Source organism: Trichosurus vulpecula, chromosome 6 (genome assembly GCF_011100635.1).
Source record: "Trichosurus vulpecula isolate mTriVul1 chromosome 6, mTriVul1.pri, whole genome shotgun sequence".
Classification (NCBI taxonomy): Eukaryota; Metazoa; Chordata; class Mammalia; order Diprotodontia; family Phalangeridae; genus Trichosurus; species Trichosurus vulpecula.
Window position 1 is genome coordinate 96,078,608 of NC_050578.1, and position 72,089 is coordinate 96,150,696.

Here is a 72,089-nt window from a genome sequence, read left to right on the forward strand (position 1 = left end):
GTGTTAACAATCTTACCTTAATTAAACATACATATAACATTCACTTAGTTCTGGGGGAAAAGTCAGTATCCTGAACCTCAGAGCAAATACAAACAGAAATTAAAAACACAGACAACATAAAAAGATCAACATTGCTGTCTAACCAAATCGCAATACATAGTTACCAGGGAAGTACCAACATCTGGGTTTTCAAAGCCAAGAGGGCACCTTCAGCTACCAGAGTCTTCTCGCCAACACTTTTTCTATGAGTTTGCTCCCAAAGGCAAAAAATGTTGACCTCAGAGCTCTTATACCCTGTTCAGGGCCCTGAGGGCTCAGATTCTACTTAGCAAAAAGGTGTGGGGCCCCAGTAAAGGGTGTGGACCTGCCTCTAATCAGGCCTCCCTTTATTGGCCTCACCTGAGACCTATTCAATGGACAGGAAATATCTTTCACTTACAGACTGGCTTTACAATTAATTATCTCCTTTTTGCTTCCTTAATATGCCTTAAAACATTACTGGACATTGTAGGATTTAGTTTCTGAAACAATACCTTAATTCTATGAAGAGATTTTACAAGCAATTTGCCTCCCATTATTTTTGTTGTGATTTGTATTTTTTATTGTGATTCCTGAAACGACATCCAGTGTGGAGGTGGGTTTTAGTAAGACATTTTATGTGGTCAAAATTGAATAACAAATAGGAGGGCAAGAGAGAGACATCAAAGATCTAGGACCCTTGGGAGTTTTAGCCCTGAATATGGAAGATCCATCCAAACCTGGAGGATCTACCAGCATACTGGAAATCTTACCTTTTTAATATCTTGTAGGCGTAAGTAAAGCACTTGGGCTATTTGTCATCCTTCATTCTCACTACAAGAGCATCCTATCTGCTTTTGCAATCATATATTTCCTTATTCATATCTTTTATACTGGCTTTTGCATACAAATCATCACCATTGGCAACATGTGCAGTATACTGAACAGCACCTGGATTCCCTTTTATTGCCCCTTGGGTCATATATAATTAAGACAAAAATCTAGACAATAAGCGTTCTTCCTTTATTTGTTTTCTTCTTTGTGGATTGCTAGGCTATTTTCTTCTTAGTGATTATGCATCCCAGTGAGGGGGGCCTTGCAGTATTCTGCATCTTGATGCAGTCATCCTAAGGTCATCTGTAAACAGAAACATTCATAGGGATTCCATTTTCTGTTTGCATCACTTTCAGAACACCATGACTGTGGTAAATGCCTTTGGCAAGCAAATGTCTCCCTGTTTTATGCCTTATTGATAATCAGAGGATTGTTGAATAACATTTATTGTGCTTATCAAAGAATTTTAAATGATCTCAACATGTGCCTGGGAGATACCTTCTTGGAGAAGAGCTTCCAATGCTGTTTTACTCTACTGTCACTTTTTTAAATCAGGAAACAAAGCATAAAGCAAAATCTTACACTCTGTATTTTTCAATCAAATCTATTTTTATGATGATATAAAATATCTCATATTTTCATCAAATTTACCCACGATCCATGTATAGATCATTCCCATAAAGACCTTTAAGGATTGAAAAAGTAGCCATACAAATATAAAGTTACTGATTTATGTTCAAACCTCTTTCCACAGATTACAGTTTAGGGGTAAGTCATGATATCAATCTTTCACTATCTTTCCTTCTTTAAAATATTATGAAAACTTGTAACAAGTTTTTGAAGATCGTATCAGGATTAGCATGGCTTTCTTTTGTGTATATTTCATCTGGTTCATCTGTTATTCCTAACTTTATCTTCTTCAGTGCCCTTTCTTTTTCCTCAAATGCCACACTGGAGCCTGAGGCACTAAAGTCCAGGAAGAATTGTTTCACTGTCATTAATATTGAAAGCTTTTTGATATAGAAATGCTAAGAAATCTCTTATTTGTTTGCTATCCTATTTATTCATCTATTAATTCTATTGAGATGAAGTTTCATAGTTGAGTCTCTTATCAAGCTTTCTACATACTTTCTTCTTTACTAGTTTTTCCTTGTTTTGTGATGTAATACTGCTTACAGTTTTTCACTTTCCTCCTCAGTAACACTTATAAAAATTAGTTTGTTGTCCTTGGCAGTTAGAAAATCATATGTTTGTTGGTTGGGGGTGGTATCTCATATCTTTTTGGCCTCCTCATTGTGATGAGTGCTTTCTGTCAGTGAAACTTCATAAGAATGATGTGAATTAGACAAAGTGTCATTTCCTTGATCACTTTTCCACTTTTATTATTAATATTTATTTTTAATAGCTCAGTTTGGAGCTATTATACCTGTCTACAATAACTTTTTAGTTGTTTTTTTTTCCCTTTGAGTTTGGTACTGATTTTAAACTTTGCTTTAAGTAGTTCAGGGGAAGGGAACCTGCAGCCTCAAGGTCCTCAGGTGTGGCTTTTGGACTGAGTCCAAGTTTTGCAGAATAAATCCTTTTATTAAGGGGATTTGTTCTGTGAGGTTTGGATTCCACCAAAGGGCCACACTTGAGGACTTAGAGAGCCACACGTGGCCTCAAGGCTGCAGGTTCCCCAACCCTGAACTAGTTGATAGTTTGGCTACAGAATTTGCTGATATGGGAATGACTTTTACACTATTAACCAGGTCTTTCCTGTATTTTAAAATGGAGTCAATTTATTACAAGGTAAGATTCAATCAGGAGGTGGTTGTGAGGTAGTTGTTTCTGGAAGTAACTGTGTTGTAAAAAAAAGACAACAACAAAACTCATTTTAAAATAAAAGAAAAAGATACAGTAAGTTTCTTTTCTTTTTCATAGTATGGTTTGATGCTCTGTGTTTATTATCTGCAAACTCTTTTCTTAAAGAAATTTTATGATGTGTGGGCATTAGGTTTATGAGTTGTCTATATTCCTTTCAACTCTTAGATGGCTTAGTTTCAGATCATATTTTTTATGACAATCCCTCCCACTCATTTTCTCCTATTTATATTGAAGTAAATCAGTATCAGTGCCCATGCCATCTTGTCCTGGAAGATCTTTTCAGTTCCTTCATAGCATATCTTTACTTCATCATTCTTGGGAACAGATGTTCATGCATAACTTGCAATTAAAGTGGGCTTTTTGCTTATGCTCATCATAAAGGCTTCAAGGCAAGATGCCTAGCTATTCTATGAAATTATATTTCTTATTGTCTTCAGGGGCACCACTCCTCCAAATTCTTTTATTTGTTTCTCCAAAGAGAACCTCTGAGCCTTATGTCTTCTGGTTTCATTATTGATAAGATAATGAACAATGACATGGTTCAGTTCCTCCAAGACAATTTTAACCCATTAATATTGAACAGAAAACTCACATTTAGAGTACCAACAATTCAATGAATACTGTTAGATAGCCTAATAAAAACTGTGTGATTTTCAGAGCCCTCTCTACATTTTACTATCATTGTGACAGAAGTCAGGTACAGTAGTGGATAGAGCTCTGGAACTGGTGTCAGGAAGACCTGAATTCAAATCCAACCTCAGATACTTATTAACTGTGTGCCTATGGGGAACTCACTTAACTGCCACATGCCTAAGTTTCCTCATATTTAAAATGGAGATTAATAACATTATCTTCCAGGGTATAATAACAATTCAGCTAGCAGCAGCTGTAGGGGTGTACGACCCAACAAAACTAGCAACAAGAGCTGCCAGCACAGGTTCTTTGATCTGCTTTACTAAGGAAAACAACGTAGAGATCTTCCTTTAATCCAAAATACAAATATCATTCACTTAGTTCAGAGAAAAAGCCAGCACCTTGAACTTTAGAGCAAATACAAACAAATAACAAACATACATTAGAAACAGATCAAATCACAATTCACAGGAAAACATCAACATCTGAGTTGACAAGCCAGGACTTGCTGAGAGTCACAGGCCACTCTTCCAGTGACTGAGAGCCCCAAGGGAGAAAGTCAAACTCTGGGTTTATATATCTTGTTCAGGGTCAAAGGTGAGTCACACATGTGACTCACCTACATGACCTAAAAGCTTCAAAAACATGTGTCTTAAACCCAAGTGGTCTAGGATTTCCCTTGAGGCAAGGAGGTCATCAAAGACTACTGATTTAATTAAAGAAACAAAGGCTGGACTCATCAAGGGCACTTGATTAAATAAGTGCTAAAAGAGAAAATAGTAAAAAGGTCCCACCTTAATTAACATTACACAGGGCTGTTGTAAAGATAAAATGAGATAATATTTGTAAACCTGAAAGTACTATATAAATGCTAGCTATTATTAATATTAAGAAAAAGGGAACCTAAACAAGGCTGAGGGATATTTTGTATTTGACTTTGTTTCTTGATGAATTCTTTGGTCTCAGCAACCATTGGCCAACCCACTCAGAATAAGCCTCTCCTTACTTAGCTACACCGGTGCTTGAAAAGCAGATGTAATTCCTCATATGGGCTATAGTTGAAGACTTTCCAACTTTATCGAACCTTCTAAAAGAGACCAATTTCCTGTGGCATTGCTTTCCCCAGTGTTACCTCAACACTGTGATGAGGCATGAGAGCACAACTTTAGTGACACATTCTAAATATATTGAGCAAAAAAATATTAAATCCCTTAACCTGTTTTTTTTTTCAGAAAATGTCAATAATAAAGACACAATTTGTTTCATTTTTATTCATATGACCTTTTAAAATTATCGATTAGTATTTGAATAGTCTGTTTGAGTCTGATTTAGAAATCATACCTTGAGTCTGTATGAATCATTTTCATTGGGACATTGAATGATGTGGTACTCAGGTTGGTGTTTAGGGATAACTTTTTTGTTCTATACCTTTGCAAGTTTCTAACTATGATAGATTATTTAATGTATTCTCATTTCCAGTAGAGGCAAGAAGAGGTAGGCACACTTTGCATTTTTCTTAACATTTTTCTAACCTAATTTTAACTTTTTTATATAATAAACATTTGTGATTTATATGCCATCTCAGTCTTTCTCATGCTGTACAATTTATTTTAGGTTCTTACAATGTAACACCTGTTCCTTGCATATGAATGGAAGAGAGAGGGTTTTTTTTTTCTTTTGAGATTAAAGGTAGTGTTACTACAGTGGCAAGGTGTTCATTACCTTCATGACTGAAAACCTGAGAAAATACATATTGCTACATAGATGTTTCCATTCAGAATATTTACCTAGGAAAGACTTAGCTAGATTCTTGAAGGATTGCCACTGCAAAGGAAAGCCCTTTCACTTTCAGTGCCACCTTTTTGTTGTCACTGTTTTTATTCAGTCATTCTAACTGTGCCCAATTCTTCATGACCCCATTTGGGGCTTTCTTGGCAAAGATGTTGAAGTGGTTTGCTGTTTTCTTCTAGAGCTGATTTTACAGATGAAGGAACTGGAGCAAATAGGGCTATGTGACTTGTCTAGTATCACGTAGCTTGTAAGTGTCTGAGGTCACATTTGAATTCAAGTCTTCCTGACTTCAGGCTTGGCATTCTCTCCACTGAGTCCCTTAGCTGCCCCTAGAGAAAAGAGAGACTACTTTTTTTGTTTGTTTTTAACAGAACTTCTATTTAGCTAAAAGATGCTTTAGGAAAGATCAGCCTTGAAATAACTTTTTTTTATATATAACCTAAAAACAAAAGCAAAAGAATTTCAATGACTCCTCTTGTTTGTAGATCCAACTATAAACCTCACTGAAAATATCTTAGAAATCACACAAAAAATTATCTTCCTCTAAAGTAAAATTTGAAGAGCTTCTCAATAGTCCTTTTCCATTTTTATCTTTCTTGAAAAGTCCTCTGTAAGATGCCATGATTGACGATCTGGGATATTCCCTCTGAAGCTTTGACTGCTGATACCTGCTCAGTACAATGGACAGAAACACTCAAGCTCTTTCTACCTCCCAAAACATGAAGATGCTCTCGTTCATAACCAACCTTAATTAAGCTGATAATTGGTAACCAACATACTGTGTTCCAGGCACTGTTTTAAGCACTAGAGATAAAGAAAAAAATGAAATAGGCACAAACTTTCAAGGAACTTCTCTGTAGATAGAAAGTCCCTTCCTTCTTGGCTGGCAACTTCTAGACTTTGAATGTACCTCACCTTCCAGCATGGAATATAGTCTACCATTTGCTCTATGGATAATGGTGCCCAGGATGGATTATAGGATCATAGACCTAGAGCTACAAGGAATCTCTGAAGTCAACTAGTTCAACACCTCCTCCCATTTCACAGATATGGAAACCGAGGATAAAGATAACATGGTTTGTCCAAATTTACAGATATAGTAAGTTTTGAAGGTAGAATTTGAACCTAATACTCTCTCACACCAGATTCCACCACTGTGCCACACTGTCTTCCCCAAGTTTTCAATAGATAGTGAAGAAAATTGCTGTTTTCTTGTTGTGGTAACCCATTCTGTCTTGGATGGGGAATTCAAATAGGTATGAAACCAGGCACCCACTTCTGCCTCCAGAATCAGAGATGGGCTTGAGTCTACTATACCATAACCTAGTCACTGCATGTTGGGAGACACAGAGAGAAAGAGTGGGGTACGTCTTCATTTCCATCTGTCATTTCCCTCATGATCATTTGCAACCTTGAAAAATATCATCATCCAGATTCTCAGATGGATTATGCCACAATTTCCCAGGAAAATAAGACGGAATGCAATAATAATTGCTGGGCAGTAGGCTTCCACTAATGTGGACTACAAATGTAGTTTAAGACTCTTTTAATTACCTTATCATCTGAACCAGTCAAGAGATAGAGCATCAGTTCCTTGCAGCTGTTGACTATGGGATTCATTTGTCATGAACCAGTGTGGTAACATGTTAACAACAAGAATGCCAAGAGTTACTTGTCTAGCTTCTTTTTATCATATTCTCTGAGTAGAAATGAGAAGCATCTATCACACATTTTCACTTATTTTCACAATGTAAGGGATATGTAAGGAAATTTTTAAAAATCCAAAACAAAATAAAAGAAAGTACTAAGGCTGATTCACTCCTGGAAAATATATTTTGTTACCTTCATGTCCCTTCCCCCCACCATCCTAAGATGAAGCCTTTAGATAAAATAATTTTCAAGGATTTTAAATGGATCCAGGAAAAAAAAATGACAATATCGAAACATAAATGAGAACGGGTAGATGCAAAAATGTGGACTCCTATTCAGGGCACTAAGTATTCAGTGGGAGTATTCAGTATATGGTGGGAGTTGCCTCCTGAGTCAGCCAAACTGTACTCTTAGAATGACCCCCTGTGGCTGGACAGATCAACAGCAGAACGAACATTCCACTGTCATTCTCTCCTTTCTGTCACTGGTCCAAAAGGAGCTTTTATTGTCACCACTACAAAGAATTTCTCCTAAACATTCAGCAGACTTTCTTCTTGGGGTTATTTATGAAGAAGAAATTTAAAGCTATAGATAAATTCATAATAAGTGATTCATTTCAAAAATAGATTCTGAAATATTTGGCTCAGAAAAGGAACTTATACAACAGGGTAAAATTTCTATATTTTCAAGCTTATGAGGTCATAATATCCAGTTATAATTCACCAGGCAACAGCACAGAGTTTTAGCCCATTTTACTGAGAAGAACAATGCATTTAGTATAAGAACTGTGGGTGAACCACTTGATTGTCATAGGCTAACTGGGTGCCCTTAGGCGGGTCATTTACCTAGTACCTAGGCCTCTGGTTCCTTATTAGAAAGTTGACATGAAGCAAAATGAGGAATTGTAGGTCTGAGATGTTTCCCATTTTCCCTTTTTATGATTTTATCATGTTTGTCTTCTTTCCTTTCCCTTACAGCAAGGTTATTTTTCATCACTTTCTTAATCATTGATGTTTGGGGCCTTATCCAAAGCAAAATGTTTTGTACCATGAAACAGGAGAAATATTATTGTGGTGGTTGCCATACTCTATCTACTTTCCATCTGTTTAAATCTTAATTCAGTATTCATTACTCGGTTCTAATGTCATCTCCACTATAAAGTTTTTCCCTGACTTCAGGACCTGGTAAAAATCTGGCAAGCATTAGCAAAAAGTTAGTTAGTGAATATCAAGAAGAGGAAGTAGTGATTACAAGGAACCAGAATGGATTCAATCAAGAACAAGCCATGTTCAAACTAACCTTGTTTCCTTTTCTGATAGATTAAATAGACTAGTAGATCTAGAATCTGGAATGTCGAAAATAGTTTACCCAGATTTTAAGCAAGGACATTTTCATAATCTCTCATTCTTCTTGTGGAACAAATGGCAATATGTGGGCTTGGAGATAGTAGAATCAGGTGGTTGGGAAACCGATTGAATGGAAATGGAAGGACACAAAGATTAGTCACCAATCGTTTTGCTTCAACTTGGAGTTGTTCAGTCATTTTTCAGTCATGTCCAATTCTTTATGATCTCATTTGGGGTTTTTTTTGGCAAAGATACTGCAGCATTTTACCATTTCCTTCTCCAGCTTATTTTATAGATGAGGAGCTGAGGCAAACAGGGTTAAGTGACTTGCCCAAGGTCACTCAAGTAGTAAGTGGCTGAGGTCAGATTTTAACTGAGGAAAAGGAGTTGTCCTGACTCCCGCAGCACTCTATGCACTGCACTACCTAGTTGCCCTTCAACTTGGTAGGAGTTCACTAATTGTTCTCCCTTCCCTCCCCCCACTCTTCACCTCCCACTTCAACCCCCAACCCCCACTCCACCCTGCTAGAAATCTGCGCTCAACTCTGTAATGTTTAACATTTTAACAAAGATTTGGAGAAAGGTATTGATTGTATGCTTATTAAACATGCATAATGACCCAAGCCTGGGAGAGATAGCTAACGTGTTGGAGAACAAAGTCAGCATCCAGCAACGATTCAACAAAATAAAATGTCAGGATGCGTTTAATAAGGTGGAATTTAAAAAGGAAAGAAACTTTGCTAGCACATTTGAAAAATATCTGGGAGTTTTAGTGGCCTGAAAGCATAAGGATCGATAGGGTGATATGGCAGCCAGAAAGAGCAATGAAATCTGAAGTGATAGTTTTATTGTAATCCTTCTTGGTCAGGACAAATCTGGCATATTGTGCCCCATTTTAGTGAGGACATTAACAAGCAGGGAAGCTTCCAGAGGAGGAGGACCAGAAGGGTAAAGGGTCATATGATGATTACTTAATGGACCTGGCAAATCCATAACTAGGGCAGGGTAACTAGAGCTTTGCCCAAGGGCACCGACTATACTCGTACTTCTCTAACTGGTAAAGCAAATATGCTTAGGATCTAGTAGGCAAAACACTTGGTTAAATTAGGAAGCACTTAATCCCTCTGGCAACTCTCCCTGGTCAGTTGCCCTGGAGCCTGGTCTCACCTTCATTCATCCTCCAGTAGTTGCCTCTCCAACAACTATTTTGCAGAATCCTGAGTTTTCTATTTCCCCTTACCTACCCTAATAAATTGAATTTTTCTCAATTGAAAGGCATATTTTGTGCTATTAGACCCTGGCACATTTTGAGGTGTTTGCCCAATGCCATATTTGCTAGTTACAACTGGGAAGTGCCACTGTTTACCCTGGAGAAGTGAAGACTCAGGGGAGATGTGATAACTGTCTTTAAGTCCTTTAAGGGCTGTCATTTGGAAGAGGGATTTAGACATGTTGGGTTTTCCCCAGAGAGAATAACTGGAAGCAATCAGTGGGAATTATAGAGTCACAAGGAGATCTGATGTAGGGAAAACAAAACACCTTAATGACAAAGGCAATCCCAAAATGGAAGGGTGACTTCAGGTGGCAATGGGTTGCCCCTCAATGGAGATCTTGAGCACAGGCTGAACAACCATGTGCCCACTATATCGTGAAAAGGGTTTCTTCTATAGTCAGACAGTTGGTAAACATTTATTAAGTCCTTATTACGTGCTTGGCGGTATGCCAAGTGCAAGGGATACAAATATGTAAAAGAAAGAGAGTTCCTCCCCTCAATGAGCTTACAATCTAATGGAGGAAGACCACCCATAAAAGGAAGCCAAAGAATGGGGGAGGAGGGAGGAGTGCAGGTAGAAGTCCAAAGAGGTACAGCTGGGTGGAAAATGAAGAGATAGCTGGCCATGGTGCTGCCCTTAACAACTTCACTCAGTACTTCAAAATTTTAGATGGACTATACAGCTGTTGAGATGTATTCCAAATCCGAGAGGCTGTTATTTTTGTGCCCATGATAACTGAGTGATCTCTTTTGCCTCCAAAGTGCTGGCCTTGGAGTCAGGAAGACCCGATTTTAAATCCAGCCTCACACATTTCCTAGCTGTGTCATCCTGGGCAAACCACTCTGTTTGCTTCAGTTTTCTCATCTGTAAAACGGAGGTAATAACAGAGCCTGCCTACCAGGGTTTTGTAGGGATGAAATGAGATGATATTTGCAAAGAGTTTTGAAAACCTTAAAATATTATATAAATGCCAACCATTATTTAACAATTAATCATAAGTAGCCTTTGGGCATCTCCGCTGCTTGTCCAGAACTGTTTTTAAGAGAATTTATTATTTTTAAAAGTTTTAGGAGTTATATCTCCTTAAATAAATTATGTTTGTAAAAACAGGGATTATTTTAGGCTTTTAAAAAAATTCCTTTTCACAATCTTTTAATGGTCAGGGGTGAAGTTGGAACCTATAGGAAATATAATTGCATTTATCATATGTCTTTGTTAGCGACAGAGTAGGCCCCAGTAGGATGTTGAAGCAGTGGTGGGAGAGTGAAGAAAATGGAAGAGGGAGTTGGGAAAGAGCTTTCAGCTAGACTACTCCTGAACAGTCAGGGAAAGGAAGTAAGGGCAAGGAAGAACAGAGAGCAGTGACTAGGTTTCAGTTGAAAAGGTCAGTGGTGATAGCCCCGTCTGAAACAGAAGCCCAGGTCAATAGCAGAGGTCACATACAGATTCCTGAAATGGGTCACAAGTAGTAGTGGCATTTAAACTCGAAGCCAGGTAAATCCAGGTACAGAGGAGCAATTGGCATAGTGATATCAAAGGGTCAGTACCAGTGAACATTGGGCTGTATAAAGAAATGCGACATTAGAAAACGAAATGGCCTTCATTTTATAACTGAGTCCAAAGAGATCCAGTAACTAGAATAAGGTTGTTCAACCAGAAAGGAGCAAAGTCAAGTGTTCTGCCACCCTGTGAGATGGGACTGAAAAGGGGTGAGAATGGCTTCTAATATACATAATGAAACTTCATTTAAATCAACTCCATCTCTCAGATTACTCAATTGGGGAAGCTATATTTGTGTTCCAGAATTCAGAACATTTTGAGAACTGCTTTTTGGAAATTACCTTTGGAGTCCATATAGGAGCCCTGTCTCACTAGTGTAGGACAACAGAAAGCAGTCTTACCCAGCTTGGTCACATATGTCATTCACTTGATTTTATTTTAAATTTTAATACACATTAATAGCACAATTTTATTTTATTTACCTGTTTTCAGAAATCAAATAAACTCTCAAGGGATTTGCCACCATTGAGGAAAGACATTGAAGAGAAAATATTATAATGTCTGCAGAGCATTTTTAAAGAGGGGCTCAAAGATTATCTTAAGCCTTGGTGGAGAGATAATGAGCATGAGGCAAACCGGACTTTGCTCTATGGCACCAATATCTAGAATTTGAAAGGCAGGGTGTACTTCCTCCCTATGAAGCACCACATTCTTACCATGATGACCATTGTCCCCACATCTTTAGTGCAAGCCACTCCCTATATGGTTCCAATGTTCTGATGTGCCTCTCAAGTGTTCCGGTTTCCTTTCCCCAGTCCCATTTATAATAAAAGTCAGACTGCCCCTGCTCTTAATACAACCTCACCTGTGGTTGTCCTACTATTTGTCACCATTTTTTTTACTAAAGGTGAAAATCTCCTCATTTATGGCTCTGAACAGTAGTATTGTTGGAATACAACCTGAAATGACTATGTTGAATCGGACAATCAATAAGCATTTATGAAGTGCTTACATTGTGTAAGGAACTGGATAATGTGCTGGAAGAAAAACACGTACGTGGCAGTACATATAATATTTAACAACTGAAAACCATTTGAAGAGGCAACGTGTGAATGGGTTTGGAGTCAGAAGACCTGGGTTCAGCTCTGCTACAAAATTCTCCATGTCTTTGATGTAGTCATTCCTTTGCTTTGGGCCTCAGTATTGTCATGTATAATATGGGAGGGTTACACAGGATGATACCTAAGGGCCCTCCCAATGTTAACACTCTATGAATTTTTAATTCTTATTTTATAGTCACACCGCATCCCTATGCTAAGGGAACTCATGACTTTTGAGATGTAAGATTCCTTCAACTGATGCTTTTTCACTGCAGCAGCCCCGAACTTGAAACACTTTTGAATGAAGACACAAATGAGGAATAATGTAAGTGGCGTGGAAACCACTGGCAGCTGTCAGAATTTCAGTTGGTGTTGCCCTCTCCTCTCAAGAACTCACAGAAATAATAATAACTCACATTTATATAGTGCTTTATGGTTTGCCAAGCCTTTTCCTCTTAATAGCCCATGGAGGAGGTTGATGAAGGATACAGCCCACAACTAAGCTGGAAAAGACTCCTAGCAAGCTAGATGACTCATACGTATGAGGTTCCAAAGCACCCTGAAAGGTCTTCCTTGTAAACTAAATTAAAAAACAAAACAAAACAAAATAACCTGAAGTCTAAGGCAGACTTACAATCAATTAACAGGAATTTTCCAAATAAAGAGCCCAGCATTAGAAGGGCTGATCTCTTGTAGTATTAAGTTCAAAGCCCAATGCTTCCCAGAGACAAATAAAGCTGTTAGACAGAGAATGTGCACGTTGCTAATCCCTGAGAGACAGTGGAACCAGACCAAAGATAGCAGAGCGAAGGCAGGCAAAAGAATTAAAAACTTGATCATGCAAGCTGCTGACAACCATGGGACCCCAATTAGGATTGGAATGTTACTCTGGAATGATGAGAGTTGAAACCATCCTGCTGCTGCTGACCCACTCTTCTGCTAATTATGTAGTGGCTTTATCACCACAGTGATGAAATCCACATACCTGGTGGTAGAAAGAATATGAAATGTGTTTCCTAACCCTGGTGGGGGGAGAGAGGAAGAGGAAAGCTATTTAAAGCCACAGGGTTGGACTTACTGCTGTTTTATCCTGTGTTATAAATGGCATCTGAGATTGCCTAGAGACTCTTAATGGGAATTGTGATTCTGAGATCTGAATTTTTTAAATAACCTTCCTGGGTTTGAATTTTTCTCATTTAGAGGAACCCATCAGAATTCTGTAGGTTTCAGATATTTTCATGTCTCAAGGATTAAAAAGACTTATTACAAATGCCTAGTTTAGAGAAGCTTAAAGGCACAGTAGACAAAGAACTGTCTTCTGGACTCAAATCCTGCCTCCAATATATACCCTGGAGGAGTCTTTAACTTCTTGATTTCCCAGGGAAGTCTTTAAGGCTTTAGGTTGCAAAGCAGCTGCCAATGACTTATATTAGTGCAGGGAATTTCTTCTTGTTGACCTGCTCTTGCCAGTTTGCCAGCTCATTATCTCTTCCCATTATGTAATTCCTTTGATGATTCATTTTAGCTCTCTAGACCTCAGTTTCGTCATTTGCAAAATGAGGGATTTGAACTCTATAATTTATTAGATCTCTTTCATCTCTTAAACTCTGATCCTATGATCCCAGATGATGCCCTTTCCTCATGTTGTTCTTTGGAGTCACTTGTGTATTATATGCTGCAGTTTGTTCACATATTCACTTCTTCATTTCCTTCCATGTATTATTTATTTTTAGTTCTTTCAATGCAATGATATCCCATGTCTCACCACTATATAGTTAAACCAGAAAAATGTTAGTATTGAAAGGTTGGGCTTTTGCTTTCATCAGTAACTTTGCAATTTCTTTTTTTTTTTTTTGAGGTGGTAAGGCAAGGCAACTGTAGTTAAGTGACCTGCCCAAGGTCACACAGCTAGTAAGTGTGTCAAGTGTCTGAAGCTGGATTTGAACTCAGGTGCTCCTGACTCCAAGGCCAGTGCTCTACTCATTGCACCACCTATCTGCCCTCACTTTGCAATTTCTTACAAGCAACCCACACTGATCTTCTCTTTCTGTAGAACCCTTGGCCCAGCTTATCATCTTTCTCAACTGTACATTCCAGATATGCATACTTTGGACAAATTCTGTGGGCTGTCCATGCAAATATATGTTAAAATCTGGATAATATATACTTGTTATCTACTTGTTCATTTCCATGTGGCCAAACACCTTTCAGGGTTTCTAGAGCTCTCAGAGGAGGCTCTGCAACATTCTGGAGCTTGACGTGATCAGCATAATCAAATCTCAAAGAGGAGCATCTGGAGGATATCACAATCCATATGGAATCTTTCCTTGGCCTGGACTCTGGCTGGATCTACTCCATCACAATGGTACATCCTTTTATTGAGCAATTATCTCCTTACTTTATGCATTGCCTGAGTTTTATTACCAAAGGGTCATTGAACAGAATTACTTTGTTATTATCTCTTCCAAGGAGTCTTGAATGATCTTCATAATTGTTAAAAATTTGTTTTGTTTTACTGAGTCAAATTCTTCTTAATAAATTACAAAACTACAACCAATGGGAATATTGGGATTTTATTTTCTATATCTTTCAGTTGTGAAATGATAAAGATATGATCCATTGTTGACTGTCACTTGCAAAAATTTACTTGTCTCCTTTCTGAGGATGTCTTTGATTTGTGTATACAAGGCTCTCGTGAGGGCTTTGTATAGAAAAAATAGTTATATTCCTTCAGATACCTTTTTATTTTTGGAAGGGGGATGTTAATAACTTCCAAGATTTATTCCACACCTTTGCTATCTTCCTTTCCTCCATATACCTTGCATTTACATCCTTCAAGATCTCCATGATTTTATTGTCTCCAGAACGGATCCCCTTTGTCTATATCCACATGGTCCAGTCCAGCCATTCTTCCACATCATTTTCTTTAATTATCTCTGCTATTCTCTCTCTACTGTAGAAGCAGATATGAGACTGTGATATTAGGATCCAAATGTAGTGGTTCCCCATTACTAATAGCCACTTTGGGGCAGCTAAGTGGCTCAGAGCATAGAGTGCCAATTCTGGAGTCAGAAGACTCATCTTCCTGAGTTTAAATCTGCCCTCAGACACTTATCAGCTGTGTGACCCTGGGCAAGTCACTTAATCCTGTTTGTCTCAGTTTCCTCATCTGTTAAATGAGCTGGGGAAAAAAATGACAAACCATCCAGTCTCTTTGCCAAGAAGGCCCCAAATAGGGTCATGAAGAGTTGGACATGCCTGAAAAACAACTAAACAACAAAAACAATCATTCTTGATGGAAAAAATTAGCTAAAATGTATTTTGGACTTTTTTTGCTAAATCTTTTATTTTTTTCTGTTTGTAGTTTTCTCTCTATTTTCAGCCTTATATGTCCTTGGAATGATTTTGCTTAGTTAGAGATCTTATTTAGGCCAAGATTAATTAAATTGTATTGGACTGATTTTAGATATAATGCATGCTTTACTTATTACTGACTCATGCCCAGAACATGAAAAAATCAAGGATCTAAGAGTCACCTTGTCAGTGAATTCAATATTTTTTGTCTCTCTTTCAATATACGCCTTTTGACATTTTCACCTGCAGTTATGGTAAGAATTATATAGGATTTCAAAAAGTGGCACACTGCATTTATGATGGTGATTTAATGCCTTCCTATCATTTGATAAGAACCACGGCTTTCAAAGAAGACTATTTGAATAAGACTTTTGATTTACATATATCTGTAAATAGCTTTCACATATAGCATATCAAATATTCATTAAATGCACCTACCAAGAAGGTAGGGGTAGGTAATATCTATTTTTGTAGGCAATGAAATTAAGAAACAAAGAGCCCCATGGTTACATAGCGAGTGAGCACTGAAATCAGGATAAGACCTCAAAAGCCCTTATTTCAAAGTAAGGAGGTATGTCACAGTGAAGCATGTTAAACAAGATTGTCACCCAAATCCACTGAGTCTGTAAAGTAATGCAGTATTGTACCATGAATCAAACACTCAAAAGTTGGAAGAAACTAATGATATCACGAAGCGTGTTTGAGTGGTGGGGAGAGAACAAACATTTAAAAAGTATTTACTATGTACCCGGGATTATGCCAAGTACATTACCAATATTATTTCATTTGATTCTTACAACAACTCTATGAAGTAAATACTATTATGATATCCATTTTACATTTAAGGAAACTGAAGCAGAAAGAAAGCAAATGACTCAACAAGAATCACAGAGCTAGTGTATGTATGAGGCCTGTTTTTTAGTCAGATCTTCCTGACTCCAGGCCCAGTGATATCCATTGTCCCACAAAGCTGCCAGGTAGTCAACAAAGTAGAAAGGAGGAGCTATCTTCAAATATTATTTCTGATGTTTGCTGCCTGTGTGATCTTGGGTAAGTCATTTAACCTCTTTTGGTCTTAAATTTCTCATCTGTAAAGTAAGGCCTTTGAACTAGATCACTTCTGAAGTCCCTCAGAGATCAAATTATATGATGCTATGGTCATCTGGTCCAACTGCTACTGAAACATAACATCTTCTACGACATGCTTGAGAATTAATCAATATATCTTTTTCTTAAAGATGTCTAGTGCATAAGGAAATCACTATTTTCCAAGGTTGCCCATTCCAATATGGGTTTAAAGGTTTAGAAAACACCTTTCTTACAAAAACTATATAAGGTGAGTTAATAAAGATTGTTCTAAAGGAGAAGAGTCAGAAAGTATCTTGGTATGCCAAAAATCACACCAAAATGACCTGCAAAAGGTCAACCTGAATTGTGATAACAGTTTTTGTAAACTAAGCTAAATTCAAAATAAAAATAATAATTCCCAAGATAGACATTCAATCAATCAAAATATATGTTTACTGTCCCTCAAGTACCCTAATCACTCAGTTTCTTTATCTGCCCTCTTCCCATGAGTTATTCCTCCACCTGACATCAGCTACAGACAAAGGCTGTCATATCCTTGTTCTTGCCATTACACACAATGTACTACTGCCACATTCTATTCTAGGGTTCTCTCCCCCACCAAAACATGAAACAAAACAAAATAAAAAACAATCCACAAGTTAAAAAAATATATTTTATTCCCACAGAGAAAAGAGGATGCTAAGCACAAAAGAATTATAAAGGACATAACAGAAAGAAGAAGACTGAATTCAGTAACGTATTAGTACTAGCAGTCATTTGAGAGGCTAATATGCAAGCCTCATTGTGACCTAAAAGTTTTTACAAAGCTTCAAATTAGCCATTTCATATTTCACCTCTACCGAGCACATTTTGATCAAGTGCCAAGCTTCATTTTCTTTCCATTAGCTTCCTTCTTCTCCTCCTCTTCTCCTCCTCCTCCTCCACCTTCTTCTTTCTTCTTCTTTTCCTCTTCTGACTTTTAATTTGGTTCTATGCCATTCCTACTGATGCTTAGGCACTCTACTCCTTCTCCAACAGATGCAACTACTATCATCTTGCTGATGGAAGATACAGCTGTGACTGTAGGCCTCCATGCCTTTTGAATTCTCACAAAAACTTATATAAAAGAAAAAGAGGCATAAAATGGAGGCAGCCACATATCTGGAGCAGGTTTACCGAGGCTGAAAATGTGCACATGGTTTGTGGCTGAGGTACTCAACCCTCCTGATGTAACAGAGGTACTCATAGCTGCAGAGAGAGAATGAAGAGGGTTAGTTGAGTTATGGATGTCTGCTTTACTATATCCATGATGTTCTGATTCAGCAGACAAATAGAGGACCTAACTAAGCTATGTGTCTTACTTGACCAGAGATAGTTCTTTTTTTCTGAAGAAAAGTCATGGTATTTGGATTTATTTGCCAGTTTCTTACATGTTCTCTGGGAAACATGCAGGCACTGGGATGGGGAGTGAAGAGGTTCCTGCCCCATCCTCCCAATGTCTGCTCTGAGGACATAGAGCCTAAGTGGTGAGGGAGAAATTCTAAAAAGAACCTTGAGGATGCTAAGGGGAGGGCTAGAGGATGGGAGATAGGGATCTAAGGAAAGGTACTTCAGTCTGGAGGCTGGGAAACACTTCAGTTCCAGTCTAACTCTGGGGTAGGTAAAGACATATAGGAAAAGGAGGGGTCCCTGAGAATGGGTTTGGGGATCAGTGGTAGTGGACTGATCAGGGTGAACCTCTTTCCCCTGGGACTTGGAGAGAGAAATAGGCAGAAAGAGGCCTATCATTGGGGACAGATGCAAAATCCTCACTCCTCCCCCAGTCTCTCATCTCTCTTTCTAGATTGAATTGAGGTATCCTTAGGTAGGGGAGTGGGATTCTGGATTAAGAAATACTAAATCTGGAATCTGAGTATGGGCTCTAAGTCAGAGAGCTAGCTCCATACCACATCCAGAGAACCATGCCTAAAGTCCACAGGGAGAGAAATTTGGAGTCTAGACTGTAGAGCTGGGAATTCAGAAGAGATAGTTTTGGGGGTGTGGGAGGCATCTAAGGACCCAGAAGCATGCAGCCTCAAGCTTCAAGGGGTGGCCTCTCAAGTTAGAGTAGGTATGGAAACCTCAAATTTAGGAGTGGAACTTGGAAACCAGAAGACAGATTCTCTAGGATAGCTCTTGGATTTCAGGCAATAGAACTTTGAATGGGGAGTAGGGGTTGGGGACAGTCAGGGCTTTACAGCTTAGGGATTATAGTTTCATCCTAGGGGCTAGATTTCACTCAGCATCTACATCATGAGGCCCAGCAAGTAACTGAAGCATTCTTTGAAGCTGGGCACAGGGGTAGCACAAGCATTGCTGGTCTAGCCCATGTGCCAGGCCCAGGTAGAGGGTGAGCAGTGCAGCCAAGAGGATTCTGTCAAGGCCCAGTCAGGGCACCGCTCATAGCACTGTCAGGAGCTCCACACACAGGATGTCTCAAGTGCTCAAAGAGTCTCAGTGCCCTAGGGGACTTCAGAGCCAATGGCTCCCCCAGCATACCTGTTTGAGTCTCATGAGCTCAGGATACTCAAAAACCAAGATGATACTAAAAATGAGAAACCAAGCTATAGTGTGCATCACAAAGTAGAAAAGGTGTAACCAGGTCACCCAGGGCTCTGTCTGTGCTTCGAAGACTGGGCCCTCTGGCACTGGCTCCCAACAATGCATCACCACCTGATCGCAACTTCTGAGTGCTCCCGAGCAGTGGTTGCAAAGATGTGAAGCATACAAATTCTACTCTAGTGCCAAAGGCCAGAATGAAAGAGGCTAAGGCCACAGGGACCAAGAGAAGCACAGGGCCCATGGCTAGGGGAACGGTACTGACCAGAGGTAGTTCTTAAACTTTCATGTGGTCATCAGGAGTGGCAATGAGCATCTGCAAAGGAAATGGGAAGGGGAGAGGGGCACCAGAAGGACATATGCTCTCTCTTTCTTCCTTTCTCTCCCCCTCTCTCCACACACACACACACACACACACACATACACATATACACACATTCACACACTCAAATATCTATCTATATGTGTATATATATATATATATGTACATACAAAGACATATCCTAATTAAAGGGCAAATGTGTATTGCGAAACAAATGAAAAGTTGTGTATATGCATGTACACACATACATGTTTTTGTTGTTGTTCATTTCAGTTGTGCCCAACTCTTTGTTACCCAATTTGGGGTTTTCTTGGAAAAGATACTTGAGTGGCTTGCCATTTCCTTCTCTAGTTCGTTTTACAGATGAGGAAACTGAGGCAAACAGGGTTAAGTGACTTGGCCAAAATCACACAGCTAGTCTTCCTGACTCCAGGCCTGGCATTCTATCTAACTGTGCCACTATATACATATATATGTGTGTATATATATATGTATATGCATACTATGTATGTATATGTACCACTATATACACAAATAGTATACGTATATGCATACATACACATGGAGGCACATGTATATTGCAAAATAAAAAGGCATATGTATGCATATAGATGTACATATATAATGTATATACGCACATATAAATATACAGGTATATATGCATGTATATGACTTTTTTGTTTTGTTTTGCCATACATTTTACCTTTAATAAGAATCTCTTACATTACTTCAGATCAAAATGATTTAAATAAAATAGTTTGTTTTCCTTGCATATATTTCTGTAATAATTGCAGCGCAAGTCTACATTTTTTTAAAAATGACTTGTTTCAGGGGAGACAATAACCATGATGCATAAGTGAAAATATCATCACATGTATATGGTTATTGAATTAAAGTAGAGAATTTCCCCTTTTCACAGATATTCTGCTGCTAAATTGCATTTTACTGGAGGCGGGTGCACGATGAAGGGCAGCAGAATTCTAGTAGCTGCTATCCAGAGAGTGAACTTAATTTCTTCCCTGGTGGTCCTCACTATTGGCATCCGTAGTTTTTATTAGTTCAAGGCCACTAACGGCTAGTTAAGCATAATTGGGTTGTACTGGTTTCTTTAATTATTTTTTTTTCCTATGATAAAATGATTTCACAAAAATGTGGTCTTAACTGTCCTATTGTGGTTGATTGAATATTTTTTCTAGTTATTTCTACTCTAAACTTCAATATAAGATTTTATTGGTTTATCTTGAAGCAGTGCCCTTTGGAAATAGCTCCAGAGATAGAGGACCTGGATTCAAATCTCACCTGTTAATTATTGTCTGACCTTTGACAAGGTTCTCAATTTTTCTGCAACTCAATTTTCTTATCTTTAAATTGAGTAGCTCAAATTAACTGACCCCCTAAGATCTCCTCCCAGCTCTAAATCTATGATCCTATTATATTTTTCACTAATCACTTTTTGAAACTATTTCATAATATTCTCCTCTCTCTCCACTGTCATTGCTACCAGTATAGTTTAGGCTCATGCTGCTTCTTGCCCAGACCAGAGTAATTGCCTCTGAACTAATCTGCTTGCAGTCTCTTCTCTCTTCAATCCATCTTTTCACATAATTACTGAAGTAATATGCTTAATGGATAAGTTTGATCATGTCTCCCTCCCTTCTTTTCCCCATATTCCACTCATAAATCACCAATGGTCCTACATTGCCTAATGAAAAAAAATATGCAAACTCCTTAAAGTCAGAGTCAATAAATAAGTACTTCAGGCACTATGCTAAGTCCTAGGGATAAAAAGCAAAGGATAATGCAGCCCCTGACCTCAAGGAGTTTATGATCTAATTGGGGAGACCCTACATAAAATGAATCTGAAAAGGGAGCTAGAGAGAGTTACTTAGTGTAGGGGTACGATGAAGTCTCATAGCATGGGTAAGAAATGATCTGAGGAAATGATAGTTTCAGAGTTAATTTCATCAGCTGGTTGGGACTCCTTAAATGGAGGAGCATCTGGGAAGAGATCTCCTAAGTCTGTCCTCCGTTCTGTCCAATCTGAAGAAGATAAAAGCTCACTTCTCACCTTTTTACTTAATGTCCTTCTCAATCTAGCTTTAACCTACATTTTCAAACTTATTTCACACTGCTCTACTCAGATTTTACCAAAAGCCAAACTACTATGCACTTGTTCCTAAGCTGGCTTTAATTTCTTGCATATCTGAACATCTGTGGAAACTTTTCCCCTCCCCACACATTGCTTAATTAGAAAATCAAAATTTAAAAAAGTTACAAATAAAAAAATTATTAAAAAATAGTATCTCTTTATCCTCAAAATAACCCTGAAAAGCAGAGGCTCTTATTATCTCCATTTTGTATACAAAGAAACTGAGGCAAACAGACTTACTCAGGGTCACATAGCCAGTAAGTATGTGAGGATTAATTTAACTCAAGTCTTCTTGACTCTAGGTCCAGCAGTCCATTCACTTGACCATCTCACTATTTGCTTCAATTAAAGACTCTTGTATCAATAAAATATAATTATGGCAAATAGCTTGTTGGTGATGACTTTAACACTGTATTTCACTCTCATGAGTATTCTTTTTGGTAATCAATAAACTCTGATAAACACTGGAATATCTTGTATCTCTATCTCTTGGCCAATTTTATTCCCAGAAAGATGTAAACTGCTCTACAACCTGATCCATACATGACCTTTTGTTCTTTTCTGATATATTCATCAAAAGGTCCATAATTCATGCATAGCGAAACCTCAAATGAGTTATATAGAAATAGGAAAAAAGGGTTAGTAGTTATTGAAAACTTAGCAACCTTTTGGGGATGATAACATAATATTTTAGTTCCTTTCTGGGGCTCACATGTTCAGGCAAAGATAAATTCTGTGGTAGATTCTAATAACCTGAAAGACATATACTCTCCTTCCAACCCCTAGTAATCCTAGAGCCCTAATTTCTTTGTCTCTCTACCAACATTGAGATACTGCTTATAGTGGAAATGTGAACAAAGATAGTGGACAATGGGGGAAAAGCCAGAAAATCCAAAGATAAAAAATAAATTCTATTTGAATATCAGATAGAAATAAATTAATATATGAGTGACAAAAGTAAATATTATGTACTATCAGATGATAATAATAATAATAATGATGATACCTACAATCTGTATGGTACTTAAGCTTTGCCAGATACTTTCTAAGTGCTTTACAATCCTCAAAACAACCCTTAGAGGTAAGTGCTATTTTATAGATAAGAAATAAACAAACAGTTACATAATTGACCTGAGTCTTTCATTTTAGGGTACTTGAATCTTTATTTTTATTTGTCTATTCCATTTGTATATCACTGTCATTTTCCAACAAGGCAAATTCTATCTAACCCTTTCAGAGATTTGTTCCTCATAACAACAAAAGGAAAAGGAAGAAAGGAAAAGAAAACCAATCCAGCTAAATTAAACAACATATCAACCAAGTCCAACTTTATATTCATTTGTTCCATGTCCATAGTTCTATTGCAGTATACATCTGCAAAGAAGGAAGGAGCAGGGATTCTCCTACATCTTCTTTGGGACAAAGTTCTATTATGACAATTTTGTAGCATCCAGTTTTAGTTGTTTTGTGGTTGTTCTTTTTGTTTATACATATATAGTCATCGTGAATATTGTTCTCCTAGTTCTGCTTCCACTTTATTTCTGCTCATATAAGTCTTTACAAGCTTTTCTGCATCCATCAAATTCATCATTTTTCTTTGTAAACAGATTTTGATATCATTCGTTATTAACGTAATATATATTTTCTAATGTATCCCTCCCCCTCTCAAAGAGTAGTCCCTTTTAACAAACAAAAAAATAGGAGAAAATAAGTTCTATAAAACTAAATGGTGATTCAAAAAAATAAGCAGAGTTCTAAACCCATGCACCCCATTTTTGCCAAGAAGAGGGAAGTGCCTTCTTCTGTCTCTTCTTTGGGACCAAGCCAGGTCATTATACCTTCAGAACACCCTGTTGCAAATGTATTCTTTCCATCTCCATTGTAATGGTCATTTTTTGTATATAATTTTCCTAGTACTTCTTAGTTCCTTTTACATCAATATATCTTCCCACACTTCTCTGTGTTGATTATAGTTATCATTTCTTATAGCACTGTCTACTAAATACTCATGCCACAATTTGTATAACCATTCCGCAGTTCATGGGCATCTACTGTTTCTGCCCCCCCTCCCTGAGTTCTTAACTACTACAAAAATTGTTACTATTAATATTCTGTTCTTTATGAGTCCCTTTACTTTATCATTAGCCTCCTTGGGGCACATGTCAAGCAGTGATATCTCTGTGTCAAAGGGTATGGTCATATTAATCAATTAATTAGAATAATTTCAAATTGCTTTCCAGAAAAGTTGCAATGCATAGCTCCACAATAAGTGGTCACCATCACCATGCCATCTTGCCATAATCCTTTCAACATTAACTATTCCTACCTAGATATTTGAATTATTGACAATTGTAGCATTACTAGTATAACCATCTCTGCCATCCAAGAGTTTATTTTAATCTGCATACTTTTGATTTAAATGCTACAATTTCTCTTCCTCACTCATAATGTCTCAACTATTGTCAAGGTATCAAGGAGTTATGAATTCATCATTGTAATGACTTTTTCCAACAAAGATGATGATGAGGATTAACAGGCAAAATGGCATAAAGAAAATTGACATTGAAATAAAGAAGATATAGATTCAAATCCTGAATTGGCATGTTGGTAAAATGTTTAACAACCAGCTCTGAAAAAAATTATTATATTGACAACACATTTTAATTATCATCTGCATTATTAACATTTCCTCCATCACTTTCTTTTTTTCCCTTTAAATTTTCTTCCCTTTTCTCTCCTGTCCCCTACACTGCCCAAGACAGCATGCAATCTGATATAGGTTCTACATATACCTTCACACGAAACATATTTTCATATTAGTCATGTTGTAAAGAAGAATTATAACCAATGGAATGAACCATGAAAAAGAAGAAACAAAAAAAAGAGAGAGAAAGAGCAAACAGTTTGGTTCAATCTGCATTCAGATTCCGCAATTCTTTCTCTGGATATGGATAGCTTTTTCCATCATGAGCCTTTTGGAGGTGTCTTAGAACCTTGCATTGTTGAGAGGAGCTGAGTCTATCAAAGTTATTCATTGCACAATGTATAATTGTGTACAATATTCTCCTGGTTCTGCTCCCCTCACTCAGCATCAGTTTATATAAGTCTTTCGAGGTTGTTATGAAGTCTGTTTGCTCCTCAGTTCTTATAGCACAATAGTATTCCATTACATTCATATACCACAACTTTTTTAGCAATTCCCGTTTATAGGCATCCCTTTGATTTCCAATTCTTTGCCACCACAAAAAGAGCTGCAATAAATATTTTTGTATATACAGGTCTCTTTCCCCTTCTGTGATCTCTTTGGGATACAGCCCTAGAAGTGGTATTGCTGGGTCAAAAGCTATGCACATTTTTATAGCCCTTTGGACATTTTTCCAAATTGCTCTCCAGAATAGTTGGATCAGTTCACAACTTCACCAACAATGCATTAGTGTTCCAATTTCCCAAATCTTCTCCAGCATTTATCATCTTCCTATTTTGTCACATTAGCCATCTCCATCACTTTTTAAAGTCTAAACAATGAAAAAAGCAATGACCAAGCCCTGACTTGTAGCATTTGTCCACATGAGGTATAAATGTTTACACTGAAAATTTAACAATCAGGTATCCTAAGCTAATATGAGCTTACTCCAACACCCCCCTCAAGTCTTGCCTGTCTTACCTACTAGCTTTTGTAACTCTGGGCAAGTCATTTAACTTTCAGATGTCCCCCAGCAACTCTTAGGTTATATGCTGCAGACACCCGAAGATCTGTATCTGTAGAAGGAGCTTTTTCACGTTGAGTTCCTCATATCAATGAACAAAAAGAACAAAACAAAACAAAAACAACAAAAGCAATAGCTAGTATTTCTATATTGCTTTGAGGTTTGTAAAGCACCTTAGATGTATATGCATGTTATATGTGATATATTCATGCATGTCATATACATAGCATGATACATTTGCTATATGTTGGGCATGGCACATTAACTATATAAGTGTGTGTGTCTAGTAGATTTTTGTTATTAAGTCATTTCTGTCACATCCATCTCTGTGATTCCATTTGGAATTTTCTTGGCAGAGATACTGCAGTTCCTTGCCATTTACTTCTCCAGCTCATTTTACAAATGAAGAACTGAGGCAAACAGAGTGAAGTCACTTGTCCAGGGTCATACATCTAGTAAATGTGTGAGGCCACATTTGAAATCATGAAAGTGAGTCTTCCTGACTCCAAGCCTAGTGCTCTAACAAATGTGTCCCTAGCTGCCAATGGATGGAGGCAGGGAAGGAGGGAGGGAAGAAGGGAAGAAAGGAGGGAAGGAAGGAGGGATGAATAATTGATAATCACAAGAATCCTATGAAATAGATGTTATTGCTATCCCTATTTCATAGATGAAGAAAATGAAGCAGTTGAATTGTCAAGGGTTGCGTAGCTAATACTGAGTTCAAGTTCATCTCTATCATCTATACAATGTACCAAAACAGATCACAACTAACCTATAAGTAATTCCTGAATCCAAGGTCAGTACTCCATGGGAGGTTACCTCTTGAGCTAAAGGATACTTCAGTTCTTTTGACATGGGAATTTCATCAGAAATCCTAAATATATTTTTGTAACTGTTTACTAATATTTTTTATTATGAATATGAGGCCCCTTGAGCAGCTGCTGATTGTTGTGGGCTTTGATGTAGTTCCTCAGAATTGGTGATTAGTATATAATGACTAATTTCTTTTTCTTTCCTAGCTGCCATTGTGGCAAATGACTTGCCTTTGTCAGACAGGATTTGGGCTGTAGCTAAAACGAAGAAACAAAAAACTCTCTTAAAGTATTTTCTCTCACTCACATGAAGCTCTAACAAACTTTCTACCTCCAAGGTTTGTTTTGTTTTAAGTAAAACCTTTTTGAAATCTTTTTTATTATTATTACAAAATTACTGAAACGTCTCATGTTAGACTGGTTTAGACCTAAAAATATTTGGTCCCTAACAATTTTGGATGAGAAATCTAATTTTGGAGAGACAGAGACCTTCACTACTCCATAATTCAGTTTAACCACAAATACAAAGTCCTTCAATATTCCACAGCATTTGTGCTCACTGCACATCTGTCAGTCTGTGATTTATCATACTATAGCTTTGATGATTGCTAGAAAGTACCTTATTGCATGTTCTTTCAACTCAGAAATATAGTTTAAATTGCTAGAATTTTCTTCCACTTTTATGTAATAGTCCTTGAATGCTTATTTGAAAGAAATAGAAATTACTGGTCTTGATGTTCAGTGCTCCATTCAGGCTTGCTCTATATTTGCATCTGATATCAGTTAGCAAGGATTCTAAGGTACTGTATGAATAGGCCTATACTAGGGACTATCTTATTAATTTAAACAGTTCCTATTCAAGTCCTCTAATTTTTCTTGTTCACCATTTACATAGCATTATTTCTTTTAACAACATTATTAGGTATGTGAAGGGAATGTATCCCACTTCTCTCCCTATCTTTTTTGGGTTAGCTCATAATCTTCATTGTCAAGAGGAAATTGGCCAAAGAATATGATAGTTGTCTGTCACATTAAAATGGCTTTAATCCTCTGCTTCTGAGGCTCAGAGAGCTAGCAAATACTTCTGTTTAAGGATTTTAGGGAATATATTATATTTTTATTTCTCCTAATGCCTTTTAATAATTCTGTGTTGAAAATACAAATTGATTCTGGAGAACAATTTGGAACTATGCCCAAAGGGCAATCAAACTGTGCATACGCTTCAGGTCCAACAATATCATTACTAGGTCTGTATCCCAAAGAGATCATAAAAATGGGAAAATGATCCACATGTGCAAAAATATTTATAGCAGCTCTTTTTGAGATGGCAAAAAATGGAAGTTGAGGGAATGCCCATCAATTGGGAAATGGCTGTACAAGTTGGGACATATGAATGTAATGGAATACTATTCTTCCATAAGAAATGATAAGCAAGCAGACTTCAGAAAAACCTGGAAAGACTTGTATGGACTGATGCCGAGTGTAACGAACAGAACAAGGAAAACACTGTACATAGTAACAATAACACTGTGTAATGGTCACCTGTGGTTGACTTAGCTCTTCTCAGCAAGATAATTCCAAAGGACTGGTGGCAGAAAATGGTATCCACATCCAGAGAAAGAACTAGTATCAATGGAAATTGCAGCATACTTTTTTCACTTTTTTTTTGGTGGGGGGGAGTGGTATTTTTTTTCCTTTTGTTTTTCTTTCACAACATGAATAAGGTAGAAATATGTTTTCCATTATTGCCTATGTATTATCTATACCAGACTGCTTGTTGTCTGGGAGAGGGCAGGAAGGGAGGGACAAAAATTTAGAACTCAAAATTTTTCAAAAAATGAATGCTCAAAATTATCTTACATGTAATTGGAAAAAATACTATTAAATTAAAAAAAAGAAAATGCAGGTTGGTATCCCTGCAAGAGAAGGTGAAAGGGATAGAAAAATACCTCAACTCTCTGCAAATCAAAGACAATGAGGTGTTCCGTGAAACAATTAAAGAAATGTTTCCAAAAGGGGAGAGAGGAGAAAAAATAATTTGAAGAGGAAAAGAGAAATCTGAAGTTGAATTATCCAATGACTTAGAGGATGGAAGAATGTGACAAAGAGAAGAGAAGGACTGGATTAATAGACTTCAAAAATAAGTCAACTTTCCATTGAGACTGGAAGTAAACCACCTGATAAGGAAGATACTTCCCATGCTACACAAAACACCGTACTTATCCATATACAAGATGCACCCTTTTTCGAAAAATTTGGGGTCTAAAAACTGGGTGAGTCTTATACAGTGGTTGTAGATTTTTTTTTACTTGCATTTCCCGCTTTTTCGTGCTTGTTGTCTTTACGTTCCTTGTTTCGAATTAGTTACCAGTATATTAGGTTACGTTTTGCCACGTTCTGCCCAAAAATGGCTCAGAAAAGATTTTCCTGCAATGCTGAATTCAAGTTAAAAGTGATCCAGTTTGCAAAAGTGAATGGAAATAGTGCTGCTGAACGTAAGTTTGGTCCTCCTCCAACTGAGAAAACAATCCGAGACTGGCTATAGGATGAAGAAACCCTACGGAAAATGCCACAGCAGAAGAAGGCCATGAGAGGCAAGTCAGCAAAATGGCCTGATTTAGAGAGGGAATTGAAGATATGCATTGAAGAGCAAAGGGCGATTGGAATTCCTGTGTCCACAAAGATGGTTCAGCTTGAGACAAGAAGAACTGCTGATGAAAAAGAAGTTACTTACTTAAAAGGAGGACACAATTGCTGCTTCCGGTTCATGAAACGGAATGGACTAAGCATGCGTACATGCACCAGACTTGCCCAAAAGATGCCTGAAACCTAGGAGCAGATGAATAAAACTTGACTTCAATAACTTCATGTAATACATTTTTTTTTCAAATTTTGGGCCCCAAAATTAAGGTGCATCTTATACATGGGAGTGTCTTATACATGGCGAAATGTGGTAATGATGAAGTTATATTGAAGCTGGCAGAAAAGGATTTTAGTACTTGCTTTAGGAAGGAAAGAAGAATCTCAGTGATCAGTAAACCACTAATCTGAGTGGTGAGACATCAAGGTTTCTGAAAGGAATCATCAAGCAGGTAAGACTGTCTTCCTGGGGCAAGTATCTAGGACTTGGTGAACACCTTCCCAAGTTGTTGCTGTTATTATTTCTATCATTTATAATTTTGTTTTAATTATAGTTATATTGTTAATTATAATTAATATATTAACAACCTTACTGTTGTTGCTGAATCATTTCACTCATGTCTGACTCTGTGACACCATTTGGGGTTTTCTTGTCAGAAATACTGGTTGGCCATTTCCTTTTTCAGCTAATTTTACAGACGAGAAAACTTAGGCAAACAGGGTTAAGTCACTTGCCCAGTGTTACACAGATAATAAGTGTCTAATACTAGATTTGAACTCAAGAAGATGAGTCTTCCTAACTCTAGACCTGGCACCCTATCCAGTACATCACCTAAATTCCCAATTAATAAAATTATAATATTAAATAAACTAATATTTATAGTATTAATAATAAAAATTGCTGGGAAGACTGGAAAGTAGTTTTGGCAGAAACTAAGCATAGGTGAACATCTCATACTATGTACCAAAATAAGGTAAAAATAAATGATTTAGACATAAAGGGTGATATCATAAGTGAACTTGGGGAGCATGGAAATATGTACATGTCCAATATGGTGTTTGTCAGAGTGGGAGAGAAGACAAATTCAATGTCTTCCATCTCTCTGGGTGCTCTTGGCTTCTAGTTTCAAGAAAGAAGATGAGTGAAAACTACACTTCAGGTTACTGATTAGAGAAACAGTCTCTGGGAAGAAGCCAATGTGTGAGGTAATTTCTTTTGGCTAGCAACTGCTATATGGATGTAGACCCAACAAGACCAGCAACAGAAACTGCCAGCACAGGTTCTTCTGATCTGCTTTACTAAGGAAAGTAACATTAATGGTTTAACAATCTCACTTTAATCTAGCATACATATATAAACTCACTTAGTTCAGGAGGAAAAGCCAGCAACCTGAACTTCAGAGCAAATACAAACAAATTACAAACATTCATTATAAACAGATCAAATAAAAACCAACATCTGGGTTGGCAAAGTCAGGGGGCAGTTATGGCTTGCCCAGAGTTACTTAACACTCTTCCAGTGAGTGAGAGCCCCCAAGGGAAAACACCAGCCTCTGAATTTATATATTGTCTTCAGGGTCAAAGGGTGTCACAACATGTGACTCACCCACATGACCTAAAAGCATCACAAACATTCCACTCAAACCCATGGTGGCCTAAAAGCCTCAGGCGTCAAAAACATGTGACTCAAAGCCATGCAAACCAGACTTTCCCTTGCGGCAAGGAGGTCAACAAAGACTCCTGCTCCAATCAAAGAAACAAAGGCCAAATAAGTGCTAAAAAAGAAAACAGTAAAAGAAAGTTCCACCTTAATTACTGACACACTACACTAGAGAATTTGGGCCATTCTCCCCATGGATGAGATATGGGGCTTTCTCTTCCAGTTGAGCTGAGATATCTTACTCCTAAAAGAAGAATTCCTTCACCCTGTATTGTCTGGTAAATATTCTTATGTTTAGCCTTTCTCTGATTTCTGTGTTGCTATTGATTTGAATAAATGGATTTCTTTGCTATTTACTATGTGTATCTTCATTTTAGAATTGATATTCGCTGAGAAGAAAGTCAAGACTTGGATATAGAGCTGGTGGTCCTCTCTCCCTTTTAAGAAAAAGTTTATCTTCAACCTGAAAAGTATATCCTTAGACTGATAATATGTATATGAGCAGATATAATTTTAGCCTGGTAATCTCCCTAGCTCCACTAACTCTCTGTTGAGAGCAGAGTGGACCCAACCTGATGCTTCTCCTCCTGACAGGACTCAATGTCTTCCCTTGAACAAAGGAAGGGGAAGTTGACCCTAGATATGTGTCTATTCTGGCCTCCCTGAAAGCCAAATTGAAACAGCCTAGTTAAATACTCTGAGGTTGTTTTAGAAAAGTAATTTCAAGTCACTTTTAATTTTCTTCTTATTTTCCAAGGCATTTAAGTCAATACAATTTACAAACTCAATATGATATTCTCTAATCTATTATCCTAATTATTGATAAATTAGAAATAAAATGTTGGCCTAGAATGAAAACAAAGAAAAATGCATATGTAAAGATTCATACAATGAGATAAGAGAGTAAAATTACAATCAATGTTGGCTTATTTTCCTTTGAGTTAATTATTGGTGATGTTTATTCTTTTGGAAAAACTCAAGTCCCAATTTATGTCCAGATTCCTTTAATTTCATTTTCTTAAAGGTGGTACTTCTCCAAAGAGATACGTTTAGCTATTAGCTAAATTGCAAGGTGTTAAAATTAAATAAGAAATTGCTCTAAAAATACTTGGTGGTTCTAGACTTTTAAAAATATGACTAAATATGATTCTTCTAATATGAAAAGATAAGGTAGATATTAATAGGAAAATATATTTTCATTGGATTTTTTGAGTAGCATTTATTTTGCAAATGGTGTTTTCATTTACTTTTAGAAGAAAAAATGTAGGTCCGTTTTATCATCAGGAAATATTTTAATTATATACAAAGTAATTGCCTTCTATAGATTCAGGAAACAAGGTGTGCATGGCAAACTCACAATTTCTCATTGAACTAAAGAACTTGGGAATGAGGTAAAAGGGGGACTAATCATTAAAATCAAATCATAAAACAGGAATGTAACAGAAACACAAATCGGAGTTCTCTTCCTTTAAATAAAAAAAAAATTAGTGGGCGGCGCAGGCCCAGCGGGCGCCGGGACCGAGCTCATGGAGCGGGGTGTTTTGGCCGGCCTGAGGCGGCGGTCTGCGGAGGAGGAGCGGAGCGGCCCCGGGGACGCGAAACGGACATGTAGGAGCATCGAAGCTGGTCCTGGGGAAGATGCTGACCGGAGGCGAGATGAACCGGCCCAGGCATGCTGGATTACAGACTGCATCTTGGAGTCCAAGGGATTCATTGCACGCGAGAGCCTGCCCGGGAATCTCCAAGGCAGACAGAGCTCAGTGATTTCTGCCCACAATGGAAGACATCCCACCCAGCCTTGCTCACGATGCCTCGCTGGCAAGTCCGGGCATTTTAACCATACCATGAATTGTTAGAAGATGCAAGCTGGCAAAGAAGGCCGCATCCACTCTTGGTCTTGAATCGTCCACATGATGATGAATGTAAATATCTTACAGATGGATTTAAGGGCCCACCTGTTCGAAGAACCGCCTGGATGTTATTTCCTGGGAAACTGTTTGCTCTCTCATTCAGATGGTCCCACAGTTTTCTGTTCTGGTATATTAGGAAGGCAGAATTTATGATTTCAAAGAGAATCTCATATGTGCCTAAAAGGTCTGGAACCACAGGATATAAGGAATTCTCTAGGCAGAAGGCAGGAGAACTAAAGCATGTATTTACACTCCACAATAACAAGCCCACAAACCAGCATCCCCATTTTGATATTTTCATCAAAAGCTTCCAGGCCCAATAAGTGCGCCTTATAAGAGTAACCAGGAGGCCACAGAGAAGCGAGATGGTATAAGGCAAAATCGTATACATGCTTCCCCTCTACGGTAAGAAGATTACCCACTAGTCTCTAGTCAGCTCTGCTACCGGCAGCTCAGCTTCGGCTGTAGGCATCTCTGGCTCCAACCGGAAAAGGAAAGGAGGATCTTCAAGCTGTCCTCTCCCTTCTTATAGAGTTTTTGACATCATCAAGCACCGCCTGAACGACCAGGGCCAATTGGTTCTTGACTTGGCCCCTCCCCCAGCGTAGACCACGTTAACACACCTCACCTCAGCCAGTGCCACAACTCATCACACAGGAAGCTCTGGTCCTGCCCCGGAAGAGCAAGCCCCAGCGTCCAGGGAAGCTCAACGAGGCGAGCTGAGTCATTCAAAGAAAACAAAGTCCATTCTGGCTACATCTGGGGCCCAGAAGATCGGTGCCACTTCAAAATAACCTCCACATTGTTATTCCTCACTCTTAAAGTATGGCTTTTTGTAGAACAGTGTGGAGTCATTAAATCACGATCAATTTTTTTTTTTAAAGAAAAGATTCAGGACGACAACAACTCCTCCACAAGGAGGAATTTCTTAGGAATATGATGGCCTATAGTTCATGCCCTGGAGTAAGCCTGCTTAGCTCCTGTTAGATTATTATATAGAACTCTGACTTGTGCATATTCAATACCACTTGTGTCCATTTTTAATAATAGACAATGTTATTTTTATATTAAAAATGGAAATTCTATTCTGCAGTATAAAACTGAATTTTACCAAAAAAAAATCAGTGGCTTTGGAATAGCTTACTCTTCTTACACACCCCAAACATGAACATCAACAAATTTATATACCTTTCATAATCAAAACTAAATATGGGGGGAAAGTTCTGGGTTATGATTTATATGTTAACTCTACTTCTTGATGCCCACATTATTATTTACATTTAATACATTTAATAATAGTATTACATTTAATAATTTATTAATTCTATTATTTCACAAAACATATTTATTAAAAAGTCAAAGTAAAAAGAGAAGCTTATTTTTCTCATGCCTGATCTCTATAAGCTGAATTATTCTTCTCTGAACTTAGCATTCCATTTCTCACACTGGTGCCTTGCTTATGTTGTCCTTATTTCTCTCTCTTCTCTGCATCTAACTTCTTTCAAATGTTAATTCAGGCACCACTACTGACAAATTGCTTTTCCTGATCCCCATGGTCGTGGTCAACCCTTCCTTAAATTATTTTATACTTACCTATGTTCATGTTGTTTTCCTGCAATAGAATGTAAGCTCCTTGAGGACAGGGACTGTTGTCCATATTTCCTCGCATCCCTAGAATGTAGTGAGGTGCCTTGTATTTAGTAAGCAGTTAATAAGTGCCTTATTCAATTAAACTTAATCTCAGCTTAAAAAGGAACCATATTATTCCAATTTTCCTGAGTTAATAGAATTTAATTCTATATTATCTAGCTGTTCAGTTCCAAGATACTGACAAAGCAAACATTCTGAGGTCATGTTCCCTAGTTCTGCTATCAACAAAAAATAATTGAAATGGGCTATCCCATGTGGTAGTGGGCTAACCCTCATGGCAAGAGTACAAGAAAGGCTATTTGACCACTTAAGCAACTTGATTTAGAGAAAATTCTTGTCCAGGCACAAGCTAGCCTCTGTAGTCATTTCCATGTCTGAGAATATGTTTTTCTTTTAGAACATGGATTCTTAAAATTTTTTGTTTTATGGATCCCTTTTGCAGACTGGTGAGGTCTACTGACTCCTCGGAGTAATGCCTTTAAATGCATATAGACATACATTGGATTACAAAGAAAATTAATCATATTGAAATATAGTTATCATTTTTTTTAGCGTTTACAGACCCCAGGTTAAGGGCTCCTGCTTTAGAAAATCTGAGAATAAAATACCTTACTGAAGGTCTCAGTCCAGTGCCAAACTTTTCACTTCTCAAGAGAATCAGGGTTGGAAACAATATTCAAGGAATTTATTGCTAATTCCAATCACTGAACTTACAGATCAATGCATACCTCAGATTTGTCTTCATTTATATCATGTCAAACAAAGCAATGAGATTTTTCAAATCACACTTCAGTACAGATGATGAATTAACTAGTAGATATCATGTGGTAAAAATGAAATAAAACTTGATTAATAGGACTACAAGCGCTAGCTAAAATAGGAATACTCTTCTAGGAAACATCCCTTGCATACAAATGGCCCTTCATCCCATTATACTCAAGGGTTACTCTGCCACATGATGCACTGTCACCCAGAAATTTTTCTGGGATTGAATTTCTACTGGATAATTGGCTTGGAGAAATATCTAAACTGGCCACTGTATTCATTAAGTCTTTCTCACTTGACTCCGTAGTCTAGTTTTCTACCTCACCATTCTTAATTGCTAAATCTAGTGGCCTTTTCTCAGACCTCATTCTTCTTGACTTCTCTGCCATCTTTGACGTTGTCAATCACTCCCTTCTTCTTGATATTCTCTTCACATTAGGTTTTTATGACACTGCTCTCTCCTGGTTCTCCTCTTACCTACCTGATCACTTCTCATTTCCTTTGCCAGATCTTCATCCAGGCTAACCATGGGTGTCCCACAAGGCAATAGACCCATCATGTCCTGGGCCATTTTCTCTTCCTCTGTATTTTTGTTTGGTGATTTCATTGACTCTCATGAATTTTATTATATTCTTTATGCCAGTGATTCTTAAATCTACTTATCCTGCCCTTATCTATTGACTTTGAGTCTAGCATTTCTGACCGCTGACTGGATATCTTAAATTGTTTATTTTGAAATTCTCGAACTTGCCAAGTGCAAACCATAACTCTTTATTTTCTCCACCCCAAACTGCCCAATTAAAAAAAAAAACTTCTCTATTTTGAGGTTACCACCAACCTTCCAGTAACCCAAGCTCACAACTGGTGTCTTGTTTGACTTCTTACTCTTCCTCACCCCCATGTCTAATCTGTTGCAAAGACTTATTGATTTTACCTTTGTAACATCTTTTGCATATGTTTTGTTCTATTCTTTCATAATGCCTCTCCTTATCACTTCTTATCTGGACTAATGCAATAGCACACTGGTTTGTCTGCCTACTGCAAGTCTCTGCCCACTCCAGTCCATCTTCCAATTAGCTGCCAAAGTGAATCTTCCTAAAGCAAAGGTCTGACTATATCATTCTCTCCACTCACCAACTCAATCAACATAAACATAAAATTAAACATAAAGATAAACATAAACATCAAACATAAAATTTTCTGTTTGGTGTTCAAAGCCATTTATAACCTAACCCCCACTCCTATCATATTTGCAGACTTCTTACTCCTCTTCCCATATGCTTTATTCTAGTGACACTGGCCTCTTTGCTGTCTCTAGAACAAGATACTTTATTCCATCATTCCAGGTATATTCACTGGCTGCCCCCAATGCCTGGAATATTCTTCTTCCTCATCTCTACTTCACCATGATTTTACTGGCTTCCTACAAGTCATAGGAAGTGTTTCCTGAGCTACCTGTCTTCTGGCACCTTCCCTCTGATGATTATATACAACTCCCTATCTAGTAGTTTGCATATTCCTTCTCCACTTAAATTGTGAATGCCTTGAGAATAGGAACTATATTTTGCCTTCCTTTGAACCACAATTTCTTAGCACAGTGCCTGTCACATGATAGGTACTTACTCAATGTTTATTCTCTAACTGACTAGTCAAAAATACCAAGAATTATGTAAAACAATGCCATCTAAGGGAAATTAGAACTTCCAAACACCAAAATGTGATTCCTCCATACTTCAAGTCTTCAGTGAATCTGAACAATTATATGAATGTATGCATCAACATGTGCAACAGAAAGCAATAATTAGTTCCTTAAAAAAGAATCTGGTACTAGAAAAATGATGGAGAATAAAACAAAATCAGTAAAGGAGAACAGAAAACAGAAAACCAGACATAGAACTCAATGAGAGTGTATACACACACACACACATGCACATATACACACACACATATCTATGTACGTATAGTCCTTGACCTATATTATCTAAGTTGATCCCCAAAACAGTCCTCTGATGTAGATGACATTATTTTGTCTACTTTTTACATAAAGAAACTGAGGTTCAGAGAAGGTCATAAAAGGTTTCATAGCTAGTAAGTTATACAGTTGGGAAAAAATCCAGTTACAGCATTTCAGCTAGTATGCTACCATGTTACATGATGAAGAAATGTAGGAAAAAATTAGCAATATAAGATCTGCGTACACAGTAAATATAACTATTTTAAAAAGAGGCAAAAAGGTAAGAAAAAAAGAAAATAGCCAAAAGGGTAACACCTTTAAACACACCTGGAATGGTATGCAAAACCAAGACATTAACTTGGGTTTTTTTTTTTGTTTTGTTAATTGATTTATTTCTGACTTGTTAGATCCTGAGAACTTGGAACAAGATTTTATACCCTGTTTTCTGTGTTTTTTATTTCTTTGGTCATGTTTATTGTTGTTAATTTTACAATAAAGAATGTAAAACATGGTGTTAAGAAGATTACATTAGTACTTTCAATATTATCAATATACTTATATCAGGAAAAAGTAAAGTCATTGAGTTAAGGTGAAGTCATGATCAGTAAAGAATCAACAACTTCAACCTCTGAAAGTACTCAGAAATCCCCTTAAACATAGGAAAGTTTCTATCCTACTCCTCATCCTCCTATTAAAAATAATTTTCTTAATTATCTGCATTCATTATACTTTCAAAGTCACTTCTCAGTGCTTTTTTATGTTTCCTCTAGTTACCAGTGTAATGTTCTTTTGGTCACACCACCTGCAGGTATCTACAAGTAAACTAGGATGCCAGAGATGGACACCTCCTAAAACTTCCCAGCATCCTGCTCCTCTACTGCAGTGTCTTACTCTCCCCCAGTTTTGCTTTTGCACTGAGGCTGTGACTAATTATGACTAATAAGCTCATATTAGCTCATGCTTAAAACTCTGAATATCTGACTTAGACATTCTCCATGTACATGGAAGTTGTTGAATCTTGCTGCACCAGACTCAGGAGTGTACTTTGCCTCAGGTCATAAATTGAGGTGTTCCTTCAGCATTTGTGTTCTCTTCTTGTCTTATGCCAGGTCTTGAATTGTAGGGCCAGAGGAAATGGAAGAGTTCCTTAATTGCTTTGTAAAGCCAGATATGTTTTTCCATTGACAAAGATGGTATATATGGTTACTAGATTCCTGAATTTTCTCAGAGAAACTGATTTAACCTATTGTTTAATGGGTTAAACATGCTGCTAACAAACTCAACATGACTGAAACAAAATTTACTCTCTTTCCCCCAAAACATTCCCTTCTTCTAAACTTCCCTACTAAAATTCAGGGCACCACCATCCTCTAAGACACCAATGGCCATAAATGATATTATCCTTGTCTCTCATTTACCATGTATGTCCAATATGTTTCCAGGGTTTGTTCTTTGTACTTTCACAATATTTCTCCCATATATCTCTCTTCTGTCCATTCATACAACCACCCCCCTATGGGACAACATCATCATCTCTTGCCTGGACTATTATAAAAGCCTTCTAATTGTTCTCTCTTAATCATGGCTTCTTCTCATTCATCCTCAACTCAGCTACCAATGTGATTTTCCTAAAGATTGTCTCCTTTCACACTAACACTCGCAAAAATATTAGTTGGTCCCAGTTACTTCCAGGATTCAAAATAAATTTCTCTATTTAACATTTAACGCTCTTTACAACCTTATGCCTTTCCGCTTTTCTAGTCTTACACTCTTCTTCTTTTTATTCACACTATGTTCCAGCTACACTGGGCTAAATGCTATTCTTCAAACATGATAATCCCTTTTGCCCTTACCCTTATTTGCCCTGATTGTATCCCATTCTTGAAATGCTCTCCTTCCTCACCCTACCTCTTCTTTTACATTCCCTGTCCTTCAAACTCAGGAGGTGTTTCCTAGTTTCTGTAGTTACCTAGTTTCTGTAGAAAAGATCTGAGTTCAAATCATCAGATGCTTATTATATGTGTGACTCTGGGTGGATCACTTAACTTTTGTCTGCCTCAGTTTTTGTTGTTGTCGTTCAGTCATTCAGTTATGTCTGACTCTGCCTGATCCAGTATGGATCCTTGGCCTAGATGCTGGAATGATTTGTTATTTCCTTCTCCCGTTGGTTAGGCAAATATATGTTAAGTGACTTACCTAAGTTTGCACAGCTGGTGAATGTCTGAGGCTGAATTTGAACTCAATTCTTCCTGACTCCAGACTCAGCACTGAGTCATCTAGCTGCCTCATTTACCTTATCTTTGAACAGGAGAGTAATAATAGCGCCTATTTCACAATAATGTTTTGAAGATCAAATGAAATAGTATACGCAAAGTGCTTTCCATATCTTAAGGTACTATATAAATGCTAGATAATATTCTAATATTATCATTAATATAACCATTATTAAACTTTATTGATCATAGAGAGACCTAGGCTCTCAAATATCATGCCAGAAGAATCAAAGCCTTTCCAGGTCCTTTCAAGTTTCAAAGGCAAAGTCATAGATTTGATGAGTTTCGCTGAGAATTACTTCATCTGTGTTTGGAAAATATCTTTTTAACAGTCTATTGGCCACTAGGTGATGACATCTGGATCATGGAATCTCATAAAACCATTTGGTAAAGGATGTAGAGAATTTAATCTGTTTTGGTAGTTGTGTAGACACCATGAAGAAATCATCGAATTTTTGAAGTATTAAAGTGTTGAGGAAATTCTACTTAGGGATGGGTATTACTCTATACTCCAACTGTATTATGGATAGTTTAAAAATGCATGACTAATTACAGCTATTTTATATTGAAAAATATATTCTGAGATACAACTTACAAATGAAGAATGAATGAATGGAAAAGCTTTAGGTAAAAATTGACTGTGTGGTAAGTACCGGTGTTACACTGGAGATACAAATACAAAAAACAAGAAAGTTCCTGACCTTATGGTGCTTTAATACTAATAGTAAAATATGATATCTGTAGGGTAGTGGTGGCCAAGACAAGGTATATTGATTAGGCAAGTCAAAGAAATGGTGCGTAGAGTTATAGGCCAACTGATGGACATAGTCTTCCCAGGAACAGTAGGGTGAATTTGATTACCATTCGCACAAGAGAGGAGGGAGGGAAGAGTTCAGGCCTAGTGGCATGCCATCAGGATGGGCAGCAAGGTGGCAGGTTTATGTCAGAATAACTGTGGCAAATGCTCAGTAATCAGAAGTATAGTTCTCCAATTTAGAATCTAATTAGTATTTGAATTGAGAACTTCTGGTAAAGGAAGTTGTATTCATGAATTAGACACTTAATGGAATGTACTTCAAAATATCAAGGATCTGCAATTTTGTTAATGTGAGTACTCTATAAACCAAAGACTGCAACCTCTCTATCACTTCAAGAGTTCTATTGTCCAAAAGACTCATCATGCTTTCTACAACATGGTGATGTGGTTCTCTAGACTTAACTATGTTGTTCTAAGGATGACAAAAAATAGCCCTTCACCAGGCCTGCCCTTGAAGATTTCCTAGTGTGGTACGACTTTAGAGGGCTAATGCTCTGCTACCATAAGTGACAAGAACCCAGGGTCAGCTTCATGCAACATCAATGCAGGACATTAGTGTAAGAATGGAATATAAAAAGAAAAAAACCCTGATGTTTCCTAATGATGCACAAGAAATCCACAAGGAAAAGCTAAAGATATCATGAAATGGAAGGAAATACTTTTTCACATGTTCGTTTACAACTATTCATCAAAACCAGAATTTTCTATTATACATTAAACACAAAGGAAGATGTAAAAAATCCTTTTTTAATATAAATTTATCTTCAGTTTTCAACATTCACTTCCACAAGATTATGAATTCCAAATTTTCTCCCTATCTCTCCCCTTCCCCCACCCCAAGAAAGCATACATTTTGATTACCCCTTCCTCCAATCTCCAATCTTCTGTTACCCCCCAGTCCCTTCTCTTATCTCCTTCCCTTCTATTTTCCAGTAGGGCAAGATAGATTTCTATACCCCATTGCCTGTATATCTTGTTTCCCACTTGAATGTAATCATTTTTCTACATTAATTTTTTAGATTTATTTAACATATTTAGTTTTCAGCATTGATTTTCACAATAGTTTGAATTACAAATTTTCTCCCCATTTCTACACTCCCACCCACTCCAAGATGGCGTATATTCTTGTTGCCCTGTTCCCCAGTCAGCGCTCCCCTCTGTCACCCCACTCCCCTCCCATCCCCTTTTCCCTTCCTTTCTTGTAGGGCAAGATAAATTTCTACACCCCATTGTTTGTGTATCTTATTTTCTAGTTGCATGCAAAAACATTTTTGTTTGTTTTTGAACATCTGTTTTTAAAACTTTGAGCTCCAAATTCTCTCCCCTCTTCCCTTTCCACCCACCCTCCCTAAGAAGTCAAGCAATTCAACATAGGCCACATGTGTATCATTATGTATAACCTTTCCACAATACTCATGTTGTGAAAGACTAACTATATTTTGCTCCTTCCCAACCCATCACCCTTTATTGTATTTTCTCCCTTGACCCTGTCCCCTTTCGAAAGTATTTGTTTTTGACTACCTACACCCCCATCAGCCCTCCCCTCCCTCATCCCCCCCCCCCCATTTATTTTTATCTTCTTCCCTTTTCTTTCCTGTGGGGTAAGATTCCCAATTGGGTATGTATGGTATTTGCTCCTTAGGCCAAATCTAATGAGAGCAACGTTCACTCATTCCCCCTTCATCCACCCTCTCCCCTCCTCCCACAGAACTGCTTGCTCTTGCCTCCTTTATGTGAGATAATCCATCCCATTCTATCTCTCCTTATCTCCCTCTCTCAGTATGTTCCTCTCTCATCCCTTAATTTGATTTTATTTCTTTTAGATATCTTCACTTCATCTTCAACTCACCCTGTGTCCTCTCTCTCTCCCTCTCTCTCTCTTTCTCTCTCTCTCCCTTCCTCCCTCTCTCTCTCTCTGTCTCTCTCTCTCTATGTGTGTGTATACACACACACACACACACACAGAGATATATACATACCTACACATTCACCCATATATATATAAACATATATGTATGCATATTCCCTTCAGCTACCTAATACTGAGGTCTCATGAATCATACTCATCATGTTTCCATGTAGGAATGTCAACAAAAGAGTTCACCTTTAGTAAGTTCCTTGCAATTTCTTTTTCTTGTTCTTTTTCTTGATTACCTTTTCATGCTTCTCTTGATTCTTATGTTTGAAAGTCAAATTTTCTATTCAGTTCTGGTCTTTTCACTGAGAAAGCTTGAAAGTCCTCTGTTTTATTGAAAATCCATATTTTGCCTTTGAGCATGATACTCAGTTTTGCTGGGTAGGTGATTCTAGGTTTTAATCCTAGCTCCATTGACCTCCAGAATATCATATTCCAAGCCTTTCGATCTCTTAATGTAGAGGCTGCCAGATCTTGGGTTATTCTGATTGGGTTTCCACAATACTCAAATTGTTTCTTTCTGGCTGTTTGCAGTATTTTCTCCTTGATCTGGGGGCTCTGGAATTTGGCGACAATATTCCTAGGAGATTTCTTTTGGGGATCTATTTGAGGAGGTGATCGAAGGATTCTTTCAATTTCTATTTTGCCCTGTGGCTCTAGAATATCAGGGCAGTTCTCCTTGATAATTTCTTGAAAGATGATATCTAGGCTCTTTTTTTGATCATGGCTTTCAGGTAGTCCAATCATTTTTAAATTATCTCTCCTGGATCTATTTTCCAAGTCAGTGGTTTTTCCAATGAGATATTTCACATTGTCTTCCATTTTTTCATTCCTTTGGTTCTGTTTTATAATATCTTGATTTCTCATCAAGTCACTAGCTTCCACTTGCTCCAATCTAGTTTTTAAGGTAGTATTTTCTTCAGTGGTCTTTTGGACCTCCTTTTCCATTTGGCTAATTCTGCCTTTCAAGGCATTCTTCTCCTCATTGGCTTTTTGGAGCTCTTTTGCCATTTGAGTTAGTCTGTTTTTTAAGGTGTTGTTTTCTTCAGTGTATTTTTCAGTATTTTTTTGGGTCTCCTTAGCAAGTCATTGACTTGTTTTTCATGGTTATCTCTCATCCTTCTCATTTCTCTTCCCAATTTTTCCTCTACTTCTCTAACTTGCTTTTCCAAATCCTTTTTGAGCTCTTCCATGGCCTGGGACTAGTTCATGTTTTTCTTGGAGGTTTCTGCTGTAAGCTCTTTGACTTTATTAATTTCTTCTGTCTGTATGTTTTGGTCTTCTTTGTCACCAAAGAAAGAATGCAAAGCCTGAGACTGAATCTGGGTGCGTTTTCGCTGCCTGGCCATATTCCCAGGCAGCTAACTTGACCTTTGAGTTTTTCAGTGGGGTATGACTGCTTGTAGACTAAAGTGTTCTATGTTCCATATTTGGGGGGAGGTGCCAGCTCTGCCACACCAGCACTACTCCTTCCCCAAGAACCCCCAACCCAAACTGGGCTTAGATCTTCGGCAGGCTGTGCACCCCTGCTCTGATCCGCCACTTAATTCCTCCCACCAGGTGGGCCTGGAGCCAGAAGCAACAACAGCCATAGCTGCCCCACCTCCGCTGCCCCCGGGGCTGGAAGCCGAACCGCGAACTCCTTCCACTTCCGCAGCTTTTCCCACTAACCTTCTCCGCAGTCTTTGGTGTTTGTGGGTTGAGAAGTCTCGTAACTGCCGCAGCTCACTGATTCAGGGCGCTAGGGCATGCTCTGCCCGGTTGCTGGTCTTGTTGGTCCACGCCGCTCAGGCTGGGCTCTGCTCCACTCCGTTCCCAGCTCCCAGCCCCCAGCTCTCAGCTCCGTGTGGGATAGACCTCACCCAGAGACCATCCAGGCTGTCCTGGGCTGGAGCCCTGCTTCCCTCTGCTGTTTTGTGGGTTCTGCCGTTCTAGAATTGCTTCAGAGCCATTTTTTATAGGTTTTTGGAGGGACTCATTAGGGAGCTCACGCTATTCCCTGCTGACCAGCCGCCATCTTGGCCAACCTCCTAAAAAATTTTTTTAACATTCATTTTTAAAGCCTTAAGTTCCATAGTCTCTCCCTTCCTCCCTCCCCACCCACCTTCATAGAGAAAGCAAGCACTTTGATATAGGTTATACGTGTGTAGTCATGCAAAACTCTTCCATAACAGTGTTCTCTTCTAATTTCCCTCAATCTGTTGTACCTTCTATTATCTCCCCTCTCTTATCCCCTTCCCCTTTGCTTTCCTGTAGGGTAAGATAGATTTCCATATCCAATTGAGTGTGTACGTTTTTTCTTCCTCTAATGGCAAGCAAAGTGAGACTTTTTGCTGTTTTTTTTTATTTTGAAGTGCTTCTCAGCACTAAGGTGACCAAGTTCCTTTGACCGATCCTTGCTTTTGATTGAATCAAGAGCCTTTGATTGAATCAAGAGTCTTTGATGACCTGCTTAAGTCACAAGAAATCCTAAGTAGGTCTCATGAGTTTGAGTCACATGGTTGTGATGCCTTCTGATCCTGAAGAAGTGTACATATACTCTAAGGTTAGCATTTTGCTTCTGGGGCTCACTCATTGGAAGATTGTTCCTGTGATTTTGCCAGACAAGAGTCTGGGTAGCCCTTAAGGAGCTGCCCTCCCCAGCTTAGAAAACCAAGATGTTAGTGCTTCTCTCTCTGGTAACTATGTATATATTGCTATGGTCAGACAGAAGCCTGTCTGTTGATTTGTGTTATTTGCTGTGTTTATATAATTTTTGCTTGTAAATTCTATTTGTGTTTTCTCTGAAGTTCAGAGTGCTGACTTTTTCCTGTGAACTAAGTGAATGATATATGTATGTTTAATTAAAGTGAGATTGTAAACCCACTAAAGTTGCTTTCCTTAGAAAAGTGGATCAAAAAACCTGTGCTAGCAGCCCTCCTGTGTGCTGGTGTTACTGGCTTTACACCTCCTCCACAGCAGCTGCTAGCAGCATTGTTGTTATATTTCCTTAAGGCAAATCTGATGACAGACAAGCTTACTTATTCCCTCTCACCTCCCCCTTCTTCCCCTCCATCGCAAAAGCTCTTTCTCGTCTCTTTTATGTGAAATGATTTACTATATTCTACCTCTCCCTTTCTCTTTTTCCAAGTACATTACTCTTAACACTTAATTTTTTTTAAGGTATTGTCCTTTCATATTCAGCTCACCATGTGCCCTCTGTCTATATACATACACACACATATGTACACATATATACATATACACACATACACATACACACATACACACACACATATATACACACATACATATACATACATACATTCAGACACATATACATACACATACACACATACACACACACACACACACATACACACACACACACACACACATATATATATATATATATATATATATATATATATATATATATATACACACACACATTCCCTCTAACTACCTTAATACTGAGACAGGTCTCTTAAGTTGCAAATATCATCTTTCCAGGTAGGAATGTAAACAACACAACTTTAAAAGTCCCTCAAGGCTTCTCTTTCCTGTTTACCTTTTCATGCTTCTCTTGATTCTTGTATTTGAAAGTCAAATTCTCTATTCATCTCTGGTCTTTTCAACAAGAATGCTTGGAAGTCCTCTATGTCATTGAAACTCCATTTTCCCCTGAAATATTATACTCAGTTTTGCTGGGTAGGTGATTCTTGACTTTAATTTTATCTCCTTTGACCTCAGGAATATCATATTCCAAGCCCTCCAATCCCTTAGTGTAGAATATGCTAAATCTTGTTATATCCTGATTGCGTTTCCACAATATTTAAATTGTTTCTTTCTGGCCACTTGTAATATTTTCTCCTTGACCTAGGAACTCTGGAATTTGGCTACAATATCCCTAGGAGTTTTCCTTTTGGGATCTCTTTCAGGAAATGATTGGTCAATTCTTTCCATTTCTATTTTACCTTCTGCTTCTAGAATATCAGGTCAGATTTCCTTGATAATTTATTGAAAAATGATGTCTAAGCTTTTGCTTTGATCATGGTTTTCAGGTAGTCCAATAATTTTTAAATTAACCCATTTTACAGGTCAGATGTTTTTCCAATGACATATTTCACAGTCTTCTATTTTTTCCATTATTTTGATTTTGTTTTATGATTTCTTGATTTCTCATAAAGCCATTAGCTTCCATTTGCTCCATTATAATTTTTAAGGAATTATTTTATTCAGTGAGCTGTTTGACTGCCTTTTCCATTTGGCAAATACTGCTTTTAAGACATTCTTGTCCACATTGCCTTTTTGGACTTCTTTTGCCATTTGGGTTAGTCTGTTTTTAAAGGTGTCATTTTTTCAGCATTTTCTTGGGTCTCTTTTAGCAAGATGCTGACTTGTTTTGCATGATTTTTTTCCATCGTTCTCATTTCTCTTCACAGATTTTCATCTACTTCTCTTATTTGATTTTCAAAATCTTTCCCGAGCTCTTCCATGGCCTGAGGCCATTTCATATTTTTCTTAGAGAATTTGGATGTAGGAGCCTTGAACTTGTCTTCCTCTCACTGCATGCGCTGATCTTCCTCATCCCTAAGTGTGTAAGAAAACATCTTTTCACCAAGAAAGTAACCTTCTGTAGTCTTATTGTTTTCCCTTTGTTTGCTCATTTCCCCAGCCAATTATTTAACTTTTGAGCTCTTTCTTAAGTGGAGGGTGTACTGCCCCAAGTTTCAGGGGTTTTGTGCAGCTCTTTTTACAGATATCTCTCAGGACCTGTAAATTCTTAGTTTCTCCGAAGTGGTATGATAAGAAAGAGAGGTGTTTACTCCTTTCCCGGCCTGTACTTGGGCCTGTGAGTAACCACAAGCACTCTTTTCTGCCCTGGAATGGCAAAGAGGGTTCCTTCTCCCCAACTGCCACCAGCTCCACCACATGAACATTCCTCCTCACCCCAGGACTGCCACCAAGGACTGTGACCCAGCTCAGCTGCTTTGGTCTCCCACCATCTGTAAGATGAGAGCTCTAGAAGCAGCTGTGACTGTGGCAGTGGCTGTCGCCACAATGGGGGTAGGCCTGGGGCTGTGGCCCAACTATGCTCCTCTTAGAGCTTTCCCACTAACCTTTGAAGATGTCTTTGGCATTTGTGGGTTGAGAAGTCTGGAAACCACAGCAGCTGACAGTGATTCAGTGCCCTGAGGCCTGCTCCACTCCCATCTGTGCTGGAGCATCCCAGGCTGGGATGTGCTCTGCTCTGAGCCTCTTCCTGTTGGCCTTCCAGATTGCTTTGGTCTGGAAATCTGCTTCATGCTGTCATTTTTTGGCTTCTGCTGCTCTAGAATTTGTTTAGAGTCATTTTTACAGGTATTTCCAGGCGTTTGGGGTTAGAGTCAATCAGATACCTGCTTTTACTCTGCCATCTTTGCTCTGCCTCTTAAAAAATCTTTTAAAAACTCATTTTCAGAGATACCTGATTGAAAGATGCTCACATCAAATGTATCTTATTAGAGAACCAAGTGAACAAACATCTGTTTTTCAATTCAATTCAAGTAGATGGATAATATGGTTAAATTAGATTGATTTTAGAAACCATCTTTTCCTTAAGTCAATTTATTGTCCTTTATATTATAGATGGAAGAAAATTGTTATAACTTTCCAATTCTCATTTTCTATTTTGTAGGCTAGCTTGCTTTTTGTAGGGATAGTACTCAAGTCAAGAACAAAAGACATTCACTGGATGATTGAATGAAACAATAAATGAATCCCTAGTTGCCTCGGAATATTTGAAGTGCTATTCTATGGAAGTGAGAGTAGACCTATTCTACATTGCTCTAGAGAACAGAACTAGGACCAATGGATGGAAATAATGGGGCCTGGGAGAAAGGAAGAGGACAGATTTTTACTTCCTGTAAGAAAGCATTTGCAAAAAAATGTGGTTTTCAGCAATAGAAAGGACTGTCTCATAAATAAATTAATTCTCTATTCAAGCCAAAACTTATAGTCTGTAAGGAATGGGATAGAAAGCACTCCTGCTTTCAGAAGAACTAAATGACCTTTCAAATGCTTATATTCCAGGATTCTTTTAAATTGCAAAGATATAGTGAGCTGATGGTGAGTAGTGGTTCCCAAATGGGATGTCAGAATGGCTTTGTATGTTGGAAGTGTGGGTTTTATCCTCTTTTTGCGTATAAAACATACAGATATTTGCTTTCTCACAATACTGGTAAGAAAGGGTTTCTTGGCCCTTTATCCTTATTTTTCACTTGCAATAGACTCAAAAAATAGGATAATTTTCATATATTAGATCTCTAGTACATATAGTCTAGAATATTTTATTTTTGAAATTTGTGTCAAGGAATGTTTAATGAGAGAATATTATTTCTCCTTCCTTAACATCAACCTTAAAGTATTAAACTAGCCTAGTTTCCTTTAATAATGCACAATAGAGAAAATACTTAAATGTTCCAGGTCACATGAGCAAAATGATGGCAGATGACACATTTTCTCTGATCCTTCAGCTACTCAGACCTCTTCAAAACAGAAATTATGCACCAAAGACAAAACAACTTCACCTATTTTCGTGGCCTAGAACACTCAGAATCCAGAAGAGGGTAAAAAAAATCCCCTTAAGCCCCAGGAACTGATGCTCATTGACCCTGATCACACTCAGCCCCCATCCCCTCCCCTTTCCATGCTAACAAAAGTGAGGCTGCACAAACAGATCCATGACACAAATTGAAATCAAAACTCACTTCTATATTCTAGTCCTCCCTCCCACTTTTTCAGTGCCATAGAGACCCCAATTCCTGGATCCAAGAGTTTGGTCAGATCCCAAAGGATATCTTGGCCAGTCTTTCAGAAACAAAAGCCTGCCAGTGGCTGCAACCTGGAAGCACTAGCTCTACAAACTTTGGATTTCCTATGTAGGGAAATCAGGTTCTGAACTGCCTTTGTCAGACCAGCAAAACAAGGAGAAGAAAGAATGAAACACATAACCACGACTAGATACCCTGAACGTAGGGAACCGTGTAGCACTCCAGCAAGCTGGAGGGAAAGAATAGAGCAACCTACTGGTACCAGTTCTGACCACCCAAAAGTCAGTGAGGGCAAAGACCTAGGCTGGTGAACGATGAATTGCCCAGTGTGCAATCAGATTGAGACACTTTAAGATCCAGTCCACAAACAAACCATAATCAGGGGGATCTTGAACACAGGATGCAGAGAGAAAACCAAAGGATCATAGGTTTCCCAGAGGAACATAACAAGACAAAACACCTTAACACAATAATGAAGGAAATAATAGAAGATACATTCCCAGAACTTTTCGACATGGAAAATGATATTCCAATTGAAATAATTCACAGCTTGCCTCCAGGAAAAATAGCAATAATAGCAACAAAAATAACAACAAAGGCTACAAACACCAGAGTGGTTAAATTTTAAAATTCAATTCAGAAAGTTCAAGTTATGAGAGCCATTAGGAAAAATACCTTTAGATACAAAGTAAGAGACATTTGAATGCTGCAAGAGTATTCTGTACACATTAGAAAAAAGAAAAGGAATGGAATAATATGTTCCAAAGAGGACTAGAGTTCAAGATGCCTCTTAGGGTGACCTATCCTGCAAATCTGAGCTTAATTATGCACAACAAGAGATGGACATCCAATAATAAAGATGAGTTTGAAATATTTTTAGAAGAAAAAAATAGAATCAAGGATATTATTTGCTTCTTGGACAACTTAACATCAGAAATGCAGGAGTGAATAAATGTATCAGGCAGGAACATCAACAGAATGATAGTAAAAAGGCCAGTAGAGAGGATTCTGGGAAGATGGTGGAGGAGTTAAGAAAGTTCCAAACTCTCTAGATTTTTCCCAATAAAAGAAATAAAATAGTGCCTCAGGGTGAACATAGAGTGGTAAAAATACATAAAAGTAGGGGAAGAAGAGGGATCTTTCTGGGAAAATCAGAGAAGATCTGAAGACAAATCCTAGGGTAAGGCTTGGTCCCTGTGAAGAGTAAACACCTTCAGGCTAGAGACCACTTAAACAACAGGCATTAAGCCCTGGGGTTAGCTCTGTTCCAATACTGCCTCAGCCCCAGCCACAGAATATTTTAACCCAGGGATGAGGTGAGTTGGGCATCTGAGCTAAGGAAAATTGAGGAAGCCTCAATGAATTCCCAACCGAGCTGTGCTTTGGAGAACTAGCTGTGGGTGAGAAGGAACCAGCACACATTAGATGAGTGCAGAAGCAGGGGGTGGGGATGCTGATGGCTGTGGGCATTTACTGGAGGCTGAAGGTCTTGGTTTCAGTTCCAGGCCAGAGTGGAAAACTGGAGGGGGATCTGAGGCCAGAGGCACAATCCCTCATAACCAGGGACTAGAGATGATTACAGAAATTAAGCTACTGCAAATAAAAAGAATGCACAGAGAAAGGAGAAAGAATCCAACCATAGAGAGTTACTATAGGAATAGAGAAGACTGGGGTTGATCTTCAGAGGATGATACTGAAGCAAAGAAACCCCATTCTACTCTCAAATAGTAATGTTAAATGGTCACCTGCCCCAAAAGAATTCATAGAAGAACTTTAAAAATCAAATGAGATAGATTGAGGAACAACTAAAAGAAAAACAAGAACAGTCCAAGAAAAATTATGGAAAGAAAGTCAACCAACTAGAAAACGAGATTCAGAATCTTAAGGAAGAAAATGGCCCCTTGAAAATTGGAATTAGGCAAGAGGAAGCCAGTGAAGTTATAAGAGTTCAAGAAATAATTAAATAAACCATAAAAAATAAAAATAAAATAGAAGAAAAAGTGAAACATTTCACAAGAAAAAAAAAACAAATTATCTGGAGAAGAAATCAAGAAGAGAAAACATAAGAATAATTGGACTACCTGAAAGCTAGGATAAAAAAAAAGAATCTTCATACAATAATATAAGAAATAATTAAGGAAAATTACCCTAACACATTAGAACATAAGGAGACAGTAGAAGAAGAAAAAATCCATAAATCACCACCTGAAAGAGATCCTATGAGAAAAGCCCACAGGAATATTGTAGTCATATTGTGAAACCCCCAGATCAAGGATAAAATATTATGAGAACAAGAAAAAAAAAACAATGTAAATATGGTGTACAACAACAAGAATCACACAAGACCTAGCAGCAGTGACACTAAAAGACCACAGGTCTTGGAACACTATTTCTCAAAGAGCAAAAGAACTGGAGTTCAAGCCGAAAATATTTGATCATTATGTAAAGTTAATATTTCTCCTAATTTGTCTAAACATCTCTTTACCATTTCTTTTTTTTAATTTCCATTTTAGTCAGATTGTTAAAGAAAACATAGACAAAATCCCAAGAAAAATAAAGTAAAAAAAAAGTTTGCTTTGATATACATTCAGACTCAACCAGTTCTTTCACTGAAGTTGAATAATATTTTTCATCATATATCTTTCAGAAGTGCCTCAAATCATTGTATTACTGAGAATAGTTAATTCATTCACAATTGACAATCTTTCAATGTTGTTGTTACTCTATACCATGTTCTCCGGGTTCTGTTCATTTCATATCTCATTAATACTTCCAAAGACATCCCCTAATCTGGAAATCTAGGGATTTAGTAAGTATCAACAAAGGTAAGATCATATTCAAATGATAAACCCCAACTGATAAATGGCCAACAGATATGAACAGGGATTTTTACAGAAGAACAAATAAAGGTTATCTATTGTTATATGAAAAAATACTCTAAATCACTATTCATTAGGAAAGTAAAAATTAGAACAGATCTGAGGTACCACCTCCCACCTATCATATTGCTTAATATGGTGGAAAAGGAACATAATAAATATTGAAGGGGATGTCGGAAAAATGGGACAAGAATAAACTCCTGCTCATCTTGTGAATTGATCCAACCATTCTAGAGAGCAATTTGGAATTATACTCAAAGGGCTATCAAACTGTACATGTCCTTTGACCCAGAAATACTGCTACTAGGTCTGTAGCTCAAGGAGATTTAAAAAAGGAAAAGGACCTATTTATACAAAAATATTTACAACTCTTTTTTGCTTCAGCAAAGAAATGGAAATTAAGAGGATGTCTATCATTTGGGGAATGGATGAACAAGCTGTTTCTGAGGTACATAATATATTATTATGCTATAAGAAATGACAAGCAGAATGTTTTCAGAAAAAACCTGGAAAGACTTATTATAACTGATGCAAAATGAAATGAGCTGGACTAGGAGAACATTGTATACAGTAGCAGCAATGATCAACTGTGCATGACTTAATTATTCTCTTAAATACAATGGTCTAGTCCAAGACAACTCCAAGGGACTTATGATGAAAATATGCTATCTACATCCAGAAAAAGAAGTGAAGAAATACTTTTTAAAAACCTTTATTTTTCTTGTTTTTTTCCTGTTTTATTTTGAAACATGGCTAATATTAAAGTATGTTTTGCCTGACTGTACATGTATAATCCATATCAAATTGCTGGATTTCTCAATGAGGGAGGAAGAAAGGGAGGGGGAGGAATTTGGAATTCAAAATTAAAAAATATATGATGTCAAAAGTTGTTTTTATATGAAATTGGAAAAAAAATAAAAATTTTCACTTAAAAAATAAACCCCCAAAATTGTTTAAATGATGAAGAGAAATAGATTATGCACTGAACACTCAGCTTTTGACAAGTCCCAATCCAGGGAAATGTCAGTTTATTCCTGCTGTTATGTTCTTATTTTCCTATCATGTTCCTATCCATGGTTAAGTATCTGTTCTGAGCCCTTGTAGCACAATTAATACTATTTAAAATCTGACTCAAAGAATGGGTTTGTAGCCTTTGTAGCCACAAGTTCCCCACAAGTTTCAAAGGAAGATTCACAAAACACTTTTTTGGGAATGAGCTAGCTGCCATGGCAGTGATGCAATGTTTCTATGACAATATGACTCATCTTGAACACATCCTTGGTTCCACTTGACTGGATGTCTCTTGGGGGAAGAAGAGGTGCCATGAAAATAATAAAAGAAATTCAAGGTTTTCAATCAATTGAGTTTAGAATCCATTGGAATAGAACCAGGAACTATTCTGGGGTGGAGCAAACAAATCTTCAGCCAAAACTAAATTTATCTTAGAGACTCATGATTTTTTTTTTTAGTGGGAGGGGATAGGGGGTGCAGTTAGACATGTAGTTACAATGATTTCCATGTGTACTTTCTTTGATTAATCTTGTGTTGGACTGAAGACCTGAAGTTATTTTTCTTTCTTAGTAAGAAGGAAGTGAAGGGCTAAGACATAAAGACCATTGTTTTCTTTGCATTTGACAAACTGAGAAACTTTAATTATACAAAGCATACTTGATCAAACTTGACATTTCCCACTTTGTTGAAATTTCACTTGACAATCCTGGAAATAACAAGAAATAATCATTGTTCAAAATATATTTTGTCATAAGAACAGCAATGAAGGGATTTTACCTTCAGGCTATTTTTTTCACAAAAATTATCTTGAAATACTTTGAAAAGTAAGTACTTAAAAGAAGTCAGGTAGGGCAGTGATTGGGATTTTATTATTATCTCATATATGATAAGCAGAGCAAAATGCTGTCAAGTTCATTTTTCATTTTATTGAAAGGTTAAAAAGCAACGCGCTAGAAGTTTGTCAGCAAATGGATGGTCATGTTATTGGAGCATGTCTCTTTTAAGATAAATGCGGGTTTTTTTTCTGCTTTTAAATTAGCTTCATTGCTGTATACCTAGCAGTTGACTGGCTTAGAAATGAAAAACCTGGGCTGTCCTTTCAGTATTCAGTAACTTTTGTTACTTTGACTTTGTTATAAAATCAAAAGTTTGCTAAGAATATTTGGATTAGCTGTGAGACAGATAATAACCAAGGAAAACCTTCTTAGTGTGGAGAAGGACACAGAACTGACATATTGAGTTAGCTTATGCTTTTCCTTGCATTTGGTGGTATGCATATATTACAGGTCATATACCGAAGATGGCGGCTGGAAAGCGGGGAACAGCGCGAGCTCCCTGCTGAGTCCCTCCAAAACCTATAAAAAATGGCTCTGAACCAGTTCTAGAACTGCAGAACCCACAAAACAGCAGAGGGAAACAAGGCTCCAGCCCAGGACAGCCTGGAGGTCTCTGGGTGAGGTCTATCCCACACAGAGCTGGGAGCTGGGAGCGGAGCGGAGCAGAACCCAGTGTGAGCAGCATGGACCAACCAGACCAGGAGCCGGGCGGAATGTGCCCTACCACCCTGAATCAGTGAGCTGCGACAGTTACCAGACTTCTCAACCCACAAATACCAAAGATGGTGGAGAAGGTTAGTTGGAAAAGCTGTGGGAGTGGAAGGAGTTCGCGGTTTGGCTTCCAGCCCCAGGGGCGGTGGAGCTGGGGCAGCTACAGCTGTTGTTGCTTCTGGCCCCAGGCCCACCTGATGGGAGGAATTAAGTGGTGGATCAGAGCAGGAGTGCACAGCCTGCTGAAGATTTAAGCCCAGTCCGGGCTGGGGGTTCTTGGGGAAGGAGTAGTGCTGGTGTGACAGAGCTGGCACCACCCCCCCAAACGTTGAACATAAAACTCTTTAGTCTACAAGCTGTCATACCCCACTGAAAAACTCAAGGGTCAAGTTAGTTGGTTGGGAATATGGCCAGGCAGCAAAAACGCGCCCAGATTCAGTCTCAGAGTTTGCATTCTTTCTTTGGTGTCAAAGAAGACCAAAACATACAGACAGAAGAAGTTAACAAAGTCAAAGAGCCTACAACAGAAACCTCCAAGAAAAACATGAACTGGTCCCAGGCCATGGAAGAGCTCAAAAAGGATTTGGAAAAGCAAGTTAGAGAAGTAGAGGAAAAATTGGGAAGAGGAATGAGAAGGATGAGAGAAAACCATGAAAAACAAGTCAATGACTTGCTAAAGGAGACCCAAAAAATACTGAAAAATACACTGAAGAAAACAACACCTTAAAAAATAGACTAACTCAAATGGCAAAAGAGCTCCAAAAAGCCAATGAGGAGAAGAATGCCTTGAAAGGCAGAATTATCCAAATGGAAAAGGAGGTCCAAAAGACTACTGCAGAAAATACTACCTTAAAAATTAGGTTGGAGCAAGTGGAAGCTAGTGACTTGATGAGAAATCAAGATATTATAAAATAGAACCAAAGGAATGGAAAAATGGAAGACAATGTGAAATATCTCATTGGAAAAACCACTGACTTGGAAAATAGATCCAGGAGAGATAATTTAAAAATTATTGGACTACCTGAAAGCCATGATGAAAAAAAGAGCCTAGATATCATGTTTCAGGAAATTATCAAGGAGAACTGCCCTGATATTCTAGAGCCACAGGGCAAAATAAAAATTGAAAGAATCCATCGATTGCCTCCTCAAATAGATCCCAAAAAGAAATCTCCCAGGAATATTGTTGCCAAATTCCAGAGCTCCCAGATCAAGGAGAAAATACTGCAAGCAGCCAGAAAGAAACAATTTGAGTATTGTGGAAACCTAATCAGAATAACCCAAGGTCTGGCAGCTTCTACATTAAGAGATCGAAGGGCTTGGAATACGATATTCCGGAGGTCAATGGAGCTAGGATTAAAACCTAGAATGACCTACCCAGCAAAACTGGGTATCATGCTCCAAGGCAAAATATGGATTTTCAATAAAATAGAGGACTTTCAAGCTTTCTCAGTGAAAAGACCAGAACTGAATAGAAAATTTGACTTTCAAACATAAGAATCAAGAGAAGCATGAAAAGGTAATCACGAAACGGAAATTGCAAGGTGTTTTGTTTACATTCCTACATGGAAAGATGACATGTATGATTCACAAGACCTCAGTATTAGGGTAGCTGAAGGGAATATGCATATATATATATATATATATATATATATGTTTATGTACATATATATATATATAAGTGAATGTGTATGTACGTATATATATATATATATGAAAGAGAGGGAGAGAGCAGACACAGGGGGAGTTGAAGATGAAGGAAGATATCTAAAAGAAATAAAATCAAATTAAGGGATGAGAGAGCAACATACTGAGAGAGGGAGATAGGGAGAGATAGAATGGGGTGGATTATCTCGCATAAAGGTGGCAAGAGGAAGCAGTTCTGTGGGAGGAGGGGAGAGAGCAGGTCAGGGGGGAATGAGTGAACCTTGCTCTCATCAGATATGGCCTGAGGAGGGAATACCATACATACCCAATTGGGTATCTTACCCCACAGGAAAGAAGAAGGAGGAAGATAAAAAAGGGGGGGGATGATGGAGGGGAGGGCAGATGGGGGGGGAGGTAATTAAAAACAAACACTTTCAAAAGGGGACAGGGTCAAGGGAGAAAATTCAATAAAGGGGGATGGGTTGGGAAGGAGCAAAATATAGTTAGTCTTTCACAACATGAGTATTGTAGAAGGGTTATACATAATGATTCACATGTGGCCTATGTTGAATTGCTTGACTTCTTAGGGAGGGTGGGTGAGAAGGGAAGAGGGGAGAGAATTTGGAACTCAAAGTTTTAAAAACAGATGTTCAAAAGCAAAAAAAAAAAAGTTTTTGCGTGCAACTAGAAAATAAGATACACAGGCAATGGGGCATAGAAATTTATCTTTCCCTACAAGAAAGGAAGGGAAAAGGGGATGGGAGGGGAGTGGGGTGATAGAGGGGAGGGCTGACTCTGGAACAGGGCAACCAGAATATATGCCATCTTGGAGTGGGGGGTAGGGTAGAAATGGGGAGAAAATTTGTAATTCAAACTTGTGAAAATCAATGTTGAAAACTAAATATGCTAAATAAATAAATTTAAATTAAAAAAAACAGTCATATACCTGGTACTAAGCTACCAAGCTTATATTCTTATGGGGGAGAAAACATTTATGTAAGTATGTACATGTTAGATAAATACTTTAAATCTGAGATAATCAGAGAGAGAAGGCACTAGCAGTGAGAGTGACTGGAAAAGGTCTCTTGTAGAAGGTAGGGGTTGAGCCTGGGAAGGAAACCTGAAAAGACTGGAGGCCAAGATGAGGTAATGCAGGTAAGGCATGGGTTACAACCAAGGAAAAGCCACAGAGCTGAGAGACAGAGAGGGATGACTAGCAAAAAGGCCAGTCCCACTAAACTGTAGAGTACATGAAGGGTGTGAAATGTGAGAAGACTAGAGGTAGGAAGAAAAGGGGCAGTGAGGTAATGAGTAGTAGTTTTAGATTCAAAGGACCTAGATTTAAACCTTGCTTCTGACACTTACTACCTAGTGATGTTAGATAAGTCAGTTTCCCCACTGTTAAAAATGATGAAGTGGGACTAAATGGCCTTTAGGGTCCCATCTTGCTCTAAAACTATGATCAATTATCAGTCCAAAGTGGGTGTCTATAGTGTTTTTGTATGTCCCCTACTAGCAAGTAACTCATGTACATGGTTGTAGTTATTTTCTGGAAAAAGGAACAGAGCCATAAGTAGAAAAATTTCACATGCTGCAAGAGGAATGTGATAAAAGAGGCAGTGAGCGTAAGGAAGGGATTCTTGATGGTGCTCCTGGAAGCATCAATCATGCTCAGGGTCACCTCTAGGTTTGTACTCAGAAAGAGAAGTCCCCATGTAAAGAAACATGGTTTAAGTTCAAGAATGCAGCTTGGCAGGGGAGAAAGGATTATGGTAAATGGCAACCAGTAGTTGTGTGGGTAGAACAGGGGCTACCAATGATGGAAAGGAGGCAGAAGACAATAAGACCAAGGAAGCTATTGTCAGTGTTCTTTAAATTTATATCAGAGAAAAGTTTCAGAGTCCTCTTCCCTACATGCAGCTCTGCAAATGTGTAAGGAGATTGGTACTTTACAGATCACTTGTCTTTGGTATAAGTGTGCTTTGATGTTCTGAGACAATATAGCTTGTTCTCTGAAGGAGGAGGAGGAGAAAGAGGAGGAAGAGGAGGAAGAGGAAGAAGGAGGAAGAGGAGGAGGTGGGGGAGGAGGAGGAGGAGGAGGAGGAGGAGGAGGAGAAGGAAAGTAAGGATATTTTGTATTTGCCAATCTTAGGACAAGGGTTACTGCCTTTTCTTAAGAGAACATAGCATTTTATCAGCTATCTGATGATATCAATTGAGTCTGAAGCTGGAAAATATGGATACTACAGGTTTTAAGTCCAACAGAGTGGTGGAATAGCATGAAAAGTAACAGCAGAGAAGCAGACTAGTAGATTAAATATTCTCGCCAAGATTCTATTCCTGGGACATATCAAGAGAGCACAACTTGAATCAGTTCAGCTAAGTAGTGGAAGCATGTGTCTTATACAAAATCTATACTCACCAAGGAGCTTCTATAAACAGTTCCCAAGGCAAAAAGAGGATGTTAAAGTCACAATTCCAGAATTATTAGTTGCCCTGACAATATATATTCCCTCTATGTGTACTTACTAACCTAGACTTTGTGTGTGTGCCTGCTCTCTACATGGTTACCATATGCATTACTAGGAGAGTATGATCCAGGTTTATTGTTGGAATATTATATTGGAATATTATACGGAGTATTATAATATACATACATACATATGTATATGTATGTATGTATTTTAAATAATGTGTTAATTTAATTGCTACTGGCTGATTTATTAATAGAAAATATACCAATCATGGCTTATGAGCTACAGTATTAGTAGGAATAGTTGTCAACAAAGGTTACCTCTAGGACCCTGAGAGTAGTGAAATATAGCAGCAACCTTCCCTCTGCAGAATACACAACCTGCCATCATGGAGATCAAGGGGCAATAAACTACATAGAGTGAAAAAAGAATGAGATCCCCTGAGAGAACAGGGAAATGAGAGCAACTAGCCACCGTATTGTGAACTGGCTTATACAAGGCAAGGTGGTACAATATTTTGGTGTATCTATTCTAAAACCAGTCATTTAGATTCATTCATAGGTTATCTATTATAGTAAGAAACATGAGACTCCTTCTCTCCTTGTGAGGGAATGTTTCAAAGTATTCCGGATGTTGCATGTGTATCCTTTGATCCTTTGATTGTCAGGGAATTGGGGTTAGCTGAATGATTTTTGAAATTAGCCTATTCTAGCTCCATTAATATTTATGCAAATGTTTTCACCTGGAATTCCTTAATGATCTTGGGAGTTCCCAGGCTTTAAAGGAAGCAGAATAAAGGGAGCAAATGTACCAGTAAAATCTGAATTTTTTAAACTTCTGCTTAAAGAATTGGTGGTTAAAGAACAGATCTGATTTTTATACAGACAATACTACTAAATGACCGTAGAATGCTTTGAGCTTTGCTCCCTTTGAACAATTTTAAAGGTACATTTGGAAGATAGAAAATATGGATATGTAGTATTCATCTGAATAGAGCTTCTCCAGAAAATAGGCCAGATTGCTAATAAGAGTTCATTGAAAGGAAACATTTTCTCATGAAGTATAAAATAAGTACAGTCAATTCTCAACTTTCATGGGGATAACATTCTTAGAAAATGACACAAAGTCAAAAATATGAATGTTGATACTTTGAATCTATAAGAAATAGGGGGGTTAGGTTCCTGCAATCACTAAAAAACTATAATATTTTCCTAGAGATTGCTGAAAATTCAAAACATCAATTTCGATAATATAGGCTTTACCTAATACAGTAACCATAAAATAACACGTAAAATGCAGTACACAAAATAAAATTGGTAACATGCAAAACCTTTTTCTTACTAATAATTCCTTAGAATTCTGTGACTTTTTCTGATAACATCTCAATTACAAAAAAAATTATTTCAGACAATTTTCACTTTTTATAATGTGAAATCTACAGTACCATAAATACTGTACAGCAAATAAAATTCTTAAAACTAAAACTTTTTAATCTAAATATCACCTTCCACTGTGTCATATGGTGGTATGAGAGCATTGTTCCATATATTATACTGTTGTAAACCTCTCTGCCTTGACTACCCTTTGAAAGTCAGGTGAGAGGTTCCTGGGACTTTAGTTGCTGCTGTCAGAAGATGCCAACATTAGCGAGGTCTCCGCATCACCTCTAATACTCTGCCCTTCATGGTTGTTGAATAATGCTGGAGATTATGAAGGATACACCACCTTGAAATAATCCATCAGCAATGTCTGCTTTTAGCCTTGTTTGAGATCCTTAAACATCTTGAAGTATGGGAACATAGCAGAGGTGAGTTAATGTTTAACCTTGAGATTGCAGTTGATGATGGGATGAGCAACCTCAATGTCTCTAGCCAGCTGGTCAATTATGCTAAGCTATCGTTCAAGCCTGGAAAGTCTGACTGGTATAATTTTTTTTCTCTACTGTGCATATTCACAAATGTTCATGGTTCAACAAGAAAGTGAAAATGAGGCTACTAATAAAATCACCCAAATGCTTGAAGTCTCAAACGTTAAATGTGAGAATGTTGAGGATTACCTGTATATGAGGAATGTGTGTGTGTATTAATATGTAATCTTCAGTGGAAGTTTTATTCTGCATTTTTTTAATTAAGGGGGTTTTCTCATTTTTGAATGTCACTGTTCCCCTTGTCCTCATTTTATTCACTGTAATTCACAAACTAAAAGTATCCTTAATGTCCACATTCAGATTTTGCACAAATTCCATTTAAGGGGAAAAATGATAGACAACATTCTCACTAATAGAGAAATTTGTGACCAAGGAACAGTGATCAAATCTATAACTATGCTCTTAGCAAATGGAATTATTAGTCAGGATAAGGAAAGGTCAAGTCAGCTTCAAATATTTGAATATTCAGGCATTAAACAGCAACATACCTTCTATACTCTGAATAACCAAATTAAGTAGTGAAAATTAGCCTTAATTATTTATATAAACCTTTTTGTAACCAACTTCAATAGGTGTTTGCTAATTTTTTTTAATGTGCATTCTTGAACTTAATTTTTTTATGTGAGAAAGTTTGTGCTGAGTACATGCTAAAATGTTGTTTTTTGAGATCAGTATCTACCCTATAGTAGCTCATACTCTAGGGAATTGGGGTAGGGATGAGGATTGAGATCATTCATGTGAAAGAACACTTGCCCAGGTATTAAGAGAAGTGAATCTATTTTGGACTCCATTTATAAATATTACAACCTTGGATAAATAATTTTAATTCTCTGGATTTCTTTCTTATTGTGTAAAAGGAGGAAGTTAGAATGGACGGTAAGGGAAGGGAAGGGGAGAGAAAGGAAGGGAATTGTTTGTATCAAAAAACAAGTGAAAGTTGTGAAGAGGGATGGTCAACAGTGTCAAATACCACAGAGAACAAGAAGAATGAGGAAGGGGGAAAAGACTATTGGATTTGGCTATTAACTAGAGCATGGAAATTCAGCAGGGATCAGAGCACCAATTACAGAAGGATTGCAATAAGTTTTTTTTTATATTCACTCCACTGGCCCTGTCCAAACTACCATCTAAAAATTATTTAATAGCACCAAGTACAGTATAAGGGACCCTGGACTGTTCTATATGTAACCTATTTTTTTCTGTTTGGGAATTGGTTATGAGACTTTCCTACATTTGCAGCACCATTTTTTTCTAACTTCTCCCCCTCTAACTCTGTCTAAAAGAGATCCAGGGACCTCTCCAGCCCATCTCTGTACCTCCTACAGTAGTTCTAGGTCTGCTGATTTCCTGTTGATAGAAGTTACCTAGCCATTCTGCTTTTTCTGTAGCAGGTCACTTTTACTCAAATATGACGATTGATGATTACACCATACTTGAGTTCTCAGTGGGTGGATCCTATACTTTAAGAAAAGGAAAGCTTCTTTTGAGATATGTTTATGTGTGCTTGGAACCAACTTTTGTTTATCTATTGGTGCTAAAACCTAAGATTTGTACTTTTTCTATATCTTGTATTTTTAGAGATGCTTAGGGAACTGACAGGTTAAGTGATTTACTTTGAGTCACAAAGCTAATAAATGTCAGGATCATTTCTTGAATTTGGGTCTTCCTGCTTCTTAAATTTGCTCTTTATCTACCATGGCTCTATGCCTCTTAAATATCATTAAAAAAAAAGCTTTCCTAGAAGTACCACTTCCCATACTTATGACGACCATGTTCATTACTTAATAGAGTAAGGAGGGGCCGTGGACACTCACTGACACCTAATTATGTGAAAAAATTATAAAGCACGTTAAAGACAACAGGAGATTAAGGTTATTCATGAATAATAGCACTTTATAATAATTGATGTTCATAATGCTTCTGAGTCATTAAGAAAAAATTAAATTATGTTCAGCATTCTGTTGAAATAACGGAAGTATATATAGGAAGTCCTTGCAGTAACTGCAGTTTATGTTCCTGGAAAAGGTGCTATAAAATATGAATTAAAATGATGTAAGTTTTATCTGATCTTAACCTAGAAACAATGGTATAATAAGCACTTAGGTTCTTGACAAAGGATCTGATGACCAATGATTTTGCAGAAACTATGACAAACATTTAAGCAACTAAAAAAATTATACACCATAAATCATTATATATATAGTGTAATGCTTTCTGAAGATTAGCTTTAGGTACTATATCACATTAAAGACAATTTCATGGAAATTGGTTACTGTACTGCTCTATTTAAACAATATATATCCTTCTAAAGCCTTAGAATCTGCAAAAATATAAATTGATAAACTAGGCTAACATAACAACCAACCATACATAACTCTATTTAATATAATTTAGTGTTGTAGTGTATTGTATAAAATTATCTAATTCTTGCATTATTATTTTTACTGGAACAAATAAAAGCACACCATGAAATTCAGAAGGGCTTCTCTGAAAAATTTCTAAAAGCATCTTTGGAAAGATTTTGGGGAAAGACTCAATGTCATCTTATGAGTTAAAGAAAATAGATAAAAAAATCTGTTTTGCCACTTCCTTTATCCAAATTTCCCTGTGAAAAAACATAGGCTTTAAATACCAAGCTGTTACTTGTTCTGTCCCATTATCTCCCTCATTAGAATGTAAGTTCTTGAGAGCAAAGACTATCTTTGATTCTTACCACAGTGCATTTTGCATAGTAAAAAATCTAAAGATTCATTTCATTCATTCTTTTGTTGGTTCTTACATTCATTCGTTCCTTTGTTTTTGAAAGAAAATACCTTTATTTGATGAGCTGCCATCTCATAGAACAGCATGGCAACTTCACCTAGCTCTGTGCTCTTGCAAAACATAACTCAAGGTTTCATTCTTTTAGTAAATTTTGTAGACTTAAGATGTCAAAATGCATAGCACAGTATCTATTTACACAGATGATAATAGATCAAAAGTTAGAATGGACCACAAAAACTACGCAGTCTAACCCTTTCACTTTGTATTTGGGGAAACTGAGGCCCAAGGAGATTATATGACTTGCCCCTAGATGATGTCCTGGAAAGGATAATATTCTAGGTCCTCTGTTTCCAGAGTTGGTTCCTTTTTAATTGTTGATGTGAATGGCAACCAAAGTCAAAAGCACACAATCACAAGTTACATACTGAGTCTATAAATCACTCTTTTGGTATTCTTATCAAACAACTCCTATCTACAGAAGACTTCATTCATCATTGGAGGAAACACAGAGTTTAGATAAGAAATGGAACCTGTACTGCAGACTAGGGTTACGGGGTTGACACGAAGACAGATAGCTCTATTATTCCTTTTTATACAAGTGCTTTAGAGAGATATACAGTGAACTTCTATGAGATTCTGAGAGGGGGGTGGTTGTTATCAACTAAACTAACTATCAATTAAAGATATTAGAAAAAGGGTCCATGGACATGATGGTATTTGACTTGGCCTTTAAAGATTACATAGCAATTCATTTGGTTAAAAGGATATGGGACAGAATTCCATGCATGGTGAAGAGTGTGAGCAGGAACACAAAGGAATTGAGTGCACTGTGTAGGAGGATGAGAAAGGGGAAGAGGAGGGAAAGTAGTCTGGTTGACTAAAGCATTGAGTTCATGGGGAGAAGTAAAGCAGATAAAATAAATATTTTCATTTCAACCACAATCTTTCTTGCAAATAAAGAATCACAACCATTGCAGGAACTCCATTTCTGCCCATTTTGCTGTCCTTCTTAAGGATCAGACATTATGTGTAATAAGGAATAAGACTGTAAGGGATGATTGAATTTTGTTTCCACAGAAATTTTATGAAACATAATTTGAAGTAAGAGATAAAACTAATTGTAATAGAAATCCAGAGGGGATTCTGGAAGCCTGTTAATTAGAATATGTAATATCAGACTCCTCTAAGGCCTTTTCCCTGTGTATCAAAAACTGTCTGACCAGGTTTGGTTCAGCAGGGATGGAGCCTATTAACCCAGACACTGTCTTAGATAATGGGACTCTTTCTCATGGACATCCTGGGTTCAGAATCTTCAACTCACAGTTTTTGGCAATTCTTCTAACAATCAAGAAAATTCCTTTCTTATGCTATCTGATGCAGACAAACTGGGAAGAGACTAAAAGTATTTTTTTTAAATTAAGAAAATGGGGGGGGGGCGCAGAGCCAAGATGGCAGCATGAAAACAGGGACTTGCTTAAGCTCTCTCCCAAATCCCTCCAAACACCTGTAAAAATGGCTCTAAAAAATTCTAGAGCTAGAGAACCCACAAAATAACAGAAGGAAACAAATCTTCAGCCCAAGATGGCCTGGATGGTTTCTGGGAAGGATCTATCATACTGTGCTGGGAGCGAAGCACAGCCTAGCATGGACCATGTCAGGATAGACCAGGCTGGAGTAGATATGGCAGAGCAGGCCTCAGGGCCCTGAATCACTGAGCTGTGGCAGTTTCCAGACTTCTCAACCCACAAACTCCAAAGGCAATGGAGCAGGTCAGTGGGGAAACTGCTGGATCTGATTGAGAAAAGTGATCCATCAGTCCCCAGCCCCAAGGGCAGCAGAGGTGGCTGTGGCAGCAGAAGCAGGAAGCTCCAGAAACTGCTTCCAGAGCTCTAGCTGCAGATGTTTCTGGAGTTCCAGGCCCACAGACAGTTGTAGGAATCAAGCAGCTGATCAGAGTGGGAGTGCAGTGATCACAGGAGCAAGGTTCTTTTGCTTTGCTCCCTTGGATCTGGGTTATGGTCCTGGTTGCCACTTCTTGGGGGAGGAGGAGTACTGGTGTGGCAGAGCTTTGTGGTAGTGGTGGAGAGGGAGTCTTCCTGGTAGTTACATGGCAGAAAGGAGTGCTTGCACTCATAGGCCAGAGCACAGGCCAGAAGAGGAGCATCATACCACCTCAGAATAGAAGTAGCTCTGAAAACAGCAGCGCAAAACCTTAAAGCTTGGGACAAAGCACTGTTCACTCTGAAAGCAGTCATAATCTGACAAAAAGCTGAAAAGTGAAGCAATTGGCTGGGAACATGAGCCAACAGTGTAAAAGGACTGAGAATATAGAATTTTTGATGACAAAGAAGATCAAAACATACAGCCAGAAGAAGTCAACAAAGTCCAAAATCCTACATCAAATGCCTCCAAGAAAAACATGAAATGGTCTCAGGCCATGGAAGAGTTCACAAAGGATTTGTAAAAGGAAGCAAGAGAAATAGAGGAAAAATTGGGAAGAGAAATGAGAGAGATGCAAGAAAACAATGAAAAACAAGTCAACAACTTGCTAAAGGAGACACAAAAAATAATGAAGAAAATAACTCCTTAAAAATAGACTAACCCGAAGATGGCGGCTGGTAAGCATGGACTAGAGTGAGCTCCGTACCCAAGTCCCTCCAAAAACCTATAAAAAATGGCTCTGAACCAATTCTAGAACGGCAGAACCCACAGATCAGCAGAGGGAAGCAGGGCTCCAGCCCAGGACAGCCTGGATCGTCTCTGGGTGAGGTCTATTCCACACGGAGCTGGGAGCTGGGAGCTGGGAACGGAGTGGAGCAGAGCCCAGCCTGAGCGGCGTGAAAGATCCAGACCAGAAGCCGGGCGGAGGGGGCCCTAGCGCCCTGAATATGTGAGTTGCGGCAGTTACCAGACCCCTCGACCCACAAACACCAAAGACTGCGGAGAAGGTTAGTGGGAAAAGCTGCGGGAGTGGAAGGAGTTCGCGGTTCGGCTTCCAGCCCCGGGGGCAGCGGAGGTGGGGCAGCTACAGCTGTTGTTACTTCCGGCTCCAGGCCCACCTGGTGGGAGGAATTAAGTGGCGGATCAGAGCAGGGGTGCACAGCCTGCCGAAGATCTAAGCCCAGTTTGGGTTGGGGGTTCTTGGGGAAGGAGTAGTGCTGGTATGGCAGAGCTGGCACCTCCCCCCCAAATATGGAACATAGAACACTTTAGTCTACAAGCAGTCATACCCCACTGAAAAACTCAAGGGTCAAGTTAGTTGGTTGGGAATATGGCCAGGCAGCAAAAACGCACTCAGATTCAGTCTCAGAGTTTGGATTCTTTCTTTGGTGACAAAGAAGACCAAAACATACAGCCTAAAGAAGACAACAAAGTCATAGAGCCTACAACAAAAGCCTCCAAGAAAAACATGAACTGGCCCCAGGCCATAGAAGAACTCAAAAAGGATTTGGAAAAGCAAGTTAGAGAAGTAGAGGAAAAATTGGGAAGAGAAATGAGAAGGATGCGAGAAAACCATGAAAAACAAGTCAATGACTTGCTAAAGGAGACCCAAAAAAACACTGAAAAATACACTGAAGAAAACACCACCTTAAAAAACAGACTAACTCAAATGGCAAAAGAGCTCCAAAAAGCCAATGAGGAGAAGAATGCTTTGAAAGGCAGAATTAGCCAAATGGAAAAGGAGGTCCAAAAGACCACTGAAGAAAATACTACTTTAAAAATTAGATTGGAGCAAGTGGAAGCTAGTGACTTTATGAGAAATCAGGATATTATAAAACAGAACCAGAGGAATGAAAAAATGGAAGACAAAGTGAAATATCTCCTTGGAAAAACCGCTGACCTGGAAAATAGATCCAGGAGAGATAATTTAAAAATGATTGGACTACCTGAAAGCCATGATCAAAAAAAGAGCCTAGATACCATCTTTCAGGAAATTATCAAGGAGAACTGCCCTGATATTCTAGAGCCACAGGGCAAAATAGAAATTGAAAGAATCCATCGATCGCCTCCTCAAATAGATCCCAAAAAGAAATCTCCTAGGAATATTGTCACCAAATTCCAGAGCTCCCAGATCAAGGAGAAAATACTGCAAGCAGCCAGAAAGAAACAATTTGAGTATTGTGGAAACCCAATCAGAATAATCCAAGATCTGGCAGCTTCTACATTAAGAGATCGAAGGGCTTGGAATGCGATATTCCGGAGGTCAATGGTGCTAGGATTAAAACCTAGAATCACCTACCCAGCAAAACTGAGTATCATGTTCCAAGGCAAAATATGGAGTTTCAATAAAATAGAGGACTTTCAAGCTTTCTCAGTGAAAAGACCAGAACTGAATAGAAAATTTGACTTTCAAACACAAGAATCAAGAGAAGCATGAAAAGGTAATCAAGAAACGGAAATTGCAAGGGACTTACTAAAGTTGAACTGTTTTGTTTACATTCCTACATTGAAAGATGATGCGTATGATTCATGAGACCTCAGTATTAGGGTAGTTGAAGGGAATATCCATATAAATATATATATATATATATATATATATGTATATATATGTATATATATATGTTTATGTATATATATAAGTGAATGTGTATGTGTGTATATATCTATGTGTATATGTATGTATGTGTATATATATATGTGTGTGTTTATGTATATATATATATATATATATATATATATATATATATATGTAAAAGAGAGAGAGCAGACACAGGGTGAGTTGAAGATGAAGGGAAGATATCTAAAAGAAATAAAATGAAATTAAGGGATGAGAGGGTAACATACTGAGAGAGGGAGATAGGGAGAGATAGAATGGGGTGGATTATCTCGCATAAAGGTGGCAAGAGGAAGCAGTTCTATGGGAGGAGGGGAGAGGGCAGGTGAGGGGGGAATGAGTGAACCTTGCTCTCATCAGATTTGGCCTGAGGGGGAATACCATACATACTCAGTTGGGTATCTTACCCCACAGGAAAGAAGAGGGAGGAAGATAAAAAAAAATAAAAGGGGGGGGATGATGGAGGGGAGGGCAGATGGGGGTGGAGGTAATCAAAACAAACACTTTGGAAAGGGGACAGGGTCAAGGGAGAAAATTCAATAAAGTGGGATGGGTTGGGAAGGAGCAAAATGTAGTTAGCTTTTCACAACATGAGTATTGTGGAAGGGTTATACATAATAATACATGTTTGGCCTAGGTTGAATTGCTCAACTTCTTAGGGAGGGTGGGTGGGAAGGGAAGAGGGAAGAGAATTTGGAACTCAAAGTTTTAAAATCAGATGTTCAAAAACAAAAAAAGTTTTTGTATGCAACTAAAAAATAAGATACACAGGCAATGGGGCGTAGAAATTTATCTTACCCTACAAGAAAGGAAGGGAAAAGGGGATGAGAGGGGAGGGGGGTGATAGAGGGGAGGGCTGACTGGGGAACAGGGCAACCAGAATATAAGCCATCTTGGAGTGGGGGGGAGGGTAGAAATGGGGAGAAAATTTGTAATTCAAAATGTTGTGAAAATCAATGCTGAAAACCAAATATGTTAAATAAATAAATTGCATTTAAAAAAAAATAGACTAACCCAAATGACAGAAGAGCTCCAAACTGTCAATTAGGAGAAGAATGCCTTAAAAGGCAGAATTAGCCAAATAGAAAAGGAGGTCCAAAAGACCACTAAAGGAAATACTGCCTTAAAAATTAGAATGGAGCAAGTGGAAATTAGCGACTTTATGAGAAATCGAGAAATTATAAAACAGAACCAAAAGAATGAAAAAATGGAAGACAATGTGAAATATATTACTGGAAAATCCACTGATCTGGAGAATAGATCCAGGAGAAATAATTTTAAAATTATTGGAATATTTGAAAGCCATGATCAAACAAAGAGCCTAGACATCATATTTCAAGAAATTGTCAAGGAAAAGTGCCCTGATATTCTAGAACCAGACAGTAAAATAGATATTGAAAGAATCCACTGATTGCCTCTTGAAAAACATCCCCAAAAGAAAACTCCCAGGAATATTGTCACCAAATTTCAGAGTCCCCAGGTCAAGGGGAAACTATTGCAAGCAGCCAGAAAGAAACAATTTGAATATTGTGGAAACACAATCAGGATAATGCAAGATCTAGCAACTTCTACCTTAAGGGATCAAAGGGCTTGAAATATGATATTCCAGAGGTCAAAGGAGCTAGGATTAAAACCTAGAATCACCTACCCAGCAAAACTGAGTATCATGTTCCAAGGCAAAATATGGATTTTCAATAAAATAGAGGACTTTCAAGCTTTCTCAATGAAAAGACCAGAGCTGAATAGAAAATTTGACTTTCAAATGCAAGAACCAAGAGAAGAGTGAAAAGGTAAAGAGAAAAGAGAAATCATAAGGGGCTTACTAAAGTTGAACTTCTTTGTTTATATTCCTACATCGGAAGATGATATTTGTAACTCATGAGATCTTTCTCAGTATTAGAGTAGTTGGAAGGAATATACATATACATACATACATACATACATACATACATACATACATACATACATATATATATATATAGACACAGGGAACAGGGTGAGTTGAATATGAAGGGATGACATACAAAAATAAAATTAAGGGGTGAGAGAGTAATATATCAGGAGAGGGAGAAAGGGAGAGATAGAATGGGGTAAATTATCTCACATAAAAGTGGCAAGATAAAGCAGTTATAATAGAAGGGGAGAGGGAGCAGGTGAAATGGAATGAGCGAATCCTGCTCCCATCAGATTTGTTTTGAGGAGGGAATAACATACACACTCAGTTGGGTATCTTACCCCACAGGAAAGAAGGAGAAAGGGGATAAAAAGGGGGTACGATAGAAGGGAGGGCAGATAGGGGAGGAGGTAATCAAAAGCAAACACTTTTGAAATGGGACAGGGTCAAAGGAGAAAATTGAATAAAAGGGAACAGGATAAGAGGGAGCAAAACACAGTTAGTCTTTCACAACATGACTATTATGGAAGTGTTTTACATAATGATACATGCTTGGCCTATGTTGAATTGCTTGCCTTCTTAGGGAGTGTGGGTGGGGAGGGAAGAAGGGAGAGAATTTGGAACTTGAAGTTCTAAAAACATCTGTTCAAAAAAAAGTTGTTTTTAATGCAACTGGGATACAAGATATACAGGCAATGGGATATAGAAATCTATCTTGCCCTACAGGAAAGTAAGGGGAAAGGGGATAAAGGTGGGGTGGGGTGACAGAAGGGAAGGTAGCCTGGGGAGAGGGGCAATCAGAATATATACCATCTTAGGGTTGGGGGGGTGGAAATGGGGAGAAAATTCATAACTCAAAATCATGTGGAAATCGATGTTGAAAATCAAAAATATTAAATAACAAAAATTTACATCCCATGGAAAAAAATAAAATAAAGAAAATGAGGATGAAAGGGGAGAGGAATTGAAATGGGAAAATTAGAACAGGGAGTAGGCACGTGGGGTGGGGTTTAGGTGTTTTCAGATAGTCTAAGAACCCTGAAATGCTGACCAATGGGATGCAGAGTGGGAAATTAGAATCAGAATGGGTTCTAAAAGGGCTCCATAATTACCTTAAAGTGTGCTTATTTTTTAGACACCCAGATCTTGCAAGACCGTATATATATGTGACATATATATATATATATGTGTGTGTGTGTGTGTGTGTGTGTGTGTGTGCGTGTGTGTGTATGTATGTATACATATATGTATACACATATATACACACATATATGTATGTGTATATACACGCATATGTGTTTGTGTGAATAAGCCAAGGATTATTTCAAGTGTATTTTAGACAGATTTCCATCTAAAGTGTTTAAAAAACAAAAAGTTTCAATGTTAAATTAGCATAAAAATCTCTTCACTGTGTAGGATAGCTGATTCCTTGACAAGTTTCAACAAATGAAATGCTCAATAAATCACAAATGATACAAATAGATGTGGCATTGACATTTTCATCAATTGAACCTGTTAATAATTTTCTTTACAATTCATGGATGAACTGAGCCAAATGTTATTGGGAGAGTAAGGCTGGAAAAAATATTTAAAATATAATACCTCTTATCTTAAAGTTGTTTGTATATTATTCTCGGAAGAAGATTCAAAAAAACCCAACTTGATCTGCTGATCAATATGTGTTATAAACAAAAGTGAGAATAGATTTCTGACAAAAGAAAAAAAATAGTAGTTCTGTGGAAATGTTTGGAAGGCTCTCATAGTCTGCCCCTGAACTGTTGTTAACTGAATTTAAAACTTTATTTCCTCTAGAGCTCAAATGCTACAATAAGCATATCCATGGAGAATGCTTAAGTTGTGACATTTAGCACAGTAAAGGAAGAAGATGCAGTCAAGGCATTCCTGATATGAGTTGAATACAAATACATTTTAAATTTCCACTCTAGCATTTGCTGGTTATGAACTACTTCTTTCAACTAACAGTAACTTATTTAATAGGTCAGTGGGAAAACTATTCTTGCAAAAGTGTATGGCATGATTTTAGCTTTCCATATTTATCAAGCCTGGAAATGGACTGGTTACTTTCAAGTGTCTATGTCTTGAGGCAAAAAGGTCAGTTGTTTTCCAAATATCTGTGACATACTTTTGTAGAATACACCATCATAGGGGGGAAATAGATTTCTCTGTGCTTTTAAGTACTCTTGCCAAGAGTTCTTTTTGAATGCTAGCTAATGATGTTCCATCCTTACTCCTGAACAAACAACAGTAATAAAGGTTTATAGGGACCCTCCTGTTTTTCTCTAGAGGAAAGATAAAATAAGATTAAATAAAAAAGAACCTTTGCTAAAAGATGAATACTTTTAGTTAGGGGAGAGTATAAATATAACTGACAGAACAAAACATATTTAGTAGTTTAAAGGAGAAAATTCAAAAGGAGTTTCTTAAGGGGATTTCTGAAAAACCTTAAAACTGTCACTATATTCTATCTAAACTAACTTCAAGAGTTCAAATCGACAACACTCACCCATCACTGACAGATTTGATGCTTCTTATGTGTAAGGTAAGACGATTGGTTTTGTGAAGTCATCACTTTGGAAGTTTCCTTCCATTAATGAAAATCGCAAGCTCCCTGTACTTTCCCACCATTGGCTACTCTTGTCCATGTGATCCTATAAGTTCAACACAAAGGAGACTACCCAACATTCTGGAGGCATTCTTTGCTTCCTTCTGGCATCTCAAGGGTAACAGTGTAACATATTATCTGTCTACCTGTCATCCCTTGCCCTCATCATGTCACCACCCAATCTTTTCTTCTTATTATTCAATTTCTTGATGGCATTTTTTCCCATGTACATATCCATCTTTCCATGTTTATTTTATAGTTGGACTCTGACACTACTAGTCAAATGATTAATAAATTCTATTCATGTACTCAAAAAAACTCAAGAGTCATTTCCATAAGGATACACAGAACATAAAAGTCTGGCATGTTATA

At 37.8% G+C, this 72,089-nt stretch overlaps 1 protein-coding gene and 1 pseudogene across 1 annotated transcript; one reads left to right on the top strand and one right to left on the bottom strand.

Moving 5' to 3' along the window:
- Positions 1-18,708: 18,708 nt before the first annotated feature.
- On the bottom strand, positions 18,709-19,276 carry LOC118852684 (annotated as a pseudogene).
- Positions 19,277-31,848: 12,572 nt separating this feature from the next.
- On the top strand, positions 31,849-32,303 carry LOC118854688 (uncharacterized protein C10orf143-like). The gene has a single exon (XM_036764985.1). It carries the CDS (start codon positions 31,849-31,851, stop codon positions 32,176-32,178), a length of 330 nt encoding a protein of 109 aa, XP_036620880.1. The 3' UTR covers positions 32,179-32,303.
- Positions 32,304-72,089: the final 39,786 nt, after the last annotated feature.

Coding starts and splice junctions, on each gene's coding strand:
- LOC118854688 (XM_036764985.1), top strand. CDS start 31,849: ATGGAGCGGGGTGTTTTGGCCGGCCTGAGGCGGCGGTCTGCGGAGGAG.